This window comes from Medicago sativa, chromosome 7 (assembly GCF_051527215.1).
Source record: "Medicago sativa cultivar Bolivia chromosome 7, Bolivia_mono, whole genome shotgun sequence".
Taxonomy (NCBI): domain Eukaryota; kingdom Viridiplantae; phylum Streptophyta; class Magnoliopsida; order Fabales; family Fabaceae; genus Medicago; species Medicago sativa.
Window position 1 is genome coordinate 61,545,556 of NC_140755.1, and position 72,089 is coordinate 61,617,644.

Genomic DNA, 72,089 nt, shown 5'->3' on the forward strand with positions numbered 1-72,089 from the left:
AACAAAATTTAAAATATATTTACAAAATTGCCACTTTATTTATATTTCACACCTTTTTTTTTAATAAAATAGGTATAATATGAATAATTCTTATGTCAATTTTGCACTAGTGACATAATGAAAATGCTCAACAACAAAGTAGCACGATAACAGAATTTAGAAATATATGGTCATTGGCCACGCACATCTTCAACGTCTTATTCCACAATATACTGTGAATTGGCTCTTGATGCTATAAGGTGGTTGGAACGACAATGCGGCGACAACGTGATGGTGCAGACATCCTTGCATTGCCTAGAGAATTTGCAGTAAAGGATTGCAACGGCAACCAGTACGGTGCCCATCCTTTTCATGGCCAAACTTCAGCACCATACTTTTCCAAATTAGGATTCACCATCGAGTTGGTAAAATTGAGGGAGAATGAATAGAAGGTTGGTGAAGAAAAATGAAGATGTTGTTTAGAATGAGACATCATCGTCATTATGAGGGTTAGGGTTTTTCAATTGGAGTTTGATTCACAAACCAAAAATTAAAAAGATGAAATCTGATGGAAAAGCAAATTTGAGTGTAGATAGAAAATTTGTTTGGTTTTACAGAAAGTGGAGAAGGACGATATGGTGAAGCGGTGGTGGGGTGGAGAGAGAAACAGAGGGAAAAAGACTAAAATTTATAGACATGTTATATGATGGATACTTATGGGAAGATTGGCTTGGTTTTCAATCTCGTATCCTAATCGCCACAATTAAATGCTTTACGTATACCAAGCATAGAAATTTGAAAATAACTATGCATTGAAACCTTAAAGCCACAATGACAATTAAATATACAAACCGCACTGAGTTCCACCGAAATTCAAATTCAAACTGGAAATGTATTAGGAGGGAAAAATAGTAGGGTGAAGTGGGATTAGCAATTAATGACAGCTTATTAGAGGGAAAAATTAGGGTTAATGATAGCATGACCTAATAAGCATTTAGAGTAAGGGATATTAGGCTCTGTCACAACCTAAGTGCTTAAACTAAGGTTGCTATACAATACAAATAAATATAACCTAATAAAACTTAATAGCGAACAGAAAATAAATAAAGTGGAAAGCTAGCGTCACACCTTTTAACACACCCTATAACACACTCCAATAGAAATTAGCCATGTCATCCACTTATTCTTATTCATTAACCTAAAACCGGATTCTCTTGGAACACTTACATGTATTTTATATTGATTTATTATTACTGTGATTTTAGCTCTTCATCTTCTACTCATGTTCCCTGGTTGCTTTGAGCGAGACTATGGATATGGATGGAAAAATTGAAAAAATAGATAAAAATAAAGCAGAAAAGGAAAATCAAAGTTGTGCTGCGATTAGAAATTTGTGTAAAATTTTATTGGGAAAATATTGGATTGTAACAAAAAAACTATTGAATTAGAATTAATTAGGAGAAGAACGATTGAGAAAGACAAGATGGGTAGATCAAAAATTGCGAAGAAGACGCAGAACGAGAGATTGAGGAAAGAGAACTTGTGTTAAGAGTTTGCTGAGATAAGATTGATCTGTAACAATATATACACTCTCATTTCAAATTTTGCAAACAATAATAATCAATAGGACGGCGGCACGCGGCGAAGTAGAGAGTCCGGCATGACGGCGGCGAAGCTGTTGGATTTGTTGCCGGCGGATGTGAATGTGAAATGGAGCTCCGTTGTGAGAGGAAATGAATTCGAAGTTTTTCAAGGTTGCTACTGGAACGAAACATGAGAAATGGGCAGATCCGAAGGAGAAGGGAGCCATGGAGTGTATAGATGAGAACGAGAAGTAGCCATGGAATTTGTTGAGAGGTCGGTTGACAACTAAATTCCAAAAAAACAAAAAAAAATTGAGCAACCAGCACTACCGGTTAATAGGTAAGGGAATTATAAAACTTGATGACGTGGCTAATTTGTATTGGAGTGTGTTATAGGAGTGTGTTAGAAGGTGTGACCCTAGCATTCCTCATAAATAAATAAATAAATGACATTAAATTAAATAATTATCCAACAAAACAAATAGAGGTTCATCTTAGAACCATGACCTAGCAATATTTAGTTATACATATAACTAAAGGCAAATTACTAAAAGATAAAACATACCCTAGAAAAACAAAGAGAAGATAGAAAAACTCCTCCTGAAGCTCATAGAATCGCCTTCCTCTTAAACTGCTCCAGTTCTGAATGATAAATTATGAATGAGGAAGACGGTATTTATAGGGAGAGTTTCCACCCGGGTTTGGCTGAAAACGTGGGCTTTACCCACAAAAAGCAGGAAAAGACGTTTTCGTCCCACACTTTTTCAGTGCACAGGGCACACACTTCATTCCCTAGGAACATGTGAATGTGTTACTCACCATGTCCTAGGTGCATGTTTCATGCCCTAGGTGCATGGAGTGTGTCTCGACCCCTTTTCTCTGTTTTTCCGTCGTTTTGGGCGTTTACTTCCATATAAGTTGTCTTAGGACATGGAAACAGAATTCCTCCCTCTGTAAAGTCTTATGAGGCCTCTTAAATCTTCATTCTTGATCTTCCCAAGGTCTTCACTAATCTTTGGATGTTCTTGCTTTGCCGATTTGCATGATTTCTTTGTGAATTACATCAAAAACACCCTAAAATTGCTATGTGTCGGGAAGAATAGAATTACATATTCAAATATAGAAAATATTACAAATGTCTCAAAATCATAGGCAATTGCTCTAATACTCATCCGTTTTGCTGGTAAAATCTACTGAAAATGGTTGAAAACATGCTAAGAATAACGTAAGATGACATGTCATCACATTCTCAAAAAGAATTGTCCTTAGATAACCATCCCCAAAACTTGCTTGTGTCCCTTTCTTCGTATTCTTGACACTTGTTGCCTCCTCCCTTGTTGGAAGATTTTTTCTTCTCGATTTCCTTTATGATTAGTTTCTCTTAATAATTGATATATGATTGAGCTTTGACCAACAACTCATTAATATTTTTTGGTTCCTCCAAGCTAAAATTTTCTCGGTAAATCTTTTGATGTATCCACATAGTGTTTCCTTTTTTCCTTGGACTATAGTGCCGAGAGAGACCGATGATTTTGGTTGACGTCTCCTTTCCATCAAGTGTGATGTGGAATTCCTCGCATTGAGTTCTCCATGATTCAATGGAGTCATCTTCAACCCCCTTACATTACATCATTGTTGCCCCCTTTTAATGAGAGGATGAATAGTCTGCACTTCAGATCTCCTCTGGCGTGGTGATAGTTGAGAATCATGTCAGTGTTTTGCACGTGCTTGTTTGGGTCCCCGGTTCCGTTATAAGATTCAAGATTAGGAGGTTCCTCGAGGGATCACAGGATGTCACAATCTTAGATTGTTTGAGAAACTTTATGGAAGAGACTAAACTAATTTTGACATTAGTTATTGATTGCATCCTTTCACATAAATCATTGTAATTTAATTATATTTATTTAATTATTCTTGCCCTTCAAGCTATACAAAGCAGCTGGCACCACCTCACGTCGTAGAAATGATAAAGTTTTGGAATTAGGGGAATGAATGTCCAACACTTGATTTTTCCTTTTTGTTTGCATTACATACGGTGGTTTGTGATATTTCATTATGTTGTCTTTTGTCATGCCATGATAGCAAGAAATAGTACTCCCTCTGTTTCAAAATGAGTGTCGTTTTAGACAAAAAAAATTGTTTCAAAATGAATGTCAATTCCAGTTTCCAATGCAATAATAACTTTTTCTTTTCAATTGTACCCTTCAATTAATACTATGTTACACTACTTCCAAAGTATTATTTTTTCTTTAATATGAAAAACAAACCAATAATTGATTAGGATAATTTGGTAAAATTACTATAACATTTGACTACTTTATTCAATTCTTTAATCTGTGTGCAATTGACTAAAGCGACACTAATTTTGAAACGGAGGAAGTAGTATATTCATAGGAAAGGGATATTTATCCTTGGGAAATAGCAAGTTCAGAAAGAAATTGAAAATTGTGCATTCAACACTTTGGAATTACCACGTTACAAAATATAAAAAAAAAATGAGTTAAAGAAAGTTGATGTAGTTGATATTTGTATATGAAAGGAGCAAGTCTCTAAACAAATTTAAATTGAAACAAACTATTTCCTCCGTCTAAAAACAATTGACCAAGTTGATACATGCAAATGCATAATTTTGACATGTAATATCTTAAATGATCTATTAGCAAAAACATTAAAAAAAAACTTGATATTTTATAAATATTCATCGAGATAAATCTAAAATTTTATATGCTATGATTGAACTCTATATAAAAGTGACACAATGCTTATAAAAAATATTAAAATATATTTTGTTGTGTCCAACATTTAAACCTAACACCAAAAGAATTTTAGGCCTTGATCTTAACCAAATGAGCTAGTTAAAAATCAACTGTTATGATGTCATATTAAATATTTATATTTATAACTAAATTGAATATTTTTACACCTTTTTTTCCGAAATTTTGAAGCCGGAAAGCCTTTGCTTGGGGCCGACTCTTCAACTAAAGTATATTAACACTAAAAGATTAAGGTGTTACCATTGAGTTAGAATCTCAATTGTAGTATAAGGATCTAACTACAATTTTCTAAAGTTTAATAACCTATTTAAAAATCTCTAAATAATTTTGGAATTTCGGTAATTAGATCTTTAACCATACGAGTAATGCAAACAAAACTTATTTTAGTATTCTTTTTCTAACACTAACTCTTTTATTGAGTAAAATACATGTAGGTTCCACCACTTTTAAAATGAATTCAACATAAAGAGATTGATTTCATATGTATTTAATCCGATAAGAAAATTAATGTTAAAATAAGTGTGTTAAAATAAGTATCACTAACATTATTTTATTTTTTTTTAAAAAGTTAAATTAGCCCACCTAAATTGGCACCGGAGCCAGGGGCGGATCTAGACCGTTGACATTGGTGTGGCAAAATTTGCAAAGAAACTATATATATTAACAGAGAAAAGTTTTGACAGCTTAAAAACTGCAGCCAAGTGGTTTGGACGAGGGCATTATACCATAGTGTTACAGGTTCGACTCCCTGCAACACCATTTTTAATATTAATAACTTAATAACTTAAAAAAAAAAATCTAAAACAGCAACTCGCCAAGAGTTGAACAGAGGACCTGCAAGCCACCATCAAACAAAACCGCTAGGCTACGGAAGAATCCTTGATATATAGATGACTTATACTATATATATACTTAGTGGGAAATAATCTGGTGTGGCAGCTGCCACACCATGTTTCACACTGGATCCGCCCATGACGGAGCACTAACATTATTTTCAATCATGTTATTAAAAAAAACCTTTAATCAATCACTTGGTACTAGTTCCATTTAACTTTGAGTTGAACTAAACATGTGTAACGTGTTAGGTATAATGCTGGCACGTCGATCTTATCCTATCAATTTAAAAATATATTACATATAATAACTAACGAAATGAAGATTTTGATGATATCATGCTGAAGCTTCTAACCAATTGTTGCTAAGAAAAGTTGTAGCAAAGTCCAAATTTCCAAAGTCAATCACCTAATCAAACATTCTCCCATTTTCTTTTATAAAGTTTGTGATGCATTTTTCCATGGTTGTTTAGAAAGAGCTCTCGTGTCAACACAATAACAACTACTAGTCTACTAGTATAATAAAATAATTAAGGTTGTTGATAACCATCACTTGAATCACGATCCAGGGAGATTTCCTAGAAAATTATTAGGATTGTAAAGAAAAACTTTATAATATTTTTTAACTAAAGTTAGATAGTGGGGAAGTACTATGCTCTTTGTTCATGGAATTGAAACACGTTGCTTTAGTTTTTGTTTTTTATCTAGTCGTTGGATTTCTGTTTGGACATGAATGATGAATCACGTTTTTCTTTGTCAAAACTTAAACATCGATGCTGAATTCGTCAAGGAAAAAAATATTTGGTAATAATATTTTAAATAAGTGTGCAAATTTATTTTAAAAATATTAATAAAAGTTTAGGGGATTTTTTTTAATATGTAATTTATATATAGTATCTGTGTATCGTGATCTTGTTTCTGTTCTAGTGAGCTTAACTTTGATTGGAACAATGGCTAAAATATGTAAGGTCCAGTGTTCAAACCCCGGCCACTACCAAAAAAAAAAAAAATCTCCGTTTCAATTATAATTTTTTTATCCACAATATCAAATATGAGTCATTTTTTACAAGAGATCCGAGTTCACTTCCGTTGGTTCGACGCTAATATTGATATAAATGGGTGATATACACAAAATTTTATAAATTAGTACAAAAAAAAAAAGGATGGAAAAAATAGTAGGAGTATATATTGCTGACAGAAATGCATATGCAAAGAAAAAACATGTTTATATTTTGATTGTGCTTTGTTGTTTCATATAGTAAATTGGTTGGAGACCACTCAGTCTCAGACCAGACAGAAACAAGTGTGTATTTTTTTTATTTTTTTTTTAGAGAGGGACAGACATGTGTTATCAACCAAATTTTCCTATAATTAGAAAACCATCAACACAACAAAATTTACATACTCTTCTCTCTTTCTCTCTCTCAAATCCTACTTTTGACTATTTCATCTTTCCCTCTAATACCCTTTTCTTTTGTGGTTTTTTCATTAGCACAAAATTAACCTAATTAAACAAAATTCTGTGCACAATCTTTTTCATTGATGTCATCAGAAAAAGAAGGTACAGATGAATCATCAAAATGGATTCTTGAAAGCATTGAGATCGTTCCTAATGTGGAAGTTCCTAAAAAGGATGAAGAAAATGAAAGCAAGGTTATAAAAGCTTCTGATAATGAAGCATTTTCTAATATTGATAATTTGAGGAGCAGGAATAATAATAATAATAATAATATCAATAATGGAAGCAAAATGCGAAGAATGGAATCAGGTGCTGCAAGAGGGCTTAAGGGTTTACGGTTTCTCGATAGAACGGTTACAGGTAAAGAAGCTGATGCATGGAAGTCAATTGAGAAACGTTTTACGCAACATGCAGTTGATGGAATGCTATCAAAAGACAAATTTGGACAATGCGTTGGTAACATTATTTATGATTTTTTTTCTTCTTGTTTTTGCTTTTTGTTTTTAATGATTTTAGTGGTTTGTTGTAAGTTTGAGAGTTATGAATGTTGAAAACAATGTTGTATATAGGTATGGGAGCAGATTCAAAGGATTTTGCTGGGGAACTATATGAGGCACTGGCAAGGAGAAGGAATATATGTGCAGAAAATGGAATTACTTTGAATCAAGTTAGGGTTTTTTGGGAGGATATGACTAATAAAGATCTTGAATCAAGACTTCAAGTGTTCTTTGACATGTAAGGTCTATAAACATAGAAAACTTTATGTATATACCTTTCGCATGTTAATAACTTTAGATAGGAAAAACCTGCTTGGGTTGGGCTGATGGTATTGACTTGGGACCTAAGAGGATGCTTCTCCTTAAAGTCTCATGTTCGATTATCCCCGGTGCCAGTTTGACTCGGCTAATTTAGCTTATTAAAAAAAACAAAAAAACAAAAAACTTTAGCTAGGCAACTGTTGGTATATTAGTTGTTATTATGTTACTATTTTCTCCTTCGTTCGGAGTTGAGCTCTGGCCCGTTTAACTCCTACGTTTTTAACCTTTAGCTCGAACTAGTTGAGCTACCTTCTTTTGCATGTTAAATGAATGATTTCGTATTGAGTCGAGTTATATAAATGAACTAAAGTCATTTTCAGGTGTGACAAGAATGGAGATGGTAGGTTATCCGAAGAGGAGGTTAAGGAGGTGAGTATTGAGACTATGTAAATTCTTTTTATACCTATTTTGTTTCCTAGGAAGTACTGACCCAGAACGGACATGACACTGACTCAGACATCGGTAATAATTTGAAAAATTGAAATGATTGTATGTAATTGCAAGTGTCAATGTCGTATTGGTATTTGACACCATCATGTGTCTGATATTTGGACATGCTTTTAATAAATATTGTCGAGTGTTGGTGCTACGTACAATTCTGTGAAATAGAATTCTAACTGTTTTTGTGTAAAAGGTTATAGTGTTGAGTGCTTCTGCGAATAGATTGGGAAATCTTAAACAACATGCTGATAATTATGCTTCTTTGATCATGGAAGAGCTTGATCCAGATCATAATGGATATATAGAGGTAATTAGAATTAGAAGCCGATTAAATTGTAACTACATATATCTTCTGTTCAGAATTTTGTTTAAATTTACGTCTCTTGAAAACAGATGTGGCAGCTTGAAACTCTATTAAGGGAAATGGTTAGTGCAGAAGATGGCAAACCAAAACTTGGTACAAGAACACAAACTTTAACCAGAGCTATGATACCATGCAAGTATCGAACTCCTATTAGAAAATGGATCACAAAAACCGCAGAATTTGTAAACGAAAAGTGGAAAAAAATATGGATTATCGTTCTCTGGTTAGCCATAAACTTGGTACTTTTCGTTTGGAAATTTCTCCAATACAAAGAAAGAGCAGCATATGAAGTAATGGGGTCATGTCTCTGTTTTGCAAAGGGTTCTGCCGAGACTCTCAAATTCAACATGGCTCTAATTGTCCTTACAATGTGTAGAAGAACACTTACAAAGTTACGAGGAACATTTCTTAGTCAAATCATTCCTTTTGATGACAACATAAACTTTCATAAGATCATCGCAGTTGGCGTAGTTATAGGAACTTTAATCCATGTAGGAGTGCATGTATCTTGTGATTTTCCAAGAATAGTTTCTTGTCCGACCGAAAAATTTATGGCGATACTTGGATCCGGTTTTGATTATAAGCAGCCCAGTTACTTGACCCTTGTTACAAGTCCTCCTGGTATAACTGGAATTTTCATGGTCTTGATTATGGCTTTTACTTTCACTTTGGCAACTCATTACTTTAGAAAAAGCGTCGTCACGTTACCTTCGCCGTTGCATCATTTGGCCGGATTCAATTCCTTTTGGTATGCTCATCATTTGCTTATTCTGGTGTATATACTCCTAATCATACATGGATACTTTCTATTTCTCACAAAGGATTGGCATAAGAAGACGGTACTTGTCATTCGCTTAACATTTTAAATTATTCAAATTACCAAGATTTCAGTACAGATTCAGATTTAAATTATTCTCTCTAAATGCAGACTTGGATGTACCTTGTAGTTCCACTTGTACTCTATGGTATTGAGAGAGTTCATCCATTTTATAAGAGTAAAGATCACCGCGTGAATGTCATTAAGGTGTGTGTGTGTGTGTGTGTGTCAACAAATTCTTCTCGAAATTTTATTTAGGCTGAAACAGGAAATTAATATTACTAGTTGAAAATTTCAGGCAATAATATACACAGGAAATGTTCTAGCACTATACATGACCAGGCCACAAGGATTCAAGTATCAAAGTGGAATGTATCTTTTTGTCAAGTGTCCAGATATATCTAGTTTTGAATGGTAATTATGATCTCATTGGATGATATTTTGAGCACAAAAGTTAATTTTTCGGCAAAATTACTTTTACTTACGGCAATCGAATTTACTCTTTTTTACAGGCATCCTTTCTCCATCACCTCTGCACCTGGAGATGATTACTTGAGTGTTCATATAAGAACCTTAGGAGACTGGACTACAGAGCTTAGAAACATATTTGCAAAGGTGATGTTTATGTATGAATTGAGAACTCAAAACTATATGTTCAGTTAGGTATGAAGCACGGATACGGACACAGACACCGGACAGCACGGACACTAACACGTCAACATTGCTAATAATTTGAGAAAATTACATAATTCAGTGTAATTACAAGTGTCGGTGTCGGGCACGACACATGTCCGACACCAGGACACGCCTAATCCGAGGAGTGTCCGTGCTTCATAGTCAGTTAGTCAAGGTTTATCAGAAATAGGATTGAATATGTTTTTAGAATTACGGATGTTTCAAGCTTCATCACTATAAAAAATTGAACCACGATTTTTGGTCCCTGCTTTTTATCCCTACCAATGCTTTTAGTCTGTACAGAGGACTAAGAAACGTATCCATTATTTTTAAAAGGCTTGACTAAAAACACCCGTTTTTATAAAAAGGTAGGAGACTAAAAACATATTTAACCTTAGAAATATGATAATTGTTGAACATCTAGTTGCGTACAATATGCTAAGACTTAAACATGCAGGCTTGTGAACCTCAAAGTGCAATCCCAAGGGGAAGCCTTATAAGGATGGAAACTAGAGCATACTCAAAATCAAGTATTGACAATTCAAAACCAAGGTGAATAAAAACTCTTGGTACTTATTTTTCCATAATGTTATGATGTACTTATATTATTTTACTCTTTCTAGTATTAGATATCCAAAGATCCTCATCAAAGGACCCTATGGAGCACCAGCACAAAGCTATAAGCATTATGATGTACTCTTGCTCATTGGTCTAGGAATTGGGGCCACACCAATGATAAGTATTTTGAAAGATATCTTGAACCAAATGAAGATGGCAAGTCCTCAACACGTAAGTGACAACGAGCCGATTTGACCAACACTTTAGATTGAAGGCCTGTATGGCGGCACGATACTAACATATGCGGTTACATTAAATAACATTATTATTCTCAAATTATTACCGGTGTCTATATGTCAGTGTTGGGTCTTTTTCACATATGTATCAATACTTCATATCTTCTCCAAAAGTATCTAAAGAATTAGTTTCTCGATTTTTTAGATGATCTCTCATTAGGTTCCACATAAACATAAACCGTAAATGAAGAACGAAAGATCTCATAAACTAAAAGTTAATCTAAATTAGGCCAAAATTAACAAAGTTTTATATACTTTGTGTAGGTGTATATTTATAGTTTATGCATAAGTACTAATTCTTAGAGTTAACATAACAGGAAAGGTCTGAGAGGGACTCCTTCAGTAGCAATAGCTCCGACGAAGATAGAAAAGGTCCTGAAAGAGCATATTTTTATTGGGTAACAAGGGAGCAAGCTTCATTTGAATGGTTCAAAGGTGTCATGGATGATATTGCAGAACATGATAGTGATGTAAGATTAAGTTCCAAACTTTTTGCTTTTTTACCTTAATGTAACACAATTTTAGAAGTTTTTAACATGTTTCAACGATGCAGGGTGTTATAGAAATGCATAACTATTTGACTAGTGTCTATGAGGAAGGTGATGCAAGATCTGCACTTATTGCCATGATTCAGAGGCTGCAACATGCTAAAAATGGAGTTGATGTAGTTTCAGAAAGCCGGGTATATTTATTTAGTTCTCATTTTGTGTTAACATTTTTTCATAATACAACCAAAGATTAAGCTTTTATCATATGATGTTATACCATATGCAGATAAGAACACATTTTGCAAGACCAAACTGGAAAAAGGTCTTCTCTCAGTTAGCTACGACACACGAAAGTTCTCGAATAGGTATGCATAATTGTGATGCTTTGTGAAACTTTTAAACCCTAAGTGATTTAAGAAAATGTTTTCTGTTATTACTTTAAATTACAAATCGGTCACTTTATTTCCGTCATTTTCTGTTTTCAAATGTTTGTATGGAAACACTACAAATTTTGTATCTTTGTTATGGTTTTAAATTCTGGCCACGGTTGTTACGCTGAAAATCTTTATATTACGGAAAAATGTGGACGATGCAGTTGAAATTGTGGTTGCGATGCCATTACAGACACCTCAAAATCCTTAATATTGAGGCCACAATTTCAATTACAATCCGCAACTTAAAACCATGATTGTTTCCTGTTCATTTTTTTTTTTGTCAAAGATCCTGGTAGCTAGAAATTCACATTTTTTTTTAAGATGAATAAGTGAGGTGTCTGGGCTTCAAACCCTGAACCCTGCATATATCGTGCATTGTCCCTACCAGATTGTTTTCTATTCAAATCTTTGAAAATCACAATAAAAGCAACGTGACCGATGATTTTACTAAAAATCAAAACCAAAAACATTTTCTCATATAAAAAAAGAGTCTATTTGAGGAATAAAATAAAAATTCAAAAAAAGAAATGAAAAATTTATCTTGCTATTTACTTGATTCAGGTGTATTTTACTGTGGAAGTCCTACTCTTACACAAACATTGAAGAGCCTTTGTCAAGAGTTTAGCCTAAACACATCTACCCGCTTTCAGTTTCATAAAGAGAACTTCTAATGGAAACAATCCAGAATTATCTGTGGTCAACTTTTTCCATCAAGTAACATGGATTGTATACTAGTTTTTAAACCTATAGATTAGTGATTTTGTAATAATGGTTTACTAATTTTGAGTGTGCAGCAAGATTTCTTAGAGTACTAATTTTGTAATATATAATGATTTTGTAATAGTGTTGTTAATTTTTTTTTTCCTTTCACCTTTGTGATTTTGTAATAATGGTTTGCTAATTTTGAGTATGCCTTTCTAATTCTCTTACATTTGATCTTATCCATACTTTCAAACATTGAGAAAATGTCCAATTCAGAAATAGGTGGGAGGTTCTTACCTTCTTATTCTAAAATCTACAAAACTTACCTTTTTATTTGCATTTATTTTAATTTTATTATATTTTTTTTTATGCTTTCATTACAACTAGTTTTCAATTCATACCATGCTAAGAATCTTTTTGTTTTAACATTAGGGACTTAGAATGTTCCTTCTTTTGTATGTATGAATAGAAGGAAACTAGGCAAACATGTGATGAATCTTCACTAAATTTGAGGAAATAGCATGCTGTGTTACATTTTCAAGCAGTAGCTTAGTTAGTATGGAATCAATTGCCAATTCTTTATGTTGGTATTAGTTGTTGTTGCTTTTTCAACTCATTTGATTCAAAATCTTGTTATCCTCCTTTTGGTTTTGTAAGTTATACAATCATGTGTATCTTATCTTTCTTTGTGTTGGTATAATTAGGTGTAACTTAGTTAGAAAAATAATGTAAATACTTTGTCTGGCTGGTTATATATAAATCTTATTTTCTTATTTCGATGTTTTTATTCCTTTTCAATGTGCAATCTGAAATTGATCATTGGATTTAAAGAGGGATAGACATAGACTTCTTATTTAAGGGACATGGAATAGAGGCATGTGCAAGGTTGTCAAAATTGAGACTTTACTTCAGGTCAAAAGGAAATAGCAAAATCGAGACTCGTAAAATCGCAATCAAAATCGAAGGATTTTACTCAAGGACTTTTGTAGAATCGATATAGGAAATTGTAAAATCGCAATCAAAATCGATGGATTTTACCAAAAAAATAATAATACTAAATATATGTTATAAATGGTATATAGTCATAAATGACTTAGTTTATAAGAAATCGTAAAATCGCAATCAAAATCGTAGGATTTTGTCTTTAGTTACCATGGGTAACTAAATCATTTTAGGTTAAGGTTCTAACATGAACCTCTATTATGTTTGTTGGATAATTTATTTAATTTAAAGTCATTATTCATTATTTTTCGAATGCTATTTAATTTTACTGTCGTGCGTAGGATTTGTCTCTGAAACATAACCCTGATATATAGGCACTTAGGGAGGTGACATACCTAATACTGGTGTATACATGTCTTAATCAAGAAATAACTAATCTAATTAGGGAAACAAGTGACTTCATGACTTAAATCAGCCCAGTAACTTCATTCTCCTCGAACTCTTGTAAGGTAGACACTTATAGTGTTGCACGTTTGTAGAACTACTGAGAGGGAGAGTGTTATATGTTCTTCTAAGATTCAATAGGTGAGGAAACCCTTAGGATACTTTGAATTTAGGACCCCTATTATCCGTCATTGTTTCAAATACCTATGAGAAAGTAAGAACCTACATGTAAACACTGAAAGCCCTAAACACTGAAACCCGTAGGAACTCCAGTGTAATGGTTGCAACTGACAACTAGAGGGGAATGAACTCATATCTCTGAGAGAGTAAGACCCCACGTGTACCTACCCGTGTGATCAGCAGGTGCAACTCGACAGCTGATAGGCAGTCAAACCCCGTGAACTCATCACTTGAATAGGAAACTTTAAAAGCTGAATAAGACTTGACTGTAACGCAATTCCAACAAATATATATAGGGGATTCAAAGAATTATAACCGCCGCTAACATTCTGCAATCAGAACAGGTAAACTCTGCTCTATTGCAAACAGGTTAACTTTGCAAAACTCTAAACCCTTATCTCTTTTATTTTATTTTGTTCCCAAATGAATCGTTTGGTTGAAACGACAATCCACGTGAATATGATATTTTACTTATCACTTTATTACTTGGTAAACGATTTTGTACACTTGCCTAATTCGACCATCAGAGTGTCTGCATGTACACAACCCCCGTCGTTTGATGCTTACAAACGCCCATAACCACCGCACCGGATGTCATCAATCTTATATATATATATATATATATATATATATATATAGGGGGCATATCACATGAGAATGAATATTTTATGTGAGAATTAAGAATAAATTACAGCCATCAGATTTAAAGCAAAGGCTGAGATTAAAACACAACTTAATGAGTCATGTGCCAATCATGTGACCCTTCTCTCACTCAACTTTCATCATTCATACGTTTTTTTTTTCCATCACGCGTATCAGTGATTCTTCTTCTCCCTTTCTAGGTTGCGGTTCCATCTTTCATTCCTTCATCTACCTTCCTTATGCTTCGTTCCAGTTTCCATCTCCCTCTTTGTTTCCCTTCTTATTCTTCTTTTGGATTGCAATCTAATATCTTGAATAATTTTTGGGATTTAGGGATTCTGTGTTGAATATCTTTTTTTCATCAATTTCAATCTAATTTCTCCTAATTACATGACTTCTTATGGGGATTTAAGGAATACGATTTTTTTCTATTCAATTTCAATATGCATACGATGAGTTCATCTGCAATCAATTAGGGTTTGAAAACGGAGAAAAATTAGGTCAAATCTGGAAAAGTAAAAGGCTAAAATCCAAAAATATTAGAATCCCCAAATAAATGTTTAGATCTAAATAAATAGATGGAATTGGGTTTCCATATTTTCCAATCGTTAATGATGTTTATGAGAAATCAAATAACAGGAAGAAAAAGCAGTTGAAGCAACGTAGAAGTGAGAAGCATGAAAGGAGTTAGTGTGAGGGAGAAGGGTCACATGATTGGCACATGACTCATTAAGTTCTGTATTAATCTCAGCACTTGCTTTAAATCTGATGGCTATAATTTATTCTTATCATTGTCACTTAAGATATCATTCTCATGTGATATGCCCTATATATATATATATTTATGTGGAAGTGTTTTAGCAAAGCTACATCTTAGGGTGTATTTAATCACTTTTTAGTTATTTAAAAAATAAGTGGGTGTATCCTAGCAAATGCCTATAGGATTTGCTAGAACACACCCACTTGTTTTTGTTAGAATGTGTGTTATAGCAGCATACACCTTAAGGTGTATTTATTAACTTTTTAGTTATAACTTGCTAAAACACTCTCACATAAAAACTAGTGGGTGTGTTCTAGCAAACCCCATATATATATATATATATATATATATATATATATATATATATATATATATATATATATATATACATGTATAGATTATCATTTATAAAAACTAATATATTTTAGTAAAAAAATTATTAAATAAATATTCAGATACTATACAAAATCATTGTAATTTTGACCATGAAATGAAAAAGAACACAATTGTAATAATAAGAATAATAACTTATAATACAAATTAAGTATATTGATTAAAATTTAGACAAAAAAAAAATATACGTTGAATACCATTAATGCATTTTTATTTTTCAATGGTCTCTTTTTTCTGTTGAATATTTTCAAAGGTTTTTATTGTTTTTCCTTATTCTCTCTCAAATAAATAATATATAATGAACATGCATATTAATCATGCTTCTCACACAATACAAAGTACAAACTATAATTTCACATCCTATACAATGGCTTTTTCGATTTATCAATCGTTTCTTTTCTTGATTTTGTGCATTGCTTTGGTTCTTCCTTCAGGTAACATGAAAATTCCTACTGAGTTTCATTTTCAATATAAAGTTTACTATCTCAAATCTGAAAATAATATGACTTTTTCTACATGTATTCCTAGTCTAATGAATCAAAGATTTTAAAAGAAATTTTTTTAAGTAGTTTGATGGGTATGACTCATAACATTTATCATATGAATTTACCATTTTTAGAAATTTGTAACATAAAATGTTAGCTAGATCAAAGTTCAAAAATAATTTGCTTTGGTGATTATGAAATTCCTGTCAAATGTGTAAAAAACTATGACATAGCAAAATTTATTTTATTGAACATCTAGATATCACAATTTAACTTCTTTTGTTGGCTGCAGGATTGGCAATTGGGTCAGTTCCAGATTTCCAGTGCATAGCGCCATGCAAGAATCTCCCAGAACAATGCTCTATATTTTGTAACACCAGGGGTTTTAAAAAAGGTGGCAAGTGTCAAGTTCGAGCAAATGAAAATAAGTGTTGTTGTTTTCCAAATCCTCCTGAATTACGATAGAATTTTGAGTTCGAAAGAATATTGTGTAAAATCATTGAATTTTGTTGATGATTTTATTCAAGTAATAATAAACGAAATTAAATTAGAATAAAATTAATATGTTGGATGTATTGATTCTTTGCATTAAAATAAATGTGCTCTTCTATTTTTCAACCATTTTTCTTTTCCATTGATTCTACTAAATGTTGAGAGTTAATAATATTGTTAAATGAATGCTTTAGTAGTTAATACATCGAAGTAAGATCATCCACATTAGAACTCTCCAATTGGACACTTGAATAAGTCTCGCGTTGGATCTCTCAAACCCAAAAAAACATAATATAAGTTGGTTCATAAACAAAAACAAATAAGAAAAACAAGCATACAATTATAAATATTCCCCTTTAATTTACACTCATTTGACTAATTTACACTTACTTTGATCAAAATTTACAAAAGTATCTTTGATTTCATAATAACTTCAAATAGTAAGAAATGATTTTTTAAATAAAAAATTGGATGTTAATTTACACTTTAATACTTTTTTTTTTAATCTTCTATGTACTTTAATTAACATTGTTTTCATCTAATAAACTTATGGGTATCTATAAACTATAGATAGTAGATTTTGAAAATTTATGCAAGAGTTCAGTAATTTAGTTCCCAATGAAATTTTTTTACGAAATTTTAAATTTGGAACTTTTTTTTTAAGGAAAATTTGGAACTTAGTGGCAGGATTGAAATACACGGGTTTATACATATTGTGAAAAGGTCTATTCTAGCTATTTCCTTTGGCTTTTCCCTCAAAAAAAAAAAAGCTATTTCCTTTGGCTCGATGTAATTAATCAATGTAACCGATGTGTATTACTATTAGAATAGAATTTAGGCTAATATGCAAATCGTATATGTAATTTGACGTGTTTTTGGTTTTCGTCCCTATTTTTTTTTTTCTAAAACAACTCCGGTAAGTTAATAACTTTTTGTTTTTCGTCCCTTCCATCAAACTTTGTTAAAAAAACGTCTTGTTGGCTAACGGCGTTTGATGTGGTGGGTGCTGACTAAGCGTGTTTAGTCAAGTCAGCACCCGCCACGTCACACATCGTTAGCCTGCAAAGCGTTTTTGTAACAGAGTTTGACGTAAGGGACGAAAAACAAAAAGTTATCAACTTTTATGGGTTGTTTAATAAAAAAAAAGATATAGGGACAAAAAACACACCAAATTACAGAAACTTTTTGCATATTTAAACCTAGAATTTACTAAAGTATTATTATTATGCAAAATAAATACATTACTATGACAACTAACTAAACTAGATCCCTTAAAAAAAAAAGATGACAAAATACATCTTGCAACTTATCTAGCAATGATACTCTATATTTTAACAAGGAATTACTTGTCTCAATTAAGTGATAAAAACCAATTCTTAAGTGCTTATGATGTGCCTATTTGATCTTCTGATCTATAATCTGAAGTGCTTCTGATGTCTAATATGAAGTTCTTTTTTATTGAAGAATTTTGCTAATAAGATTGACATGGATCAGCTTCTGATCTCATTTTTTCTCGATCAATCTTATTCTTTAATTTTGTAGTTCCCGTTAGATGCTTATGATCTATTTCTGAAGTGCTTTTCTAAAGTCATTCTTCGCACTTGGTGTTATTAAGATTCATGTTTATTGGAAACATGTGCATTTGTAATATAATGTTCTATAAAACACTTAAAAAAAAAACTTTTTTTTTGCCAAATCGAAAGCAATGGAAAACATCAGGAGGAGACAAAACATCTCAATTAGGTTTGCACCTCAAGATCACCTCCATCCTCTGCCAACATGCTCATAAAATTTTATTAAAAAATGGGAAAATCATACAAGCGGAGGGACCAGACCTGAACCCGCAAAAAGAAAACAGGAAAACAAAATAATACCCAAGACCTAAGGAAAACGGTAATTGGAAAGCCCCACCCGGTCTCTATAAAAATCCTGGCTAATAAAAGCTGGTAAAACATCCCACGAGAAAATACTTGTGACATCATGCCAATGATTAGTCAACTTATCTGCACAACTGTTTCCCTCACGATAAATACGGCTTCTGCTCACCATAGAAATTTTGTTGATGTTGTTACTGTCACATGGAAGGCGCCAACATTGCCTTATGTGAAGGTAAACACAGATAGTTATGTTATTGGTGAGTCAGCTGCGTGTGGTGGTATTTTTTGTGATTATAGAGGCTCATTCCTGGATTGTTTTGCTTGTAAATTGGATGGTTGGACAATCTTTGAAGCGGAGCTCTATGACTTTGTGTTCGCTCTTGATTATGCAATCATGCATCATTGGAAGTATCTTTGGGCCGAGAGGGATTCTCAGAGTGCTCTGATGGTTTTTTTGGAACTCTTCTCTGGTTCCTTTTGCATTGCGCAATCGGTGGCATAAATGTATGGACGCTGGTATATTGATCCTTTCTTCGCCGAGAATCAAAAGCTATAGGTTAGCACTTCAGAAGATAAATTAACTGACAAAGCATCAGAAGAAAGAATTTTTGCTTTGGCTCCATGAAGAGAGAAAATTTCCAAGTTGTAACGGAGTGCATTACGCACCAACCAAATAGTGTGAACTCTATGAATGATAACAGCATAAAACATGTCACGCATATGAGAGCTACACACACGAGGCACCACCGAAAGCAAAGTAAGCATAGAAGCTCTATCAAAAGTGCACTGCATCTGAGCTTCCAACCAAGACCGAATGGCAACCGCAAAAGGACAATGGAGGAAAATATGATTATAAGATTCAGCCAAGGCATATCAAAGGATACAAATGGAAACCACCACACAACCACATGCTTGAAGATTATCATCAGTGGGGAGCTACCCATGCATGGGGCGCCTTAAAAAACTTGTTAGATCACAATTCACAACACATATCGTAATCATATTGATCTCTTTAGTTTAATAAAGTTTGTTTTCATTAAAATATCGAATTAACCTGTTCAGTGATAAAGTTCACGTCACGGGATCTCAATATTTGTATCTTTCTATTAATTTCACAAACCAACAATAACAAAATTTGTTAGCTTTTAATCACATAATCGACGCAGCAAAAGAAAATCATTACTTTCAAAGTCACTTAACCATGAAAAAAGACTATGCAGCAGCTTATTTTCTTTTGTACCTCACTTCATTTTGTTGTTTCCTTTGATTTTCAATTCAGGTTTGTTCTCTCTATCATTCTATGTTTCAATCCTTTGATTTTGATTCCTTTCACTTCAGTTTGTTCTCTTAAAAGTTATAATTTGATTTAGTTCAATGTTGGTATGAAATTACTCCACGTTGCTTGAACCTTGGAAATAAAAAATTGAGGAAATCTGAATCCTTGATTTTTCTATGTTGTTTGATTCAATTTTGCTGATTCAATTTTATTCTATTTTTATGTTGTTTGATTCAATGCTTTTTTTCTATGTTTGATTCAATTTAAGCTTTCAACAACTTTAGAACAAAGTGAGTTGTACTGATTAGAAGTTAGAACACAGCTCCTATTTTTCTATTTTTCAATGTAAATTATTGCTTTCAGCAACTTTAGAAGTTAGAACACAGTGGCTTATTATGTACTGATTGTTACCTTCTTTTGTTTTGTGTTGTTTCTAATGTGTTTTTTCTGATTACTTGCTTAAGTCATTGTTCCTATTCACCCTTTCTAGTTTGATTTTGTTATTTGTAATTGATGTGTGAATTGTGCATTTTGTAGGAGTAATACAATGGTCAAACATAAGAAACTTGAAGCAATTTTCAAAAGAAGTTCCTGGGGAAGATACAAATTGTATAGCTTCAACATCAAATCTTGAAAATAACCCTTGTGGTGCGATTGTTTTTTCTATTCTGCACGTGGCAAGCATCGTAGGCTGGTTTTGATCCTCTAAGTTCAGGATAGGTTATCTCTCAGAACCACCGCAACGGTCGTCATCATTCTTATCAGGTACAATAAAATATTATATATTTTGTATAACACCAATTTTTTTTAATGTTTGCCTAAAAATATATATATATATATATATATATATATATATATATATATATATATAGATTATCATTTATAAAATTCAATATACTTATTAAAAAATATTAAATAAATATTCATATACTAAACAAAAACATTGTAATTTTGACCATAAAATAAAAAATAATACAATTGTAATAGTAAGAATAATAATTTATGATACAAATTAAGCATATTGATTAAAATTTATACAAAAAAAATTATATATGTTGAATACCTTTAATGCATTTTTATTTTTCAATGGTCTCTTTTTTCTGTTGAATTTTTTCAAAGGTCTTTATTGTTTTTCCTTAATCTCTCTCATATAGATAATATATAATGAACATGCATATTAATCATGCTTCTCACACAACACAAACTATAATTTCACATCCTATTGCCTATATATATACAATGGCTTTTCCGTTTTATCAATCGTTTCTTTTCTTGATTTTGTGCATTGCTTTGGTTCTTCCTTCAGGTAACATGAAAATTCCTACTGAGTTTCATTTTCAATATAAAATTTACTATCTCAAATCTGAAAAATAATATGACTTTTTCTACATGTATTCCTAGTCTAATGAATCAAAGATTTAAAAAAAATAAAATTAAGTAGTTTGATGGGTATGGCTCATAACAATTACAATATGAATTTACCATTTTAAGAAATTTGTAACATAAAATGTTAGCTAGATCAAAATTCAAAAATAATTTGCTTTGGTGATTATGAAATTCCTGTCAAATGCGTAAAAAACTATGACATAGCAAAAAAAATTTATTGAACATCTAGATATCACAATTTAACTTCTTTTGTTGGCTGCAGGATTGGCAATTGGGCCAGTTCAAAAAGTCCAGTGCGTAGCGTCATGCGGGAAATTATACCCTATACCCATACGTTTATACCTTCACCCCAACAAATCATCAATAATTCCAAAATTGCCCTCTATATCATTTAATTTTTTACACCCATATTCTTCATCCTATCTTCAACATTCATAAGTTCAACATGAGTTCACCCCCACATAAAATTGCATTCACTCAAGTTTCCAGTTTTTTTTTGTTGAGATTTTGGAAAACTCATATGCATTCTTCCGGTGTGTTGATTTTACCGGAAAACTTCAACAACGATTTATTTACGTTGATTTGATTTGGAATCTTACTTTGAAAACTTGTTTAAGTTGAATTGATCATTGATTTTTATGTCGGAAAAAAAAATACTGAATTGATTCGTATGTTTTATACTGGGAACATCACAACACAAATACACTTTAATAAAACATCATCTTCGGTTGTATCAACAAATCTATTTTACCTATTTAGACTAAATTTAATGATATGAAGTTCCAGAAAAAAAAAATTATAATATGAATTGATAAAGTTATCACGTCACATGATTGAAATCAAACTTAATTCAAATCATTTAAGTCTAACAATATTTTATACTTCAGTAAAAAACAATAGAATTCTTGACCAAAAAAAAATGAATTTTTCTACATACGCTTTCTGGCAATAGAATTCGGAAATTGATACTTGTGTTTTCCGAAAAAGTAACACACTTGAAATGGCCTTTAAAACTTTTGTGGCTTTTAAAAATCAATTAAACTGAAAATGTTTTAACCAATTTTCCAGAATTGGAGTGTGAACGGGTATGTTCAAAATAGTTTTCCGGGAAATATGTATTGCCATGGTTTGTGGGGGTGAACTCATCTTGGACTCAGGAATGTTGAAAATAGGGTGAAGAATATGAGTGTAAAAATTAAACAACAAGGAGGGCAATTTTGGAATTATCAACGATTTGTTGGGGTGAAGGAATAAACATATGGGTATAGGGTATAATTTCCCGTCATGCGTGCTTCTCCCAAAACAATGCCCTATGTTTTGTAAAACCAGGGGGTTATAAAAGAGGTGGCGAGTGTCAAGTTCGAGCAAATCTAAATTTGTGTTGTTGTTTTCTAAATCCTCCTGAATTACGATAGAGTTTTGAGTTTAAAAGAATATTGTGTAAAATCATTGAATTTTGTTGATGATTTTATTAAAGTAATAATAAACGAAGTTAAATTAGAATAAATTCAATATGTTGGATGTATTGGTTCTTTGCATTAAAATAAACGTGTTCTTCTATTTTTCAACCATTTTTCTTTTCCATTGAGAGTTAATATTGTTAAATGTGAAACACTCCTACTAGAAAATTTCCTAGGATATCTAGCATGAGTGTTAAACTCGGTATCGGGTACATTAAAATTACAATAAATAAAAACTCTCTGAACAAAACATAGAATTTCTCACCTGTTAACTCAGAAATAGTACCATTGACGTGTACTTTATATGGTCCAGCTACTTCTGCTTCTTTGTCAAGAACCATCCTGTCGTATAATAACTTGTATATCTGAAATAAATAAAAGGGATTGGGGTGAGACAAGATGTCTCAGTGAGTTCCATCTATCCTAGGTCGTAGGCAATCTCGGGGAACCTAGGATCGCCATCTGTTACTAAACTTAACCCATTTCGGGTTTATACAATTTCATTATGCATAACTGAGCAATCAGGGATAACAAAAATCGCTGTCAGAAATATTATTTTGATTATACAATAAATATAGTCATACTCATAACTTTAACAAACATATCTGGGTATGTCACTGATTCTTTTCTAATATCAACTAGTCTCGGCTAACTAAGCCAGAGTTCCATAACTAAATTTCCTCATTTCCAACTATTGGCAAAATTTCCATGGAATATTTCTTCGTGGCTAATTCATTCTACACATAACTCTCATATTAATACGTGTATTTATGTTGGAGGGTCCTTAGAATTTTTCCTTGGTTCCATAACTTTATTTTTTGTTTTATTTCAAATATTATTCGAATAATTCTTGACTTTAAATTTTATATCATTGATTATACATTTCATTCGTTACTATGAGCCGTACCTCATAGGCTACATTATCTCTCGTTGTAGCAAACGGATTACTATGACCCGTACGTCATAGGCTACATTATCTCTCGTTGTAGCAAACGGTTTACTATGACCCGTACGTCATAGGCTACATTATCTCTCGTTGTAGCAAACGGTTTACTATGACCCGTACGTCATAGGCTACATTATCTCTCGTTGTAGCAAACGGATTACTATGACCCGTACGTCATAGGCTACATTATCTCTCGTTGTAGCAAACGGTTTACTATGACCCGTACGTCATAGGCTACATTATCTCTCGTTGTAGCAAACGGATTTTTCATATTTTCTTTTATTATTATTTTTTTCTTTCTTTCTTTTCTTTGAGCATGTTACTCATTTCAATTTTTCTTCTCATTTCCATTTCTTTGCGATTTTCAATAATTCACTGTGAGCATATTACTCACAAGCTGCATTTCAAATTTTCTTTCAAATCATTTCTATAATTTTATACATCAATTGTCTTGATAGAATTTCCCTCCAACATTTATACTAGCATAAACATACTTATTAACATAAAAGATATTTTAGATTACACTAATAAGAATATATAATTCATAAATAATCATTCTACTATCTCATATTTATTCCGTTTCAAATGTACCATTCATAAGGCATAACAGTCAAACTATAACTATGTCAATTTATTCTAATAACTCATAATCACACATTAGCAATTTAATGGTATAATTTACTACCCAAAGGTGGGTTTTCTAACTAAAGGAACTCACCAATACATCTTTGGCCACTTCAATCAGCTCAAGCATCAACAAAGGTCATGCCATGCTCCATAAGCACTTTTTTTCAAAACATCTTATCCATAGCTTATTGTTCTGCTTTCGGCTTTTTAACTCAAACATCAACTTATCCATAATCTCATCACTTCTGCCATTGCTTCAATTTCACAGAATCACTTTCCTGACAGATTTCCCAAAACGGCTTATTTGCAGCTTATGACTTATGAACGTTCCAATTTCGACTCAAACTTCAATCCAAACTCTTACTAAGTCTATCAAGAAATAAATATTCAATTCTGGAGCGATTCCACCAACTTAACTTCGCAATTCAACTTATTCCGCAAAATTATGTCAAAACCCGTAAGTGACTTTCAGCAGGATTTTCCAAAGTTCAAACGTGTTTTCTGAGTTCATTTTTAATCCAAATCATGTGAAATTTATGTCTAAACTGAAGGGAATTGAAAGGAGAATCCAAAACTGCAATAATAATTCAATTCCAAACTACACAGCAAAAGATACGGATCAAAAACCAGAACATGTCCCAACAACTTAGCAATTCATACCTCAGTCTTTGATTCTTGGTTCTAACTTGGCTTTTGCTTCTTCAACATGCATAGCTACACTTCTATCACGCAGGAAGAAATCCCCATTTGAAGCTTCTAAGTACCAAATCAAAACACCAAAGATCAACAAGCTTACATGTACATGACTTAACACCATCATTTGTTCCTTGTGAACCCACAACAGCACCCTCAAGCTCAAAGCTCACAAGCAGCTCAAACAATCTGAATTGAATAGGAAACATGGAATTTGGGGATAAAGGTATGATTCAGCTGATGGAGGGAGAAGAGGGAATCCATGGCTTGCTTGTGTCATGTACTTGTTCTAGTGATCAATTACATGTGTTTTCATGTGGATTTTAGTGAGGATTGAGTGGAAGAAGCAATGGAGGGAGGGAAGGATGATTTGGCCGAGAGAGAGGGAGAAGAGGTGAAGGGAAAATGTTTTGGAATGTTTTAGAAGCTTGGAGAAAGTGGGAGAAAAATAACCCAATTTCTAAAAAAAATCTTATGTCCCAAATTACCAAATTGCCCTTCAAGGGAAAAGACACAATTATCCTCCGCTAATTCGTAACCACTTAATTTCTCATGTCCGTTGGAATAGTAATACGAGAAACTTACCAAATATCGTCGATTTTCTCAATAAATAATTAATCCTTTGAAAATTATTTTCGTTCTGACATGTACTGATACGACAATTTATTTAAAATTACGCGGGATATTACAATCTACCCCCCTTAAAGAAATTTCGTCCTCGAAATTTAAGAATTTACTTGTTAATAAGCACAAATAATTTCTCCAACTTTCAACTTTAGATTCCAACATACGTCTGATACAAACTGATTTTTTTTTTCTTTCTTACTGACTAATTTAAACTGTATAGGTACCAGCCACTACGCTTCCGCTGCGCCACTCTGATTTATTTCTTCACACCTTACATCATACTCCTTATACTGCGTCTTCTATTAAAGTTTCATTCATCTCTCAGACATTTGTTCTAACTGTCATATACTAGTCTGAGTTGATCAGGCTCAGCCAGACATGACATTTGGAATAAATATCTGAAACCCAATAGTCACACTACATATTATTGAATTCTAATGACCCAAGGCACGATCTGAATCGACCTGCTCTGATACCAAATTGAAACACTCCTACTAGAAAATTTCCTAGGATATCTAGCATGAGTGTTAAACTCGGTATCGGGTACATTAAAATTACAATAAATAAAAACTCTCTGAACAAAACATAGAATTTCTCACCTGTTAACTCAGAAATAGTACCATTGACGTGTACTTTATATGGTCCAGCTACTTCTGCTTCTTTGTCAAGAACCATCCTGTCGTATAATAACGTGTATATCTGAAATAAATAAAAGGGATTGGGGTGAGACAAGATGTCTCAGTGAGTTCCATCTATCCTAGGTCGTAGGCAATCTCGGGGAACCTAGGATCGCCATCTGTTACTAAACTTAACCCATTTCGGGTTTATACAATTTCATTATGCATAACTGAGCAATCAGGGATAACAAAAATCGCTGTCAGAAATATTATTTTGATTATACAATAAATATAGTCATACTCATAACTTTAACAAACATATCTGGGTATGTCACTGATTCTTTTCTAATATCAACTAGTCTCGGCTAACTAAGCCAGAGTTCCATAACTAAATTTCCTCATTTCCAACTATTGGCAAAATTTCCATGGAATATTTCTTCGTGGCTAATTCATTCTACACATAACTCTCATATTAATACGTGTATTTATGTTGGAGGGTCCTTAGAATTTTTCCTTGGTTCCATAACTTTATTTTTTGTTTTATTTCAAATATTATTCGAATAATTCTTGACTTTAAATTTTATATCATTGATTATACATTTCATTCGTTACTATGAGCCGTACCTCATAGGCTACATTATCTCTCGTTGTAGCAAACGGATTACTATGACCCGTACGTCATAGGCTACATTATCTCTCGTTGTAGCAAACGGTTTACTATGACCCGTACGTCATAGGCTACATTATCTCTCGTTGTAGCAAACGGATTACTATGACCCGTACGTCATAGGCTACATTATCTCTCGTTGTAGCAAACGGTTTACTATGACCCGTACGTCATAGGCTACATTATCTCTCGTTGTAGCAAACGGATTTTTCATATTTTCTTTTATTATTATTTTTTTCTTTCTTTCTTTTCTTTGAGCATGTTACTCATTTCAATTTTTCTTCTCATTTCCATTTCTTTGCGATTTTCAATAATTCACTGTGAGCATATTACTCACAAGCTGCATTTCAAATTTTCTTTCAAATCATTTCTATAATTTTATACATCAATTGTCTTGATAGAATTTCCCTCCAACATTTATACTAGCATAAACATACTTATTAACATAAAAGATATTTTAGATTACACTAATAAGAATATATAATTCATAAATAATCATTCTACTATCTCATATTTATTCCGTTTCAAATGTACCATTCATAAGGCATAACAGTCAAACTATAACTATGTCAATTTATTCTAATAACTCATAATCACACATTAGCAATTTAATGGTATAATTTACTACCCAAAGGTGGGTTTTCTAACTAAAGGAACTCACCAATACATCTTTGGCCACTTCAATCAGCTCAAGCATCAACAAAGGTCATGCCATGCTCCATAAGCACTTTTTTTCAAAACATCTTATCCATAGCTCATTGTTCTGCTTTCGGCTTTTTAACTCAAACATCAACTTATCCATAATCTCATCACTTCTGCCATTGCTTCAATTTCACAGAATCACTTTCCTGACAGATTTCCCAAAACGGCTTATTTGCAGCTTATGACTTATGAACGTTCCAATTTCGACTCAAACTTCAATCCAAACTCTTACTAAGTCTATCAAGAAATAAATATTCAATTCTGGAGCGATTCCACCAACTTAACTTCGCAATTCAACTTATTCCGCAAAATTATGTCAAAACCCGTAAGTGACTTTCAGCAGGATTTTCCAAAGTTCAAACGTGTTTTCTGAGTTCATTTTTAATCCAAATCATGTGAAATTTATGTCTAAACTGAAGGGAATTGAAAGGAGAATCCAAAACTGCAATAATAATTCAATTCCAAACTACACAGCAAAAGATACGGATCAAAAACCAGAACATGTCCCAACAACTTAGCAATTCATACCTCAGTCTTTGATTCTTGGTTCTAACTTGGCTTTTGCTTCTTCAACATGCATAGCTACACTTCTATCACGCAGGAAGAAATCCCCATTTGAAGCTTCTAAGTACCAAATCAAAACACCAAAGATCAACAAGCTTACATGTACATGACTTAACACCATCATTTGTTCCTTGTGAACCCACAACAGCACCCTCAAGCTCAAAGCTCACAAGCAGCTCAAACAATCTGAATTGAATAGGAAACATGGAATTTGGGGATAAAGGTATGATTCAGCTGATGGAGGGAGAAGAGGGAATCCATGGCTTGCTTGTGTCATGTACTTGTTCTAGTGATCAATTACATGTGTTTTCATGTGGATTTTAGTGAGGATTGAGTGGAAGAAGCAATGGAGGGAGGGAAGGATGATTTGGCCGAGAGAGAGGGAGAAGAGGTGAAGGGAAAATGTTTTGGAATGTTTTAGAAGCTTGGAGAAAGTGGGAGAAAAATAACCCAATTTCTAAAAAAAATCTTATGTCCCAAATTACCAAATTGCCCTTCAAGGGAAAAGACACAATTATCCTCCGCTAATTCGTAACCACTTAACTTCTCATGTCCGTTGGAATAGTAATACGAGAAACTTACCAAATATCGTCGATTTTCTCAATAAATAATTAATCCTTTGAAAATTATTTTCGTTCTGACATGTACTGATACGACAATTTATTTAAAATTACGCGGGATATTACAAAATGAATGCTTTAGTAGTTTTTTTTTTTTGAAGAAGCTAAAATGGAATTTATTAAAATCACAATAAATCTTCACCAGCACAAGGAACGTTAGAATAGGAGTCGTAAAATAGCAACATACAAAGGAAAACAAAAGTTCTAACCAAACCCTCACCCAACATACATAAAAAAAAAAAAAAAAAAACTTCAACCAACGTCACAAGCTGCCACAAAAACAACTTCCACTACCTACATTCCGCTGCTCGCACACAACCCCCAAACAACAACGTCAAGAACCAACACAACAACCAACAACCTCTGAAAAACAATCGGTAACTATAACAATTGAAACAACAACAACCACCTTCGCCACAACAACAATTCATGTCACCTTAATGAATTCACCTTTGCAACAACAACAACAACCCGCGCAACAACAAAATTCACTTTCACAACAGCAACACCATCGATCCCCATCGACAAACCACCAGATAACAGAGTAGTCGAACGGATGAGAAGGTTCTAATCGAACCCACCCGTTGAAGACCCATCGACACCTCCTCACACCACAAAAAATGTGGCCTACATCACCACCATCACCTCCTCCAAGCCAATAGGAGAAATGGCAGCGCAACCAGAACCAGCTAAAACAACCCAAAATCAAATCACCCAAATCAAGCCACAAGCCAAGACGATAAAAAAAACCCAAACCGACACGAGTAAGCGGAAGTAGATATGGACTCATATTTGCAGTCACCACCAGCAAACAACACCACAACCAAAACCTCACCATATTCCATTTGATACTCAAAGGAATGAGATTTTAGCTACAAAACAATCAAACACTCAACAAAATCACACCACTACCAACAAAATTGTGACATAAATCACCACCACCTAATTGCAAAGCCTTTGATGGACAAAGTGAAACTAGCTTCCATATCATAATGTTGTTTCCACCTTGGCAGCCCCCATAACACACAAACTCAAACTCACGAGGTACCCATAACAAACTAGAAATCAACCGCAAAACAAAGGCACGCCAAACTTGGAAGAGAATAGTAATCACCAACAAAACACACTAGAAATCAACCCCTACTAACAACAACAAAATGAAATCAAAGATGGATAGACCACCACCACAACTGTCATCGGTGGAACCATGGAATCAACCACCACCACCACCTTTTGCACCCATGGTTCAACCCTCATCAACACCCTTTAACCTTTAAAACAAAACACCATATAAACACCCGGATCTGAAAACTAAACCACGCCTTTAACCACCTTTCAAATATTTCGAAACAGCGCCGCCGCGTCACACCAAACTAGATCTGACGCACCTGAACCACCACTAACAGAACCGACGCAACCTCCGAAATCAAACAACGACCACTGTACAAAAAGGAACCGTCGTCGAGAGGCACGTGAGGCGATGCGGATGGCTGAGCCATCTTCGCACCACCACCTACCCGTTCTACATCTTGGATTGTTGAGATGGGTAGGGCAGCGGGTGCTTTAGTAGTTAATACATCGAAGTAAGATCATCTACAATATAACTCTCCAACTGGTTGGATCTCTCAAACCCTAAAAACATAATATAAGTTGGTTCATAAACAAAAACAAATAAGCAAAACATGCATACAACTATAAATATTCCTCTTTAATTTACACTCGCTTTGATCAAAATTTACAAAATTATCCTTAATTTTATAAAGACTTCAAATAGTAAGAAATGATTTTTTATAATAAAAAATTGCACACTTGTTCATTTACACTTTAATACGTTTTTTTAATCTTCTATAATTAACATAGTTTTAATCTAATAAACTTATGGGCATCTATAAATTATAGATAGTAGATTTTGAAAATTTATGCAAGAGTACACTAATTTAGTTCTCAATGAAAAATTGTTCACGAAATTTAAAATTTGGAACTTTTTTTTGGAGGAAAATTTGGAACTTAGTGGCAGGATTGGAATACACGGGTTTATACATATTGTGAAAAGGTCTATTCTAGCCATTTCCTTTGGCTCTATGTAATTAGTCAATGTAACCGATGTGTATTACTGTAATTAGTCAATGTAACCGATGTGTATTACTTAGGGCTAAAAATGAGTCGAGTCGAGTCGAACTTGTCTGAGCTCGACTCGACTCGATAAGAATCGGTTCAGCTCGAAACTCGACTCGAAAATAAAACGAACCTTTTTTTTAGCTCGAGTTCGACTCGATAAAAGTTCACAAACGACTCGGTTCGACTCGTTAGGTTCAACTCATCTACTTGAGTGTCATAATTCAAAAATTGTAACTAATTTTTTACTAATATTTTCCTTAGTTACATAATTCACATAAAATGTGTGAGAACCACTTACGTATTGTAAGTTGGGAAACCAATAAAAGCTTAATTCCAATTTTAATGAGCATGGAAACTACCACCCCATTAATTGGATAAGGAACCAACACACTATTTTCTAAAACAGCGCTTACATAAGAGACTGAAAATACACACCTCCTTTTATATGTTAGTCATCTTCTGTAATGTTTAAAAAATTTCGATGTGGGACTAATTTCACATTAGTCTAAAGAGCTTAAATACAACGACAATATGCTTCAACTTTTAATGTGTACTTTCATTTTTGTTTTATTTTTTTTAAAAAGGAATACAAGGACACTAACGTTAAAATTGATAATATCATAAAAGAAATTCTCCATTTCCAAACTCATACACATATATACATGTAATCGACTCATCTCATGAACCAAACGAGTCGAACTATATATAGTTCAAGTTCAACTCATTTAGTTAACGAACTTAATTTTCAGCTCAAGTTCGGCTCATTTGGTTCATGAACCAAGTTCAACGAGTTAATTATCGAATCGAATTCCGAACTATTTTCGAGTTGTATCGGTTCATTGCCAGCCCTAGTTACTATTAGAATAGAATTTAGGCTTAAATATGCCAATCGACTTTGTAATTTGGTGTGTTTTTGTTTTCGTCCCTTATTTTTATTTTATTTTTCTAAAATAACTTCAGTAAGTTAATAACTTTTTGTTTTTCGTTCCTCCTGTCAAACTCTGTTAAAAAAACCTCTTGCTGGCTAACGGCATTTGACGTTGTGGGTGCTGACTAAGCGTGTTTAGTCAAGTCAGCACCCGCCACATCACATCTCGTTAGCCTGCAAGGCGTTTTTGCAACAGAGTTTGACGTGAAGGACAAAAAAAAAGTTATTAACTTACAAGTGTTGTTTTATAAAAAAAGATATAGGGACGAAAATCAAAAACACGCCAAATTACAGGGACGGTTTGCATATGTAAACCTAGAATTTACTAAAGTATTATTATTATGCAAAATAAATACATTACAATGACAACTAACTAAACTAGATCCCTTAAAAAAAAACTAACTAAACTAGAAACTAAGATGACAAAATACATCTTGCAACTTATCTAGCAATGATACTCTATATTTTAACAAGGTATAACTTCTCTCAATTACGTGATAAAAACCAACTCTTAAGTACTTATGATATGCCTTTTTGATCTTCTGATCTACAATCTGAAGTGCGTCTGATGTCTAATATGAAGTTCTTTTTTATTGAAGAATTTTGTTAATAAGATAGACATGGATCAGCTTCTGATCTCATATTTTCTCGGTCAATCTTGTTCTTTAAATTTGTAGTTCCCGTTAGATGCTTATGATCTCATTCTGAAGTGCTTCACATATTTCTAAAGTAATTATTTACACTTGGTGTTATAAAGATTCATGTTTATTGGAAACATGTGCATTTGTAATATCATGTTCTAAAAACACTTTAAAAACCGTTGTTTTTTATACTGATTCGAAAGCAATGGAAAACATCAGGATGAGACAAGACATCCCAACTAAGTTGGCACCCCAAGATCACCTCCATCCTCTGCCACCAAGCTCATAAAGTTTTATTAAAAAATGGGAAAACCGTACACGCGAAGAAACCAGACCTGAACCTTTATAAAGAAAACAGAAAAACAAAGTAATACCCGAGACCTAAGGAAAATGGTAATTAGAAAGCCCAACACGGTCTCTAAAAATATCCTGGCTAATAAAAGCGGGTAAAACATCCCACCAGAAACTACTCGTGACACCATGTCCATGATTAGCCAACTTATATGTACAACTGTTTCCTTCACGATAAATATGCGAAGAAAGGATCAATACACCAACGTTCATACAATTATGCCACTGATTGTGCAAAGCAAAAGGAACTAGAGAGAAGTTCTAAAAAACCCTCAGAGCACTTTGAGAATCCCCCTCGACCCAAAGATACTTCTGACGATGTCTGATTCCATATTCAAGAGCGAACACAAAGCCATAGAGCTCTGCTTCAAAGATTGTCCAAGCATCCAATTTACAATCTAGGAATGAGCCTCTATAATCACGAAAAATACCACCACACGCAGCTGACTCGCCAATAACATAACTATTTGTGTTTACCTTCACATAAGGCAATGTTGGCATTAACAATAACAACAAAATTTATTTGGTGAGGAGAAGCGATGAAAGCTTCAAGCATATGAGAATCAAAATCTATAGGTAAGCATTTCCCAAAAGATAAATTACTTGACAAAGCAATGGAAGAAAGGATTTTTTTTCTTTGGCTCCATGAAGAGAGAGAGTTTCTGAGCTGTAACGGATTGCCTTAGGCACCAACCAAATAGTGTGAACTATATGAATGATAACAATATAAAACATGTCACGAATTTGAGAGCTACAAATATGAGGCACCACCGAAAGCAAAGTAAGAATATAAGATCTATCAAAAGTGCACTGCATCTGAGCTTCCAACCAAGACCAAATGGCGACCGCAAAAGGACAGTGGAGGAAAGATGATTATAAGATTCAGCAAAGGCATAGCAAAGGATACATATGGAAACCACCACACAGCCATGTGCTCGAATATTATCATCAGTGGGGAGCTTCCCATGCATGGGGCGCCTTAAAAAAACTTGTTAGATCACAACACATATCATAATCATATTGATCTCTTTAGTTAATAAAGTTTGTTATCATTAAAATATAAACTTAAGAAGGATTTTGTGAATTTTCATAACAAGCTATTGTATAGAATTAAAAGAACTGAAGTAAGAGCGATTTCGATGAGAATAATGTCACCACCATTTCGGTGAGTTGTTGGGGAGAACAATTCTAACTGAAGTAAGAATTCTCCTATTGTCCCTCACATCGTCAAACTTACATGTACTCACCATCACTTCGCCATTTTCATCTCCACTCAAGTCTCATATCTCTCCAACCCCCCACCACCATACCTCGTCGCCGCCATTACCTTGCCATTACCATCTTAATATCTGAGAATATTGACGATGTTGAGAGAGAGAGAGAGAGAGAGAGAGCGCTTTGATGCTTCACATTCATATCTTTGGAACTGGTGGTGTGTAGAGAGTGAAATAGTAAAGAGTAGAGAGAGCTGTGCAATAGATCATAAAGAGATGTAGAGAGAGATGTTTGAGGTGAGAGGGAGTGGATGGCTTGGTTAGAATTTTATTTTAAACAAAATGACACATGGGTTGCCACATAGGGTGTATAATAGATGTATGAGGGAAAGTCCTTGTGAGCTTAGCTCAGTTGGTAGGGACAATGCATAATATATGCAAGGTCTGGGGTCAAACCCCAGCCACCACAAAAAAAGATGTATGAGGGAAAAAGGTGTACATGAACCAATGTTCTTTTATTTTACTTACAATAATCATATTAAAATAGTCATTGGATGTTTAGTGTTCTCTCTCTCTTCTTCATCCTCTCGCCAAAATATCACAGTCATATCTTTTCTTCTTAACATCTAAATTACATTGACGAGATGTAGTTGTGGTGGTGGTGGTGGTGTGCTTGGTTTCTCATCGCACCAACCACAAAGTGTAGGGGAGTCGATCGGTACTGGTGGCTACAGAGGATGTCGCCATCCATAGCTTCCTCATTCATTTCTCTAGTGTTTTTACATAACGTTTTCGTGTGCACTTCCTCATATTTCTACATGAGATATGGTGCGACCTCAAGCATTTGGGTTATACGGTTGGTCGTCGGTTTCCTCTTGCTTCAATTGTTTTAATATGTGGTTGGGTTCGATTGTTTTCGACCTATCCACTTTTTGGGTTTTTTCAAATCAATTGTCGTGGCTACGTCATTCTAGGTCGTGTGGTCATGTTCGTTGGTTTTGGCCAGTTTGGTTGTGGGTTCGAAGATTGGTATTGGTTTAGTTCTGTTAAGATCTTTTGTTGCCTCGAGTATGGGTGTTTGTTGCATGTTTTTCCCGGAATTCTCTGGTTATTTCCATTTCTATTAAGGTCTTCAGTTTTCCAATGCTAAGGTTTCGCATCAGTGTTGTTTGTATATCCATCACAGTCCTTGTGACTGACGGCAAACTTCTTTGATATCCTAGTCATTCGTTATGATTGAAATTGGACTGTTTGAGCTTGAAAAGGTTGGCATTGCTTATTTTAGTCAATGTAGGGAGTTGTTGGCTCTTAGACTACTTTTGTGTTGATGTTCGGTATACTCGACAGTCTACGGACCTCTGATTAGTAATTTAACTATATTGGATCCACTTGTGTGGTTTTTAACTGTTTGTACTGTGCATTTGGATTGACCTACACATTTGTGGACTTGTTGGGTTAGATTTTAAGTCCCTTTTTTTTTTTTTTTGTATTTTTTCCTTTTTTTTTTAATAATATATATGAGCATTTGACAAAGGATTTGAGTCTCCTTGAATGCCAAATTGGTTGACATGTCTTATATTCTCTTTGATTTCATTATAAAAAATACTAAAGTTTTTAGAGAATAATTAAAATGATAAAATAAACATGTATAATATTAACAATTCAAATTAACCACTGAACCGAAGAAAAATGCAAGAATAATCACATCATGGCAAGTAAACATTGCAAGAAAACTAAACACAATATTGCTAATATAAGTCTGGTGGGCTAAATTTGTGTTCCATGACACTTAGGTCATTTAAGTATTTTTTGTAATATTTAGGTCTTTCAAGTTATTTAGTTGAACTTTTTAAGCTCCGAATAACTTACATTTTTATGATTTAAAATTCTCCAAATTTTACGGTTAAATAACGTAAAGAACCTAATTGGTACAGAAAAAACTTAAATAACCAATTAGTTATAATTAAATAACTTAAATGACTTCTGGTGTAATTTAACTCATATACTAAACATTTTTTATACAAATATACTAAACATAAATATTACAATTTTGACCGTGAAATCAAAAAATAACACAACTGTAATAATAAGAATAACAATTTATAATAAAAATAAAGTATATTCACTACCAGAAAAAAATAAAGTATATTCAATAATATTTAAACCAATTTTTTTTTAATATCATTAATGCATTTTTACTTTTCAACATTCTCTTTTTTTTCAGTTGAATTTTTTCAAAGGTCTTTAATGTTTTTCCCTAGGCTCTCTAATATAGGTAATATAATACATTTTTACTACAATCTCTTTTTTTTTTCAGTTGAATTTTTTTCAAAGGTCATTAATGTTTTTCCTTAGGCTCTCTCATATTGGTAGTATATAATGAACATGCATATTAATCATGCTTCTCACGCAAAATACAATACAAGTTGAAATACATATTTTTTTTTTAGAGAAAGTTGAAATCTTATACGATGGCTTTTTCCATTTATCAATCATTTCTTTGCTTGATTTTGTGCATTGCCTTGGTTCTCCCTTCAGGTAACGAGAAAATTTCTATTGAGGTTCATTTTCAATATATAATTTACTATATGAAAATAGAAAATAATATGATTTCTTCTATATGTAATTTTGTCTAATGATTCGATCATTAAAAAAATAAGTTATTAGATGGGTATGAATCAACAACGTTTGTCATATGAATTTACAATTTTTATAAATTTGTTAAATCAAATGTTAGCAAGATCAAAGTTCAAAAATAATTTGTTCCGGTGATTATGTAATTCTTTTTTTTTTTAAGGATGATTATGTAATTCTTGCAATAGCCTAAAAATATAACAAAATTTGTTTTATTGACCAACTAGAATTAAAGATTTAACTTATTTTGCTGATTGCAGGCTTGGCAATAGGGTCACGTCCAGATTTCCAGTGCATAGCACCATGCACGAATGCATCAGATTGCCGTCAGCTTTGTAAAACCAAGGGCTATGCATTAAGTGGTGAATGTATTTTTAAAGGACCTCTAAATCAGTGTTGTTGTGCTCCTAATCCCCCTAAATTATGGTAGAGTTTCGAGTTTGAAAGAATATTGTGTAAATCATTGACATTTGTTGATGATTTTATTAAAATAATACGCAAAAATAAAATTAGAAAATAATCAGTATGTTGGATGTATTGATTCTTTGCATCAAAATAAATGAATTTGTTAAATTTCTTCACATTGTTAATCCTTTTTTTGCCCTTGATTCCAATAAATGTTGGGAGTTGATACTGTTAAATGGATGTTTTAGTCGCTTTCGCTATTGGTATCAAAATATTTATTTTATCGTATCTATAAGGTTTTAGTTAATGAACCGTTCATTACTACGATTGTTAAAATGTGTTGTAGTTAGTAGATGGTTATTAGTTTGACAGATTATGTGAAAGAGATTAAACAAGCGAACTATATCCATACTCGAAAAGAATTAGGGTGACGGACTTTAAAAAATAAATGAATAAAAGTGAAAGAATTGTTCACAAAAATAATAAAGAAAATAAAAGCATAAAATAAAAGTATAAAATGAAATGTATTTACTAAATATATTTAATGAATTTTTAACAATAAAAAAATTAATGTGGAATTGACGCAAGTCCCGGATAACGACTCCATCTGATGTGTCACTTTTGCAAGAGGTATCAAATTATTTCTTTTAACGTGTCTACATGGACTTGGTTAATGAATCGTTAAGTTACTTAGATTGTTAAAAGTTGTGATAGTAAGTAGATGGTTGATACTACTTGATAGTTGCATTGATTATGAGAGACGTGAAACAAACAATAAACAAGTTGTGTTGGAATTAAGTTTCACAAGTTGAACCCTAATATCTTTCCTTGATCAACTATAAACCCCTCTTATTTCAATTCTGCCTTCATCTATTGCCTTTCAAAAATCTCGATGTCTCGAAGATAATGCAAGATCAACTCTAATCTCGAAGCTTTGATGTCTCGTTTCGAATAGTGTGTATGGTTGTAAACTTAACTCAGTGTCTCTCAACTTATGTGTGATTATCTAAGTTTGAGAGTGGATGATTTATAATAAAGAAAATTGATCTTTCTCTTGAAACTAAGAGGTGGCCGTCAGGCCTATTTTTGGACATGATCTCAGAAAATTTTAATTTGGAGCATTTTGAAAATTTTATGATTTTCAAAAACTGTTGAAATTATGTTTTTACACTATGAGTACTGTTAGAGTGAGGAGATCTATTGTTTGTATTGATCGACTTCAAAAAAAATTATTGATTTGCCATGTCGATTGTATTTTAATGACCGAAGCACAGATTGATAAAACTATGAGTTCAGGGAGCCTTTATTTAGGTTTACTAAGCTTGAAGTTTGGGTAAACAATTTTACTTAGCATTTTAAACTACTTTGAGAAAATGCCCCAAAATGAACAATGTTTTAGAAAATGTCTCCGTGGAAAATAAATTTTTGTGATTTATTTTGTTAACATAAAACTTATGAAAGCTTCAAAGTATTTGGAGAAGTTTTTTCGATAGTGATCTGTCCGGTGAAGATCAGAGAAATGTAGTGGTGTTTCTCTAGAAATTGTGGTTGTTGTCGCGGTGGTGCGCAGAGCTCTGATGTGGACGAGTGCAAGTGTCCTCGGAGGAGGAGAATGGTGTTTACGGGAACGTTAACACTGCAACGCTCAAGTCAGTATGCGAAAATGGGTGAATCAGATCGTACCTTGGGCGTTGAGTCACGCTTATATAGCCAGGGAGGTTGATAACTGCCTCTGGGTTTTGCGTTGTGGATAACAGAAGTTGTTAGAGATGGCTTTGACGACTATGATTTGACCTGGGCGCGCTCCTTTACGATAATGCGCACAGAGCTTCTCGTGCACCTTCATGGTGCTCTTATCTAATGTTGTAGGTCTTACCTTTGTTGGATTGTTCCCGTTAGACTTTTAGCCGATGCGCAAAAAATAGAAAACTGATTCAATCAGAATTTTAGTAATAACGTAATCGTTTCAGAAAATATTTTAAAGATTTTATTATTTTAAAAATATCTTCAAGAACAAAATGTTTTTAAAAAGTTTTATTTGGTTAAGGGTTAGAAAACATTTTGTACAGACAAACTTTTGGGTGTCAATCTATTGATTGGTTTTGAACCCTCAATCGTTTGGACTTTCTCGATTTTTCGTGGGAAGGGAAAATGAGTTAAACCCTTATTTGGATCCGGGGGTCGGTTACTATTAGGCAAGGTGTTAGGCACCCGCATCGTCCACGGTACTCCGTGGGAACCTCTTTCTAACTTTATTTTTATTTGGAAATTTGTTGCTTAAAGTATAAGTGAAAGAATGGAGGGAGAAGAAGTATGAGCTTTTGTTATTTTTATTTGATCGATTTGGAAGGAATAAACCCTTGCCTACGTACCCTTAAAAGGGATCAAAACCGCCGTAGTTCTCTCTCAAAAATATTTGTGTGGGTTAGGTTGATTTTAATTATTTTTGAAAATGATTTTTAGAAGGGGATTGAGGAGCCTCAAGGCTCTAGAAATAAAATAGAAGTGAGGTTGTTTCATTTTATTTAAGAAATTTGGTCTAAGTTTAATTAAGATTCATTTAGGAATTTGATTAAGAAAATAAGAAGGGAAAACAACTTGGATTTGGATCCAAGGTTTATTAAGAAAATAATTTGACTTTTGCTTATTTGATTTTTTTGAGATGAAAATGATTTTTCTAACTAACGGAAAGCTAGCGTAATAACGTGAAACATAAAGCGAACGTAAAGCGGTAAATAAAGTGATAGTGTCGGTGCAAGTGTCGGTGCTTGTGTTACCTACATTATTACAAAAATTCCTAGATACATTCTATGGCCTCTTTGCCAAGCTACAAACCAATGGTAAAAAATATACATCCATTTCCTAGTTATACACACTAAATGTCATGGAATTTAAATAATTTGCAATAAGAAAAGAAAATGCATGAGATTATACTAAAGATGATGCAAAACAAAATATACCAAAATGTTAAATCATGAATCAAAGAGGTTTTTTAAAAAGAAACATCACATACGGAAATAGTTACCAAGTAAAATGCATGACATTAGATATAAAAATAATGCATGAAATGCAAGTTTTGAAAACAAACATTAAAGCAAAAATTAACTACAAGATGCATGTTATGAGGATTAAGGTATTTTTTAAAAAAATGCATGACACATAGTAAAAAAAAATTATGAGATTAAGAGACATAGGCTTAAATTTTAAAAGAAGGACTAGAATGCAAATAAGGCAAAAGAAGGGATCAAAATGGAAATAAAGCAAATTGGCTCAGTCTGGATTAATTTGGGTCGTCTGATGAATCAGAGGCTCCAAATTAGATAACCAGCAAATTCATCATAGCCATTGGATCAAAGATCCAAGGGTTTCTAAAAAACAGATAAAATAAACACTAAAACAAGGAACAAAATGACAGTAAAGCAGGGACCGTCAGATCCATGATCTGACGATTTAAAATAAAAACACATGGTGAACTACATAAGGGATGCTAGTGCAGCATTCTAAAGAGAGACTCACAGTAGCCATCAGATCTTAGATGTCTCCAGATCTGATGGTTACAAACACACAGGAGCATATTAAGCCATGGACGCGCACACACACAAATAAAGAGGGGTTTATATAAGCTGAAACAGCAAAAAACAAACACTAATCAAAACACTTCTCTCTCTAAGTTTAACTTAGAGAGAGAAGCTCTCCCTCAACACTCAAAGACAGACCACCGGAGAAGAAAGAGTTGCAGTTGCCGGAAATCCTCCGACGCGGTGGTCCGCCGTAGCGCCGCCGTGTCGGAGCTTCAACCTTATTTTTTTATTATCTTTTTTACCGGATTACTCAACTCTTTCTTCTCTTTTCGATTTTAAAAACGGAATTTCAAAACAAGCTCTCAACACTCCTAGATCTAGCTTCAAATAAACAAGGAAAAGATGAACATATACCTTCACTGCTTGAACCGGTTCCGATTTGACCTCTGTTAGCAGTTCCTTAGTGCAGTTCCTCCTTCCTCCTTCAATCTGGCTTCGACCTGGTGAGAACGGCACTTGCAAGCTATGGTTGTTGTTGTGGCTGTGTTGAATTAAACTCAGTTTGCTTCAATCTTCAGATCGGTTTGCCTCTGTTTGAAAACGGTTTGTAGCTTTGTTAAATCATACAGTGTTGTTGCGAGATTCGAGCTTCTTGTTACTAATTTCGGTTTCCTTCTTCTTTGCTTTGAAAACGGATCTGAACCGATGACAGTTTGCTGTTGTTATTCAAATTCATGGATGGTTTTGATCTCGGTTGTATAAAGCAGATTCGAAACAAATTTGTTGTTGTGTTCTTGGATTTCGAAATTGCTATTGAATTTTGTGGTTAAATGTGATTCTGGGGATATTTGTTGATGAGATTCATGATGAATTTTGGAAATTGTTCTGGAGTTTTCTTATGTTCGTCAAATTCATGATGAACTTCATGAGTTTTTCGGTTTTGATATGATAAAGAGAAGAGAGAGAAAGAATTAGGGTTTGTGTGTATTGATTGGAGGCTGCCGCTAATGGTCAGTGTGTACAGTCCCCTCTGAATGCCAATGATTGCTGCTTTTATAGTGACACATTAGGTCTAACTTTGCAGATGAAAAAATGACGATAATACCCTCACAAGGGATCACATGGTAATGGACAGCTAGACACTAGACTTGGACCCAAAGAAAAGGATAAAAAACAGAATTTAATATTTAAATAAAAAAAATAAGTAAATACGAAAATTAAAAGATAAAAGGCTAAAATAAAATGAAATAAAATCTAAAAGGAATAAAAAGATTAAGAAAATACTAATTAATAAAGAAAATAAAAACAAGATAATAAAACATTTAAAATTGTCCATTCAGAACAAAAAATGAGGTATTTTAAAATACCTCTCTGCCGAAATTCCGTCTGAAATGACGAAATTACTCTGCGTTTAAAATACGAATAAAAAAACTTAAAACGGATAAAAGTGGTCAAAATTTGGGGTATGACAGATGCCCCTATTTAAGTTTCTTCGTCACGAAGATTTAAAAGAATACTTTTTAAATCGATGGGTCGAAGAGACTTAAATACTAAGTACACCGAATTTTGACCAGTTGAAAAGCTGAGAATGCAATGAATATAATGATATGAATGCAAACGATGCAAGTATGAATGCAAAGACGACAAAAATAAACTGACTGGGGAACAAAACTGATAAGTATCTCTGGGGAGGAAAGACTGACTATTACCTTTAAATTGGTAAAGACGACATCACAAGAAAGATAAACACATGTCTATTACCTTTAGAATTGGTAAAGACGACATTACGAGAAAGATAACCACATGTCTATTACCTTTAGAATTGGTAAAGACGACAATACAAGAAAGATAAACACATGTCTATTACCTTTAGAATTGGTAAAGTCTACTATACAAGAAAGATAAACACATGTATATTACCTTTAGAATTGGTAAAGACGACATTACGAGAAATGAAACTTGTCTATTACCTTTAGAATTGATAAAGACGAAAATAGGAAACAAGACTGAGCAGACACTGGGGATAACACCTGAGAAGATAGAAATTGAGTGACATCTCGTCATCCGGTATACGGGGATATGACACTGTTGACATTCCGTATTCCGACAAACCGGGGAATAAAAATCTTGACATTCCGTCTTCCGACCAAGCGGGGAATGAAACACTTGATATTCCATAATCCGAGAAACCGGGGAGTAAAAAACTTGACATTCCGTCTTCCGACCAAGCGGGGAATGAAACACTTGATATTCCGTATTCCGACAAACCGGGGAACAACAATCTTATCATTCCGTCTTCCGACCAAGCGGGGGAATGAAACACTTAATATTCCGTAATCCGACAAACCGGGGAATAAAAATCTTGACATTCCGTCTTCCGACCAAGCGGGGAATGAAACACTTGATATTCCGTAATCCGACAAACCGGGGAATAATAACATTGACATTCCGTCTTCCGACCAAGTGGGGAATGAAACACTTGATGATAAAGATTGAGTGACATCTCGTTATCTGACAAAACAGGAAACGACACTTCTGACAAGAAAAAGATTGGGTGACATCTCATTATCTGACAAATCAGGGGATGACACTTCTGACAAGAAAAAGATTGGGTGACATCTCGTTATCTGACAAATCAGGGGATGACACCTTTGTGAGATACGATTGAAATAGGACACAAGGTGGTCAATGCAATCATGTATGAATGATATTTGTATGCAAGTTATATATGCATGAATCTTTATATGCATGAATATGTATATGAATGAATGTCTGAACATATGAAAGCACAACTTGTACGACTCTTAATAACGAGCGAAACTGATAAGACTGGACAAGTAAGATGGAGGTGGACCGACATCGCAATACAAACACTCAGCAATCTTCATTGGGGATAACCATATTGAGTCAAACACTTGTCGGGTAAATCCATTCAGACAAACCACTGATGGGGTAAAGCCCTGTAATCAAACCATTGGTGGGGTAAATCCCTCTAGATAAACCACTTGAAGAGGTAAAGCCTAATAATCAAACCACTTGAAGGGGGAAGAAGCCCATTTATCAAACCACAAGCAAAAGACGTCATTAATCAAACCACAGACAGAAGTCGCCATTCATTAAACCATAGGCAGAAGTCGCCATTAACCAAACCATAGGCAGAAGTCGCCATTCATCAAACCATAGGCAAAAGTCGCCATTTATAAGCCAACACCAAGTGCATTCTTTCCATTTGACCCACTTGAACTGTGATGCCTCTGTCTTTATTTTTCATTTCTCATTTTCTGTATACTACTTTTTTTTGTATACTTTTTTTTTATCCCTAATTTTTGCCTGGACCGCCCTTTCGGGTTTTCAATCCACCGGGATGCTCATTTTTACCTAAGCCGCCCTTTCGGGTTTTCAACTTAGCGAGCTTTTCTTTGTATATTTTTCTTTTTCTTTTCTTTTCTTTTTTTTTTTGACAGAGGTCATCTCACAGCACTTGGTCACACCTACCTTCCAGAGTTTAACTGTCATTGAGACGAATGTTGATGTATGTTTCTCCTACTCATAAGCTCAAAGAAGATATACCTGTTGTTTATGCATTTCAGAAGACATGAAAAAAAAGTTTAAAATTTTAAAAAATTTTTGCTTTAAGTATTCACATCAAAAATAGAAGAAAATTATGCAAACAGAATAAATGAGAATTTCAAATAAATGGGCACAGGGTCAAATTAATGTAAATAGAGTGGTGACCTGCCAAAGGCGTGGCTCCACAGATTTTAAAAGTTTGGAAAATGGTGATTATATGGGAAAGGTACATTGAACACATTAACCGCTATGCTCTCTAAAAACTTTGAATTCCACCGTTCCAAGTCTTTGATTTGCAGATGCTTCATATCAGAGCTCATTTAACAGCTAAAATGCCCCAGATGAATCATATCTGAATTGATGTAGTTACCTTGCCATGAGTTGGCGGTCTTTTGACGGCTGAAATGCCCCAAGTGAGTCATGTCCGACCAGATGCAGTTACTTTGTCATAATCCTTAACTTTTGCATAGGTCGCCCTTGCGGGTTTCAACCTATCAGGATAAACATTCATATTTTTATTTATGATATTTTTTTTGCATGTCTCTAATTTTTGCATGGACCGCCCTTTCGGGTTTTTAGTCCATCGAGACGCTCTTTTTGCCTAAGCCGTCTTTTCAGGTTTGCGACTTATCGAGCTTTTTTATTTTAACATGTCTCTAATTTTTGCATGGACCGCCCTTTCAGGTTTTCAGCCCATCGAGACGCTTTTTTTTTTTACAAAGTATTTCTTGAATGCATCGGTATTCACAGCACATACAAGTTTGTCACCATTCTTTGTAATTAGGCATTCCTTTTGCCCCTGGAATCAGGTAACATTTTTGAGCACAAAAACCACTTTCTTGGCATTCACAGGGGACGAGCCTTCTTTGTCGAATACTTTCTTTTTCCTTTTGATATAACTGTCCACGACATACGGCATTAACACTTCTAAATTCAAACAAGCTTAGCTTTCATTGGAACTTCTGTTGATGGGACTCTGACCTCTATGTGAGGCACTGCCTTTAAATTGTATACTAAGGGATGGTGGGGGGGTTGCCCCTGTTAAAGTGTGCACTTGAAGTACAAAATCCCTGCAGGCAGATGGAAGCATCTCGTGCCAGTCTTTGTGTATGAAAGTCATCTTTAGGACGATATTTCTTGATATTTGCAGCTTCGACGGCCAAGATGCCCCAGTAGGCGAGAAATCTCATTGGAAACTTCTTCATCGTCCTCTTCTTCGGCCTCGGATACAAGGAACTCGAAGTCGAGAGAGAGTACAGGGTTTAAGTGTTCAACGGGTTTATTAATGCATGATTTGATTATTGATATAAACATTATGATTATGCAAATATGTGGAAATGATTAAAGAAAAAGAAATTTTTTGGTTTTTTTTGTGTTACCATTTTTCCAGAAAAAGGACAAAATAAAAACAAAGTCGGGATCAAAGCGACTTTTTAATTAATGATGAAAATACATAAATCAAAAAGCCCTAAACAAGTTCACTTCCATCTCGGGTGGGACGAAAGGATTTTTTTTGAAAAACATAAAGCAACAAACAAACATATTAATTAAACAGATGAGTAGTAGAAATAAACATCAACAAAGATCCAATTGCGGCTAAACATTCCATGTATCAACATTAAACACCCAGATCCGATAGCGGATTAACTTGCATGTCAGAATCCAAACTTAGAAAGGCAGGAGATCGGCTTCAAATAAATCTTGGACTGCATTCTTGAAAGCGTAACAGTGCTCAATGTCATGACCTAGTGCCCCTTGATGGAAGACACATGAGAGATCGACTCTAAACCGTGCTGGCAATTTTTTAGGCATTGGAGGAGGTGGTTTAGTTTGGATGAGGTTCCTCCTAAGCAAATCAGGAAACAACTCCTCATATTTCATTGGAATCGGTTCAAATTTAGTTCTTGGAGACTGTTTTCGAGGTTGTTGCTGTTACTGCTGGGACTGGGGTTGATAACCCGAACTCTGAACATCATTTATGCTAGGCATAACAGCGGCTACAGGGTGATAAGCCAGATACTGTTGTTGAGGCTGACTTTCTACCATACTCATTTCCTGGTTTTCCTCCTCTGAACTATCAGTGGGAACACTTTCTTTGACCAAGCGTCCTTCTCGAACCCCTTCTTCGAGACGCATCCCCATAATCATCGTCTTTGCAAAGTTGGTGGGAGCACTTCCAACCATTTTCTGATAATAAAACTGATCCAAAGTCCTCAAGAAAATCCCAGTCAATTCTTTCTCTTCCAAAGGTGGACGGACCTGATCGGCAAAATCTCTCCATCGCTGGGCATATGCTTTGAAAGATTCATTATCATTCTGGGTCATGGCATACAGATCTTCTCTTTCAAGGGCCAAATACAAGTTGTAGTTGTATCTTTGGACGAAAGCATTGCCCAAATCTTTGAAAGTTTTGACATCAACACGGCTTAGGCCCGTGTACCACTTCAAAGCGGCACCAGTCAGACTATATTGAAAGCAGTAGATAAGAAGCTTATCATTGTCGATTTGAGGGGACATCTTTCTGGCGTACATCGTCAAATGGTCCTAAGGGCATGTATTCCCTTTGTACTTCTCAAAATCAGGGACCTTGAATTTGGGTGGTATCACGACATTTGGTACCAAGCAGAGATCATAAGCACTTTCCCCGAACAATTCTTCCCCACGGAGAGCTTTCAATTCCAACCGCATTTTGTCAAACTTTTCTCTCAGTTCTTCTACCTGGTTGTATGCAACCACACTTCCTGAATGATAGATGGGTTTATGGCCCTGCTGAGTGGTATGAATCAAAGGAGCTGAGTAGTTCATAGCAGCTTGAGGGAACGAAGGGCCCGACTGAGGGATAGGCGTTGTCTGTTGCACAAAAGGAGCTTGAACCTTAGAGACACCAGGACGAAATACTTCACTAGAACTTAAAGGTGTACTCCAGAGATAACCTTCCAGCATAGCATGTTGAGGAGTACTAGCAAACACTGTTGAAATCGGGGTAGTGGAAGCAACCGTCTGAGCTTGAGTGCTACAAATAGGAAGGGACAATGGCTGACTCTGTGCGACCGACATCAAAGATACTAAGTTCCTCAAAATCTCATTCTCGGCCCGGAGGGTTGTCACCTCTTCACGAAGCTTGTGGTTTTCTTGTTCAAGATGATCCATTCTGATTTGCTCGAGTGTTGTAGATTCGAGTAGACTGGTGGATTGACCTTTTGTAGACAGAAACAAGATATGAGACACGAACTAGAAACTATGAATGCAAAATGATGCATGATATGCTTATGTAAAAATATACAATCTTTTTTGTTATCGAAGGATTTTGTCAAGGCGAGTTGTAAAAATCGCAAAGGAACATGGCTTCATTTGAAAATTGTAAGGATATTGCAATAGGTTTCCATTTCAAAAGGTAGGAACGAACCCAAGGAAGATGTTCTTAACAAAAGCAAAAGCTTAGTTGAGATTTTTGAAATTGTATTTCTTGGTATCCATTCTTACAAGGTCCATTCCTTTGATGTTTACAAAAAACTTGACTAAGTCCTTCAACATTTTTAATGGATGAAAAAAAAAGGTTTATGGATGAATGCATGTATGTATGGTTATGCTAGAATACATAGAATACATGGGGGCTAGATTCATAATGTTGGAGTTGAAGGTAACGCCATTTGGTAAGGACTATGGTTTCCAATTGCACTTGTAACAAGGGTTCTACCAAGTTCCCAACTTACAACTACCCTTATGAATATCTCGGTGCGTAGGATTAACTCCTAGACCAATAATTCGTAAGGAAGTCTAGTTTGAGTGTAGTATCGCGTGACGACCAAAGTCAAGACTACTCTTGGTTTAGTCTCTGCACTATGTCCTAATAAAAGGCCAAGATGGGTTAAGGGTGATCTAAAGGTCCTCAACGCTTGATGGATTTCAAAAATAATAACGCCAATCACGACTACTCATGGTGACGTATATGTACTCTTGAACCCACGTTGAGTGGAGTTATATCACATGCACACATAGGCAGGTCCTGGTATGGCACTATGACCGTACTCCGTCCTATCATAGGTTTCACTCAAGTCCGGGAGTATGACTTTTATTTTTCTCACCCCTCACGTAACAAGGTAAAATATATACAAAATAGTAAAGCAAAGATAAAGGAAGAAAGGTGGGCTTAACCCGCATAGCATCCCCAGTGAAGTCGCCAATTTTGTAGACCATGATTTTCGGGTGTCAATCCATTGATTGGTTTTGAACCCTCAATCGTTTGGACTTTCTCGATTTTTTGTGGGAAGGGAAAATGAGTTAAACCCTTATTTGGATCTGGGGGTCGGTTACTATTAGGGAAGGTGTTAGGCACCCGCATCGTCCACGGTACTCCGTGGGAACCTCTTTCTAACTTTATTTTTATTTGGAAATTTGTTGCTTAAAGTATAAGTGAAAGAATGGAGGGAGAAGAAGTATGAACTTTTGTTATTTTTATTTGATCGATTTGGAAGGACTAAACCCTTGCCTACGTACCCTTAAAAGGGATCAAAACCGCCGTAGTTCTCTCTCAAAAATATTTTTGTGGGTTAGGTTGATTTTAATTATTTTTGAAAATGATTTTTAGAAGGGGATTGAGGGGCCTCAAGGCTCTAGAAGTAAAATAGAAGTGAGGTTGTTTCATTTTATTTAAGAAATTTGGTCTAAGTTTAATTAAGATTCATTTAGGAATTTGATTAAGAAAATAAGAAGGGAAAACAACTTGGATTTGGATCCAAGGTTTATTAAGAAAATAATTTGACTTTTGCTTATTTGATTTTTTTGAGATGAAAATGATTTTGATAACTAACGGAAAGCTAGCGTAATAACGTGAAACATAAAGCGAGCGTAAAGCGGTAAATAAAGTGATAGTGTCGGTGCAAGTGTCGGTGCTTGTGTTACCTACATTATTACAAAAATTCCTAGATACATTCTATGGCCTCTTTGCCAAGCTACAAACCAATGGTAAAAAATATACATCCATTTCCTAGTTATACACACTAAATGTCATGGAATTTAAATAATTTGCAATAAGAAAAGAAAATGCATGAGATTATACTAAAGATGATGCAAAACAAAATATACCAAAATGTTAAATCATGAATCAAAGAGGTTTTTTAAAAAGAAACATCACATACGGAAATAGTTACCAAGTAAAATGCATGACATTAGATATAAAAATAATGCATGAAATGCAAGTTTTGAAAACAAACATTAAAGCAAAAATTAACTACAAGATGCATGTTATGAGGATTAAGGTATTTTTTAAAAAAATGCATGACACATAGTAAAAAAAAATTATGAGTTTAAGAGACATAGGCTTAAATTTTAAAAGAAGGACTAGAATGCAAATAAGGCAAAAGAAGGGATCAAAATGGAAATAAAGCAAATTGGCTCAGCATGGATTAATTTGGGTCGTCTGATGAATCAGAGGGTCCAAATTAGATAACCAGCAAATTCATCATAGCCATTGGATCAAAGATCCAAGGGTTTCTAAAAAACAGATAAAATAAACACTAAAACAAGGAACAAAATGACAGTAAAGCAGGGACCGTCAGATCCATGATCTGACGATTTAAAATAAAAACACATGGGAACTACATAAGGGATGCTAGCGCAGCATTCTAAAGAGAGACTCACAGTAGCCATCAGATCTTAGATGTCTCCAGATCTGATGGTTACAAACACACAGGAGCATATTAAGCCATGGACGCGCGCGCACACAAATAAGGAGGGGTTTATATAAGCTGAAACAGCAAAAAACAAACACTAATCAATACACTTCTCTCTCTAAGTTTAACTTAGAGAGAGAAGCTCTCCCTCAACACTCAAAGACAGACCGCCGGAGAAGAAAGAGTTGCGGTTGCCGGAAATCCTCCGACGCGGTGGTCCGCCGTAGCGCCGCCGTGTCGGAGCTTCAACCTTATTTTTTTATTATTTTTTTACCGAATTACTCAACTCTTTCTTCTCTTTTCGATTTTAAAAACGGAATTTCAAAACAAGCTCTCAACACTCCTAGATCTAGCTTCAAATAAACAAGGAAAAGATGAACATATACCTTCACTGCTTGAACCGGTTCCGATTTGACCTCTGTTAGTAGTTCCTTGGTGCAGTTCCTCCTTCCTCCTTCAATCTGGCTTCGACCTGGTGAGAACGGCACTTGCAAGCTACGGTTGTTGTTGTGGCTGTGTTGAATTAAACTCAGTTTGCTTCAATCTTCAGATCGGTTTGCCTCTGTTTGAAAACGGTTTGTAGCTTTGTTAAATCATACAGTGTTGTTGCGAGATTCGAGCTTCTTGTTACTAATTTCGGTTTCCTTCTTCTTTGCTTTGAAAACGGATCTGAATCGATGACAGTTTGCTGTTGTTATTCAAATTCATGGATGGTTTTGATCTCGGTTGTATAAAGCAGATTCGAAACAAATTTGTTGTGTTCTTGGATTTCGAAATTGCTATTGAATTTTGTGGTTAAATGTGATTCTGGGGATATTTGTTGATGAGATTCATGATGAACTTTGGAAAGTGTTCTGGAGTTTTCTTATGTTCGTCAAATTCATGATGAACTTCATGAGTTTTTCGGTTTTTATCTGATAAAGAGAAGAGAGAGAGAGAAAGAATTAGGGTTTGTGTGTATTGATTGGAGGCTGCCGCTAATGGTCAGTGTGTACAGTCCCCTCTGAATGCCAATGATTGCTGCTTTTATAGTTACACATTAGGTCTAACTCTGCAGATGAAAAAATGACGATAATACCCTCACAAGGGATCACATGGTAATGGACAGCTAGACACTAGACTTGGACCCAAAGAAAAGGATAAAAAATAGAATTTAATATTTAAATAAAAAAAATAAGTAAATACGAAAATTAAAAGATAAAAGGCTAAAATAAAATGAAATAAAATCTAAAAGGAATAAAAAGATTAAGAAAATGCTAATTAATAAAGAAAATAAAACAAGATAATAAAACATTTAAAATTGTCCATTCGGAACCAAAAATGAGGTATTTTAAAATACCTCTCTGCCGAAATTCCGTCTGAAACGACGAAATTACTCGGCATTTAAAATACGAATAAAAAAACTTAAAACGGATAAAAGTGGTCAAAATTTGGGGTATGACAATGATGAAAAGGAATTTCTTTACAGTTACTTTGTAGACTATAATGGTCCTTTGAAGACTTAAAATATTCAAAAAGATTTTAAAACAAAAGTTGTTTTGGAAAATATTTCATCTATGTTTTGAAAGTTTACAAGGGTGGTTGATAGTTGGAAAGATTATGAGCAAGGCCGTATCTAAAACAGGGGTGAGGAGGACGACCGTCCAAAGACTCAAAAAATAAGTTTAACATTTGGGCCCTCAAAATATTAATAATTAGGGGTCCGTAAGTAAATATATATATATATATATATATATATAGTTAAAGGCATAGATCTTTGTTATCCCATTTAGATTGGTCGTGTTATCTTACTAAAGGGAGTTCAATTCCCTAATTTGCAACAACAACAAGAAAATTGTATTTTTGACAATGAATACTTCCAATTGACACAAGTAAATGACGTTAATGCCCCTGGCGGTAGTTAACTACTGTTGGAAGATCCGTCAGCAGTTAACTGCCGCTGGGACTCAGCTGTTGTTAACTGTCGTTGCTTTTTTCCCCCCAAAACCAGAAAACCCCTACCTCCCATATTCACTCATCACCTTACCTCACCATTACCATACCTAAAAAAATCCCATTTCAAAATTTTTTGTGTCAAAATCTTGCTTCCAAATCATTGCTGATCGATTGCTAGGACGTTTCTACACACAATATGCATCAAAGAACAAGTATTACAACGTTAAAATCCATTACATTTCATTGATTTTTCTGTTTTTTTTTGTATTGTCACAAGATTTAGCGGCAGTTAACTACCGCTAGGTATGAGCGGCTGTTAACTGTCGCTGGTAACTTAGAAAATTTTGTAAAATTTTCAAATGGCACTGCTTCTACCCAAAAAAAAATTCAATTTTTTTTTCTTTTTCTTTTTTGGTTTGTTTGTTATTAGATGATATTAGATACATGTTCATTAATTAGTTTACAAATTATATGTTGTTTATTTATAGATACGGTTGAGAATGCGGATGATGATCCTGGTGATCGAAAACCTAGTTCTGTTAAGGTCGAAGCTCCCATTAAGGTCGAAGCTTCCTTGAAGGTTGAAGCTTTCGTTAAAGTAGAGGCTTCAAGCGTTAATTCCGATGTGTGTGAACTTCGTGACAGCGAAGTGGACACGACTCATTTCTTTTCGACACGAGATACATGAAAAGATAAAGAGGATTTGCTCGGTTGGGTCCGTCGTCAAGCAAATAGGGCTGGATTTACGTGTAATGTGTTGCATAATGTGCAAAATTTGACGAATTTCAAACAATTGTGAAACGTTAACGCATTATCGGTTTTGTGTAATGTTACCGAATAATTGATAAACTATGAAATGCTGATGTTTGTGATTGTTGGCTGTTGTTGTTTCGGTTTGATTTCCTCTGGAATTGCCGTTTGAAATTATAAGTAAAACAAGACAAATTTCCTGGAAAGAACCTGTGCAGACTGCACTGGTTCTGTTAACTGGTGTGAGGGACAGTTAACTGTCGCTAGGTTCCAGCGGTTGTTAACTGCCGGCGTATTATTGAACGACTATTAACTGCAGCTGGGGGCAATTATGTCATTTACTTGTGTCATTGTGAAGTTTTCTATGTCAGAAAAGCAATTTTCCAACAACAATATCACAGTGTATAACAAAATAGAAAAGCACACGAAAGAAAGACAAAGTTGCAAAGCAGCTTAAAAAGATTCTAGTGGCAGCTTCTTCGGCAAGCATGATTCAAGTGCTATTATTTTATTTGTTTTGTTTCATTATTTTATCGTGAAATGTTGTCTGAAAACATGCATTTGGTAGTGAAAAAATGAAGAAAAAAATGAGCAACGAAATCACAAAAAGGAACCAATAGAAGAGTCTTCAAATAATGGTGGATTGGTCGTAGAAGAAGATAATCTCGAACAATGTAATAAAAATTAGAATGATTGCAATCCCATCAATGATAATGTTCTTAATGCGTCAAATGTTGATGTAGGCATTGATGACCACTTCATCCCTCCTTAAGATATCTATGGTCCTAGAATTTGAGGTATTCTTGATGCCAAAATCAAAGACATTTTTCATATTCTTACTTTTCTGAAAAGTTGAGTAATGGGGAGACTTTGAAAGAAAATGGTTGGTTTACTCTAAACATGTGGACAAAGTATATTACTTTTATTGTAGATTATTCATGAAGTCCATTGTTTTTATTCTATTATTTCTTAACTTAATAAAAACTACCACCTTCAAGAAAATTATTCACACTTTAGGAATTCAAATTTTTTATATACTTATTAGTTATGACCTAAATTATAGATTCGTCCTTATAATCCTTACATGTTATCTCTATGTTTATAATCATAGTAGTTCAAGCATAACAACATCATTTCATTTTGAGAAAACTTTATTCAATTATAATCCATTTTCATGCTTCAAGTTCCATTCTATTGTCTCAAAATTAACATAACTAATTCATTTCTAAGCAAGCCTTGGTTACCTGTCATTCATTCATCAAAATAGCAAAAATACATCATCAAAAGAACGCATAGGAACTGACCAAGTTATCCCCTAAGCACCCGAAACACAAAGCAAAAAAATTCTTGCTCTGAGCAGGGCGCCTAGTGTAACACCCTATTTCTATTAAAGCGATAAAACACGCGAATCTAGCAAATATTCAAGAAATAGACGCTACGTCTCAACAAAATTCAAACTATCATGCATATATAAAAATATTTCAACAGTCGTAGCGGATACAAATCATATAACTCCAAGTAAACATGCCATGGTCAACAATTCATCATCATATAAAATCCTCCAAGTCCCGACAAGTGGGCAAATCTCAACAAAATAAAAACAACAGACTCCAACAATAAAGACACCGACAACCTAATCAGAGCCTAAACCTATGACTCCAAACGATAACAGAGATAGCTCCCGCTATCCAAGCACTCACCAAAAGCGAACTACTCCTGCACAACGTCTACCCATCCATACAGACAGGTACGCGGTCAAAACCACTGGAGGTTAACTTTACATCAATCATAATCAATATAAGCAACTTGACATAAATAAACCAATTCAATCTTCATTAAATAATATGGACAATTAACCTCCAATACAAGCCCACACAACAATTCCAATCATCACAAATAGGCATTCATCAAAGACAATTATCACCAACAATCATCATTCACTACAACAATCAAGACTCATGCTAATATGATATGCGCCTATACTCGACACATATATGCATGTGGTACCAAGTCTCCTCAAGGTCATCACCCATGATGCAACAAAAACATCATTATCAACGGCTATAGTCAACGGCAATATGGATATAACATCCGACACGACATATGATGCATGAACATATGACTCAATCCACCATGCATATGTTCACAACAATTCAGCGGATATATTCAACGGCTATAAACAACATTCAACTATATCATATAGTTCAATAACTCCATACAAAACATCACATGATGACAAACATCATACTCATCACCTAACAACCATATCAAACTATCCATAAGGATTTATAAGACAATCGGTTCTTAAAACCATTTTCATCAAAATTCGTCTCTCATTCCACAATTTCAAAATATTGAAGCAATTGAACCAAAACCAAGTAAACAAGATTCGAAGCCTCCACTAAGTATGCCTCTAGGCTACATATAAGTGCATTAGAGCATACCATTACGTTTCACCGGCTAGAGGCGATGAAATCATGACAATCACAAAGTTCGTCTCTCTTTATCATTTTTCAAGAAATATCCCATTTTCAAAGCAAAACAAGTTAAGACTTGATGAAACCAATCACAACCATTTTTAGAAATCATATAATCAGTACACAGCCTTAACCCTACTTCAATTCCACGAGGAAAACGAGTTTCCGAAAAATTGACGTTTTGGACCATTTTTCAAAGGTTTAGTGAAATTCACAAAATCAAGTCCAATTCGATTCAAATGATATTCCAGTAGGTTTAAGTGTGTAAACAGAGGTTAAACAAGTCAAATGAAACATTTTAGAAAGCCCGGATTGGTCCCCAAGTGCACGAAACGAAAAATCAAAAGTGGCTGTACAGAGGGTAGCACGCTTAAGTGTCCTGCACCAGAACAGTTCAAAAATGTTTCGGGTTCCAACCCCTTTCCACCCCAAAATCCCAATTTTAATCATTCCAAACCCCAAAACTTAATCCAAAAGATGTTTATAGGTCATATACACTTCAAAACACTTAAACATGCATAAGTTTTGAGATTAAAACATCAATACAACAAAATTTATCAATTCACCAAACTTCCACAATTTTCAACAACAACAACAATTCTCATCACCAATTCACCAATTCATGATACCCAATGCATCAATTCATCAACAACACATTTAACAACAACAACATCTAATCATGAATTCATCCTCAATCTAACAACCACAACATCATTCATCATCAATTTCACACAAAAACACATCATGTTCATATATATCCATTTTGGCATACAAATTCAACAACAACAACAACAACAACAACACAATTATCATTCAATTCATGTACATAATCATGTCATCAAAATTAAGCACGAATTTATACATCAAAATTCAAATTAACCACTTAAGCAAAAAATTAGGGAAGAACTTCAACTATTAATTATGATTGAATTTTAACCCCCCTTACCTTAATTCTACACAATCACCAACTAAGGCTTCACTTTAGCTCCAAAGACTTGAATCTCTAGCCTCCTCTAGCTCTCTCTAGATCTTCCTCTTCAAACCCTTATCTTCTCTTGCTCTTTCTCTCTCTACCTCTTCTCTCAAAATCAAAAATGATGGTGTAAACCCTATTTTCCTCTAACACTAGAGTTTATATAGGCTCTACATAATTGGGCTCAACTCACAATGCCTTAATGGGCCTAACCCATTACTAATCTAATTCGAAATGTTTCTACCCACTTAACAGTAAAATGTAATAATAACGGTCACTTACCGGTAACAAAACAATTCACTACAACTCCCTACTACTTAGTAAAATAATAACGTCTCCCACTAAGCACTAAAAAATAATGCTCTTCAAAATTACTAAATTACCCCCACTCGCAAAATGACCAAAATACCCCTGAGTCCAAAATGACTAAAATACCCTCATAACACCGAATTCTACAACTCCCAACCAAAAATACACACAGAGGCAATTAATCACATATGAGCACATACAAACACACATAAAAATAATTGAATTAAATTTAGCGAAAAATCGGGCTGTTACAACTCTCCCCCACTAAAAAGAATTATCGCCCTCGAAAATTACCTGAAGGAAACAACTCCGGATACGAAACCTTCATCCTACTCTCCGATTCCCAAGTGGCATTCTCTCCAGTTGGTCCAACCCAAATCACTTTAACCAAAACAATCTCCTTGCCACGCAAATGCTTCACTTCACGATCCTCAATCCTAACTGGCCAAGTCTCAACAGTCAAATTATCCCCTACTTCCAAATCATCCACTTGAATCACATGAGACGCATGATACACATACTTCCGCAATTGAGACACATGAAACACATCATGAAGATTCAACAAAGATGGTGGTAACGCAATCCGATACGCTACGACCCCAACCTTCTCAAAAATCTCAAACGGTCCAACAAAACGAGGAGTCAACTTCCGACACTTCAAAGCACGACCAACACCGGTTACAGGATTCACTCTCAAAAACACATGATCACCAACCTGAAACTCAATGTCCTTCCTCCTCTTATCATGATAACTCTTCTGCCTACTCTGAGACGCTTTCATCTTCTCTTGAATCATCTTAACCTTTTCCGTAGTCTCTTGCACAACTTCCGGTCCTAACGAAGCACTTTCACCTGATACCAACATAACGGCGTTCTACACCTCCGACCATACAAAGCCTCAAACAGTGTCATTCCGATACTAGAATGAAAACTGTTGTTGTAAGTAAACTCAATCAACGGTAGAAATTCGACCCAACACCTTGCTCCAAAACACAAGCTCTCAACAAATCTTCGAAACTCTAAATAGTCCTCTCCGTCTGACCATCAGTCTGGGGATGATAAGCAGAACTCAATCTCAACTTAGTTCCCAAAGCTGCTCGCAAACTCTCCCAACACTTGGAAGTAAACCTCGGATCCCGATCCGACACAATACTAGAAGGAATACCATGCAATCTAACAATCTACTTAATGTAGATCTCAGCCAACTTCGCCACAGACATATCGGTCTTGATAGGAACAAAATGTGTCGACTTCGTCAACCGATCAATAATCAGCCAAATCGAATCAAAACCCTTCACAGTCTTCGGCAACGCTCCAACAAAATCCATAGAAATACTATCCCACTTCCACTCGGGCACAAACAACGGTTGCATCAAACCCGACGGTTTCTAATGTTCAATCTTAGATTTCTGGCAAACCAAATAAGCATACACAAACTCTGCAATCTCCTTCTTCATCCTAGGCCACCAAAACAACCTCTTCAAATCCTGATACATCTTAGTCGCTCCTGGATGAATACTAAGACTACTTCTGTGACCTTCTTCCAAAATCCGTCTCTTAAGCTCAAGAACATCTGGTACACAAAGACGATCACGAAACATCAAAACACCGTTCTCGCCCAATCTGAAGTCTCCACCCTTACCTTGATTAACCAACACCACATGATCTACAAGTTCCAAATCTTCCCTCTGACCATTCTTAATCTCTTCCAAAATACCACTCGTCAGCTTCAACAATCCCAGCCTCACACCCTCCGGTGTCAATTCACTAACCAAACTCAAATCTCAAAATTGCTCAATCAACTCCAACTCTTTAACCATCAAAGCGGACATATGCAACGACTTTCTACTTAAAGCATCAGCAACAACATTCGCCTTTCCAGGATGATAACTCAACTGAAAATCGAAATCCTTAAGATACTATAACCATCTTCTTTGCCTCATATTCAACTCCTTCTGATCAAACAAGTACTTCAAACTCTTGTGGTCACTGAACACTTCAAACTTAGAACCATACAGATAATGCCTCAAATCTTCAACACATACACAACTGCTGCTAATTCCAAATCGTGAGTCGGATAATTCTTCTCATGCACTTTCAACTGCCTCGACGCAAAAGCCACAACCTGAAGATTCTGCATAAGCACACCACCAAGACCCATCTTAGAAGCATCACAATACACAACAAACGATTCCTTCGGATTCGGCAAAATCAACACTGGGGCTGAAGTCAACCTCTTCTTCAACTCTTGGAAACTCTTATCACACTTAGCATCCCAAACATAAGCTTGCCCTTTCCGAGTCAACTGCATCAATGGCAACGCCAACTTAGAGAATCCCTCAATGAACCTCCGATAATAACCAGCTAATCCAAGAAAGCTTCTAACCTCAAAAACAGACTTAGGTGATTCCCACTGCAACACTGCATCAACTTTCGACGGATCCACGACAATACCACCTTTAGAAATCACATGACCAAGGAAACTCACTTCCCGCAACCAAAACTCACACTTCGACAACTTAGCAAACAACTTCTTCTCCTTCAAGACTCCCAACACAATCCTCACATGCTCGGCATGCTCTTCCTCAAACTTCGAATACACCAAAATATCATCTATAAACACTACCACAAAACGGTCCAGAAAAGGATGAAATATTCTAATCATATATTCCATGAAGACATCTGACGCATTAGATACTCCAAATGGCATCACAGAATACTCATAGTGTCCATACCTTGTTCGGAACACAGTGTTGGATATATCTTCTGCCTTCACTCTAATCTGATGATATCTTGATCTCAAATTAATCTTGCTGAACACTTCCGCACCAACCAACTGATCCAACAAATCATCAATCCTCGAAAGTGGATACCGATTCTTAATCGTCACCTTGTACAACTGCCGATAATCCACGCACAACCTCATGCTTCCATCTTTCTTCTTAACCAACAACATTGGAGCACCCCACGGAGAAACACTCGGCCTGATAAACTGCTTCTCGAGCAACTCTTCCAACTGCTGCTTCAACTCACGCAACTCTGATGCAGACATCCGATAAGGCGCAACCGAAATAGGACTCGTTCCTAGTACCAAATCAATTCCAAACTCCAGTTCCCTCTCTGGCGGCTATTCGGTAATGTCGTTCGGAAAAACTTCTGGAAACTCTTGCACTACCGGCAAATCACCAACTCCTTTCTCACTACTCTCCTTCAACGAAGCAAACATCATAAACACACTAGCTTCACCGTCCAAAGACTTCTTCACTTGCTCCACGGTCAAGAACTTCCCACCTTCCTCAGCTACCGGCTTAGAAAACGTTATACTCTTGGTCAAACAGTTAATGTTAACACCAAAAGATAACATCCAATCCATACCAAAAATTACGTCCATATGCTTCAACAGAAGACACACAAGATCCACTTCAAAATCAACATTACCAAAGCTAACAGGACACTTAGTACACACTAAGGAAGTAGTTACCGAACCACTAGCTGGGGTGTCGATAACCATCCCTCGAGACAACGGAGTCACAACCAAACCCAAACGCTCAACACAACTAGCCGCGATAAAAGAATGAGTAGCACCAGTATCAATAATTGCAATCAAAGGAGTACTATTGATAAAAACACATACCTCAGATGAGATTATCCAGATGCTCCACCTCTTCCGCATTCAATGCAAACACCTTTCCCGCTGCCTTCTTCGGCTTGGTACACTTAGTACTGAGATGACCCTCTTCACCACAGTTGAAACAAGTAATATCCCTCTTGCACTCAAACACCTTGTGACCTGCTTTCCCACACTTGTAGCAGCTCTCTCCCTTCTTGCAATCACTAGAGTAATGACCCAAGATTCCACAGTTGTAGCATCTCACCTAAGCGACATTCGACTTAGAGCCTCCACCAGATTCTTTCTTCTTTCCTTTGTCCTTGTTGTACGGCTTCCCAAATCCATGACCTTTTCCCTTCTTCTCATTCATCGCCTTATAATGGTTCACCTTGACCCTTCCGGCATCATCAAACATACGACACTTATGCACCAAAGTATCAAAGTCTTGGATCTCCTGAATACACATATACTAGTAGATATCGGGCCTCAAACCGCTCTCAAACTTCACACACTTAGAAACCATCGCATCCTCAGCATTGATGTACGGACAAAACCTCGAAAGCTCCTCGAACTTAGTCTCATACTCAGCCACTGAACGGTTCTCTTGCTTGAAGTTCAAGAATTCCACTTCTTTCTTGGTCCTCAAATCCTCAGGAAAATACTTCCTCAAAAACCCAGTCTTGAACCTAGCCCAAGTCACCGCTTCTCCACTAGCCTCAAGCTTTCCCTTAGCGTTGGTCCACCAATACTCAGCCTCCTCAGCAAGCATATAAGTAGCCAATCTGACCTTCTGATCCTCACTAGTCACCTTAGCATGAAAGATCTTCTCCATGGCTTGCATCTATGTCTGAGCTCCATCCAGGTCATACCTACCTTGAACGTCGGCGGACTGTTTCGCAAGAAACGATCAAGCCTCCACTCCTCAGCTTCTCTAGGATCACGATGACCAATCGCCGCCTGCTCATTAGCCTGAGCCAACACTTGTGCCATTGCAGTCAAAGCCTCTGCAATCGCTCCATCATCTCTACAACCAGCCATCTCACTTCTACACAAAACCAACCAACAGATAAGAACAACAGCACAACAAGACAAGTATTGAAGGTAACTCATTACCATTCACATACTAACGGGAAAATTCGACGGATGCTAGTCCGAACAAGACTGACCAGGCTCTGATACCAACTTGTAACGCCCTATTTCTATTAAAGCGATAAAACACACGAATATAGCAAATATTCAAGAAATAGACGCTACGTCTCAACAAAATCCAAACTATCATGCATATATAAAAATATTTCAACAGTCGCAGCAGATACAAATCATATAACTCCAAGTAAACATGCCATGGTCAACAATACATCATCATATAAAATCCTCCAAGTCCCGACAAGTGGGCAAATCTCAACAAAATAAAAACAACAGACTCCAACAATAAAGACACTGACAATCTAATCAGAGCCTAAACCTAGACTCCAAACGATAACGGAGATAGCTCCCGCTATCCAAGCACTCACTAAAAGCGAACTACTCCTGCACAGCGTCTACCCATCCATACAGACAGGTCGGCGATCAAAACCACTGGAGGTTAGCTTTACATCAATCATAATCAATATAAGCAACTTGACATAAATAAACCAATTCAATCTTCATTAAATAATATGGACAATTAACCTCCAATACAAGCCCACACAAGAATTCCAATCATGACAAGTAGGCATTCATCAAAGACAATTATCACCAACAATCATCATTCACTACAACAATCAAGACTCATGCTAATATGATATGTGCCTATACTCGACACATATATGCATGTGGTACCAAGTCTCCTCAAGGTCGTCACCCATGATGCAACAAAAACATCATTATCAACGGCTATAGTCAACGGCAATATGGATATAACATCCGACACGACATATGATGCATGAACATATGACTCAATCCACCATGCATATGTTCACAACAATTCAACGGCTATATTCAACGGCTATAATCAACGGCTATAAACAACATTCAACTATATCATATAGTTCAATTACTCCATACAAAACATCACATGATGACAAACATCATACTCATCACCTAACAACCATTCATACATCTTCTTACAATCATATCAAACTATCCATAAGGATTTATAAGACAATCGGTTCTTAAAACCATTTTCATCAAAATTCATCTCTCATTCCACAATTTTAATATATTGAAGCAATTGAACCAAAACCAACTAAACAAGATTCAAAGCCTCAACTAAGTATGCCTCTAGGCTACATATAAGTGCAGTAGAGCATACTATTATGTTTCACCGGCTAGAGGCGACGAAATCATGACAATCACAAAGTTCGTCTCTCTTTATCATTTTTCAAGAAAAATCTCATTTTCAAAGCAAAACAAGTTAAGACTTGATGAAACCAATCACAACCATTTTTAGAAATCATATAATCAGTACACAACCTTAACCCTACCTCAATTCCATGAGGAAAACTAGTTTCCGGAAAATTGACGTTTTGGACCATTTTTCAAAGGTTAAGTGAAATTCACAAAATCAAGTCCAATTCGATTCAAATGATATTTCAGTAGGTTTTAGTGTGTAAACAAAGGTTAAACATGTCAAAAGAAACATTTTAGAAAGCCCGGATTGGTCCCCAAGTGCACGAAACGAAAAATCAAAAGTGGTTGTACAGAGGGTAGCACGCTTAAGCGTGGCCTGCTCACTTAAGGGTGCAAGTTCCTGTGGGCTTGCTCGCTTGGAGCTCGCTGGCAGCACACTTGCTGCTTGCTTAAGCATGGTTTGCACGCTTAAGTGTCATGCACTAGAACAGTTCAAAAATGTTTCGGGTTCCAACCCCTTTCCACCCCAAAATCCCAATTTTGATCATTCCAAACCCCAAAACTTAATCCCAAAGATGTTTATCGGTCATATACACTTCGAAACACTTAAACATGCATAAGTTTTGTGATTAAAACATCAATACAACAAAATTCATCAATTCACCAAACTTCCACAATTTTCAACAACAACAACAATTCTCATCACCAATTCACCAATTCATGATACCCAATGCATCAATTCATCAACAACACATTTAACAACAACAACAACACCAACATCTAATCATAAATTCATCCTCAATCTAACAACCACAACATCATTCATCTTCAATTTCACACAAAAACACATCATGTTCATATATATCCATTTTGGCATACAAATTCAACAACAACAACACAATTATCATTCAATTCATGTAAAATTAACCACTTAAGCAAAGAATTAGGGAAGAACTACAACAATTAATTATGATTGAATTATAACCCCCTTACCTTAATTCTTCACAATCACCAACTAAGGCTTCACTTTAGCTCCAAAGACTTGAATCTCTAGCCTCCTCTAGCTCTCTCTAGATCTTGCTCTTCAAACTCTATACATCTTCTCTCAAAATCAAAAATGATGGTGTAAACCCTATTTTCCTCTAACACTAGAGTTTATATAGGCTCTACATAATTGGGCTCAACTCACAATGCCTTAATGGGCCTAAACCATTACTAATCTAATTCGAAATGTTTCTACCCATTTAACGGTAAAATGTAATAATAACGGTCACTTACCGGTAACAAAACAATTCACTACAACTCCCTAGTACTTAGTAAAATAATAACGGCTCTCACTAAGCACTAAAAAATAATCCTCTTCAAAATTACTAAATTACCCCTACTCACAAAATGACCAAAATACCCCTTAGTTCAAAATGACTAAAATACCCTCATAACACCGAATTCTACAATTCCCAACCAAAAATACACACAGAGGCAATTAATCACATATGAGCACATACAAACACACATAAAAATAATTAAATTAAATCTAACGAAAAATCGGGCTGTTACACCTAGCGCCAGGTCATGCCAGTCAAAGCGATGGCTCTCTGTAACTTGGTGCCTAGTGCTCCAGTTGCGGCGTCAGTGCTGCAAAAAATGCTTAATTGCATGTTTTGGCCTCGGATTCTCTTCAAAATCAACCCAAAAGTGCTTATTAAGATCTCCCATACACCCTAAGTGTTTAAAATCATTTCCCAAGGCTAAAACACATCATTTAGGCTAAAACACATCATTTCTCAACCCTAACTTGTGAAGACTATCACTCTTATATATCCACATCAATTGGGCTTGGTTCACTTAACTCCTATTGAACTTAGTCATTATTCTTACTCATGCAAATAACACTACTCATTTTACTTTACTTAAACCCTATTATTTCTATTTACTTCTATTCTATTAATTCTTCAAAGTTACTACTAACCTCATTAAATATTCCTCCATTTGTAAATTGTTAAAATGCCATTCACTCTCAAATTACCAAAACACCCTTAATTCATATATTTTTAATAAAAACCAACTATCTCAATAATTCAAACACATCAAACAAACAAATAATTAAATAAACAATTAAAATAATGATATCCTAAAAATTGGGATGTTGCACACGGCAACAAGATGTGAAATCAAACGACGAACAACACAATGCCACACTCAGACGACGAAATCACAGAAAACACAAAATGAAAAACTTGATATGTGTGAAAATCACTTATTTAAATCGAAAGAAATGGGAAAAAGATTCAGAGGGGTTTATAATTGGTTAACTTAATGATATTAATAAATTAATATAAATAATGTCATATTTTCTTCAAAATCAAGTATATAAAAAATCCATTCAAAAAATATGGAGTAACATGGGATATTATAGGATCCTAACAAAAATATATATGTTAAATGTTAGTTGTACTTTTTGAAAGAATATAATGTTAATTGTACCTAATAATATAAAAAATGTGAAATATATTGATATCATCATATTATTTAAATATTTCTTCAAAAAAAAATCATTTTATTTAAATATATTTTGTCAAAAAAAATCATATTATTTTAAACTTATACTATATATAAAGAAAACAACCCTTTTCAGCTTTTTTGCACTGGCTTTTTCTTTTTCCAAAAATGCCATCAATTTTCAATGCAAATAACACATGTAACAAATAGATAAGAATAAATTTATATATTAAAATAAAAGTGTAACAAACACAAATGTCGAGTTTTTTCATTTATCATTTAAAAAGTGTAAAACATTATATGAGTGTAACTATACTTACTTTTTCATTATCCCAATTATACCCTTAAACAACAACTTTTTCTATAATAAAGATTGTTGTGGTGTCATTCAAAAAAAATAAAAATTTAAATTAATTTTTTTTTGTTGTATTATTGGTTTCATTGAAATAGATAATCATGGTTAGTTTGATTTGTTAGAATTTGAAAGAAAAAAACATTTATATTTTTACTTTTAATCTAAATTAAAATTTCGTAAAAAATATTATTCATAATTTTCAAAAGTTAGCGCAACAAAAAGAGCGTAAAGACGAGCACATGAGTGCCCGTCTATATAATGAAAATCAATCAATAATACACTATAAAAAAAAATCAATCAATAAACTACATATCATTATTACGTATCCAATATTTTTTAATAGCAAATTTTAATAGTTATTTGGTAGATTAACATGTACTTATTTGTTCTAAAGGCATGTTATTTTCAAAGGAAATTCTACGGTGCAGTCACCCAAATGACTTTTCCAATAAAGTCAAATCTTTTAAATCAGTTTGTTCAAAAACCGGCTTTAAAAGTCTAAATAAAAAATATGGAATTCGTTAAAGGACCAACTGGAAAGCTTATCCTACAACCTTTTATTCTATGTCCAAATTATCAGGATATTACACTAGTAAAAGCACAAATTAGATGGTGTGAACAAACGGCTGATTATTTTTTACAAAAATATTTATATGAAAGCCAAGATACTAAAGATCATTTTTTATATAATGAATATAAAGAATTAGCTAAAGACTTAAAGGACAAACTTAAAGCATTAGCTAGATAATTTTATGAATGAAGAAAACAATACACTCACAACTAGAGTCAAAGCTTTGCTTGACGAAACCAAGAAATTAAATGAGAGATTTGAAAGACAAATTTCTTTTCTTGAAACCTTACCTCAAATCTTTAAACAAAATGGTTTATTTACGAAAGATTATGAGCAAGGATTAGAAAGACCCCATGAAACCTGGGCAAATATGGAAAAAGATTTTCCGTGTTACAACAAAAATGAGAATCAGAAATATCCTCATATATATCATTCTTTTAATCCTCAGTTAAACAATATAACTGATATGATTAATTATATCATAAAAAATTGTTGTTGTAAGCAAAATCATTCTCTTCAACTTAAAGAAGGGGGAAAGAATAAGGAAAAAATCGAAACATCTTTATTTACTCACTATAAAAAATGAGTATAGAAGAAAACATAGAGTATCAACTCGAAAAATTAGACCAACTTATGGCTACTTTAGACATAAGTGAAAAAGATTCCATTAAGGAAGAACCTGAACCTAAAGATCTAGAAGACTTTGTCTACGACTTTAGTTCTGATGACGAATCAAAAGACGATGGAAATTTCGTTAAAATAGAACAATTAGAAATGGGCGAAAGCTCAGGAACAAAAAGAGGACCCTCTTATAATTGGAATACAGATTTCCATAGAGAATTTTCCCAAGCTAAATACCAAAAGATTCCGATGAGTTATATTCCTAAACATAGTGTAAATGATGGAAGTGGAATTCTAAATATTGATTGTGTTGACAATCTAGTTCAAGCCATAAGAAGTTGGTATAATAAAAATATTATCCAAATACAGCTAGATAGTGATTTAAAAAATCTAACTCCAAAACAGATTTTTAATTATCTTTTGTGTAGAACAGAGGGTAATGCATATAAATTTTAAGCTGAAAAACCTGACGAAGAACAAACTGCAGAAAATAGTATAGGAATGATTAATAAAGTCTTTGAATGGCTTTTAAATGAGTTTAAGGGATGGCAAGATACGGTAGACTCAAATATCGCCTTTAATACCGAAAAATTATGGAGAATAATGAATTTATCCATATGTAATCCTTGTTACATAGAAAATTATATTTGTGAATTCTCACAATTATATTATGATTTAAATAAGGAAACCAGAGATAGTCAAAAGGTTGTCGAATTATTTTACCAAAAATTACCTATGGCAATTGTAACACCCTATTTCTAATAAGCGGTAAAACGCGCGAATACATCAGACATATTCTAGAAATAGATGCTACGTCTCCGAATAAACCACAAAAGTACATGCATAAAGATCATGTTACACAACATAGCAGCGGAACGTACATATAATTCATAAACATCTCTGGATCTCCAAACTAAATACAAATGTATCTCCAAATCTCAAATAACAGAATATCTCAACAACTCCGAAATACCAAGTCAAATAAACATCATGCAAAGACTATCCTAGATCAGAGCCCTAATCTAGACACTTGCATGAAAAAGAGGAACTCCACTTCTCGGCATCAACAAGCAACAACTAAGCATCCTGCACGCCGTCTACCCATCCATACAGAGAGGTAGGCGGTCCACCACAGACCACTGAGGGTTAGCATTACATCATCATAATCCGTAAAAGATTTAAACAAGAACGTTGGAAATGAAAGATATATATTCAAGAATACAGAATAACAAATCATACATGTATTCACAAGTATTCATGATTCTCATACCATTCAAACCATTCCATACAATCATTCCAAGTTCATATCAACAAGTGTATCATACACGTATCACATATACATAACCCTCCCTCCTAGAACACTAGCATCACATGATCATTATTATCCCCCATCACTTACATTTCAAGCTATCACATTAATATCATAGCATAGCATGCATATTCAACCTCTAATCAAGTCATCAACAAAAGCTCATCATTTATCAACATCAATCAATGAAAACATTACTCACTTCATTACTCATCTAGCATGCTTATCTTAACAAGTACAATTCATCATATCGAAGTTATAAGCAAGCCATCATCATTATCAAAGAACATCACCACATCATATATGTATATATACATATACAAATCTCACCTCATCATTATTATTAAAATAACCATCATCAATTGATTCTCCAAGTGTATAAGCACAAACAATTAAGGCATGCAATTAGAGCATAATACAATTATTCACAACCATCTACAAAATTCACCAATGTACATATACACCAATCCACATCATCACAACATTCATCAAATTTCACCAATACACAAATTCACCAATGTACATATACACCAATCCACATCATCACAACATTCACCAATTTCAACAATACACAAATTCACCAAGTCATATATTCAATTATGACACAACTCATCAATTATTCAAATGCATGCAATGTTCTAGACTCTTCTCTAGATGCATGTGGTACCAAAACACCTCAAGGTCGTCACCTTCGATGCAACAAAAACATCGTACTCACCTCAATTGGATATAAAATCCGCCACCATCAGTCTTGGATATAAAATCCACCACCATCAGTCATGAATGCATGAACATATGACTCGACTCAATGCATATGTTCACACAAACGATAATCACCTCAACATCACCAATATTTGTATATATGCAATCATCAACAATTCACCTCCACATAACATATATACAATCACCGACAACATTCACAATACAAGCAACATATAGTTGTCACACACATATACATCACCAATCATCTCCACAAAAATCGACATATAGTTGCCATATTTCCATATAATTCTTTACAATCCAAATAAAGGAACAAATACAACATATGATCACAAACATCATATTCATCACTCAATAACCATTCATACACCATTTCATTATCATATTAGTCTATTCAATAGGGGTTCATAAGCAATTGGCCCTCAATGATCATTTTCAATCAAGTTCGTCTCAAAAATCACAATATTGAAAATAATTGAGCACCTAAGCCAAAACCAAGTAAACGAGCTCAATTGCCTATGCCATGTATCCTCACAAGTCACACATATGTGCAGTAGAGATTACATAAGCATTTCATAGGCCAAATACGATGAATTCATAAAAATCACAAAGTTCGTCTCACCGAAACACTTTTCAAGAAATTTCCCATTTTCTAAGTAAAACAAGTTAAATCCCTCACATCATAGTTTAAATACTACTAAACACCTTAATTGAACTCATAAAATATAAGTTTGAAAGTTTGGAAACAATCCATAAGGTTTGGGTCGACTTAGAAATAGTTATGCGGATTTTTCGTAAAATTTCACCAAGACCACCTTGGAGTATTTGCCTCATAACTCAAAAACCAAGAATCATTTTCAAGTCAAACCAAAGCCATTGGAAAGCTAACAAAATTATCTACAACTTTCATGTTTACACCGAAAGCCAATTCAAAACAGAAACGAGGGAAAAAGACGCAAGAACGCGAAACAGGGGATGCTGCCACTGTGCAGCTCGCCGTGGCGAGTAAATCTACTCGCGAGGCGAGTAAGCATCACCGAAAGCACCTCCTGCTCGCCTCCAACTCGCCTCCCACTCGCTGTGGCGAGTTGGGACAGTCCTGTTACGAGAAAAACTCACTTTTTCACCCCAAAACCTCAATTTTGACTTCCCAAAGCTCAAATTTGATCCCAAAGTTTGTTTAAACATTTCTAAACATGAAAAGACACTCAATTCCATATAAAATTTGCCCCAAAACATTCTCTAAACAAAAATCATCATTTGACCCATTTCTCATCAAACTTCAACAAAACAACACAAAGTCATATCAAACTCTCCAATTATGATTACCCAATGTTTTAATCATCAACAACAACATCTCTCAACAACAACAGCAGCTAAACATCATGAATTCATCAACAATTCATCACAACAACACTTCATATCATCATTTTTAGACAAAAATGCAAAGCATACATATAACCACAACTTAAGCATGTAATTTCATCACTAACTACTCAATTAACATTCGAATTACATACTCAAACATTGCATCAAAATATGAACACGAATTTGCAAGCAATTAGGTTCAATTCAACAATTTCACAAAAATGGGTAAAGAGAAAAAGATGTGAATTATGGTTGAAACCTAACCCTCTTACCTCTAACACCAAGATTCTCTAACCCAAGCTTCAATTTTGCTCCTAGATGTTGAATCCCTCCTTGCCTTCTAACCCTTGTTGTTGTTGTTGCCTCTAGTCTCTATCTCTATCTCTTTCTCAAATGAAAAATGAAATGAAAATGTTGTAACCCTATCTCTTCTCACTAACATTAGTTTATAAAGGCTCACTTAATGGGCTTATCTCACAAACCTTAATGGGCCTAACCCATTTCTAATTCAACCTCAAAAATGTTACTACTCACTTACCGGTAAAATATAACACTAACGGTCACTTAACGGTAATTAAAATAATTACTACACCCTCTCTAGTAACTTGGTAAAATAATAACTTCCACTAAATACCAAAAAAAAATAACTTTCTGCAAAATTACAAAATTGCCACTGCCCTCAAAATGACCAAAATGCCCCTAAGTCCAAAATGACTAAAATACCCTTCTAACACCGAATTCTACGATTCCCAACCAAAAATACACACAGAGGCAAATAATCACATAAGAGCACATATAACACACATAAATAAATAATAAAATAAAACTAGCGAAAATCGGGCTGTTACAACTCTCCCCCACTAAAAAGAATTTTCGCCCTCGAAAATTACCTGAAGGAAACAACTCCGGATACGAAACCCTCATCCTACTCTCCGATTCCCAAGTGGCACTCTCACCGGTTGGTCCAACCCAAATCACTTTAACCAAAACGACTTCCTTGCCACGCAAACGCTTCACTTCACGATCCTCAATCCTAACCGACCAAGTCTCAACGGTCAAATTATCTCTAACTTCCAAATCATCCACTTGGATCACATGAGACGCATCATACACATACTTCCTCAACTGAGATACATGAAACACAGCATGAAGATTCGACAAAGATGGCGGTAACGCAATCCGATACGCTACAACCCCAACCTTTTCAACAATCTCAAAAGGTCCAACAAAACGAGGAGTTAACTTCCGACACTTCAAAGCACGTCCAACACCAGTTACAGGGTTCACTCTCAAAAACACATGATCACCAACCTGAAACTCAATATCCTTCCTCCTCTTATCATGATAACTCTTCTGTCTACTCTGAGACGCTTTCATCTTCTCTTGAATCATCTTAACCTTCTCCGTCGTCTCTTTCACAACTTCCGGGCCTAACAAAGCACTCTCTCCTGACTCTTACCAACACAAAGGAGTTCTACACCTCCGACCATACAAAGCTTCAAACGGTGCCATTCCGATACTAGAATGAAAACTGTTGTTGTAAGTAAACTCAATCAACGGTAAACATTCAACCCAACTGACACCTTGTTCCAAAACACAAGCCCTCAACAAGTATTCCAAACTCTGAATAGTCCTCTCCGTCTGACCATCAGTCTGGGGATGATAAGCAGAACTCAACCTCAACTTAGTTCCCAAAGCATCTTGCAAACTCTCCCAGAACTTAGAAGTAAACCTCGGATCCCGATCCGACACAATACTAGAAGGAACACCATGCAATCTAACAATCTGCTCAATGTAGATTTCAGCCAACTTCGCCACAGACATACCAGTCTTAATAGGAACAAAATGTGCCGACTTCGTCAACCGATCAACGATCACCCAAATCGAATCAAAACCCTTAGCAGTCTTCGGCAACGCTCCAACAAAGTCCATTGATATACTATCCCACTTCCACTCTGGCACGAACAAGGGTTGCATCAAACCTGACGGCTTCTGATGTTCAATCTTAGATTTCTGACAAACCAGACAAGCATACACAAACTCTGCGATCTCCTTCTTCATTCCAGGCCACCAAAACAACCTCTTCAAATCCTGATACATCTTAGTTGCTCCGGGATGAATACTCAAACTACTTCTGTGACCTTCTTCCAAAATCTGCCTCTTAAGCTCAAGAACACTTGGTACACAAACACGATCCCGAAACATCAAAACACCGTTCTCATCCAACCTGAAATCTCCACCCTTACCTTGGTTAACCAACACCACACGATCAACAAGTTCCAAATCTTCCTTCTGACCATTCTTGATCTCCTCCAGAATATTACTTGTCAGCTTCAACATTCCCAACCTCACACCATCCGGTGTCAACTCACTAACCAAACTCAAATCTCGAAACTGTTCAATCAACTCTAACTCTTTTACCATCAAAGCAGACATATGCAACGACTTCCTGCTCAAAGCATCAGCAACAACATTAGCCTTTCCAGGGTGATAACTCAACTGAAAATCAAAATCCTTAAGATACTCCAACCATCTCCTCTGCCTCATATTCAACTCCTTCTGGTCAAACAGATACTTCAAACTCTT

The 72,089-nt window shown here is 34.8% G+C and overlaps 3 protein-coding genes and 2 long non-coding RNA genes across 7 annotated transcripts; 3 read left to right on the forward strand and 2 right to left on the reverse strand.

Moving 5' to 3' along the window:
• Window positions 1–6,568: 6,568 nt before the first annotated feature.
• On the forward strand, window positions 6,569–12,448 carry LOC146907406 (putative respiratory burst oxidase homolog protein J). Of its 2 annotated transcripts, none has more exons than XM_085722650.1 (14): window positions 6,569–7,084; window positions 7,198–7,363; window positions 7,767–7,815; window positions 8,081–8,194; window positions 8,281–9,090; window positions 9,180–9,275; window positions 9,367–9,482; window positions 9,581–9,683; window positions 10,201–10,295; window positions 10,367–10,532; window positions 10,915–11,067; window positions 11,151–11,279; window positions 11,372–11,450; window positions 12,081–12,448. In XM_085722650.1, exons 1-14 carry the CDS (start codon window positions 6,712–6,714, stop codon window positions 12,188–12,190), a joined length of 2,559 nt encoding a protein of 852 aa, XP_085578776.1. In that variant the 5' UTR covers window positions 6,569–6,711; the 3' UTR covers window positions 12,191–12,448. The 2 variants fall into 2 exon arrangements, with proteins under 2 accessions (XP_085578776.1, XP_085578777.1); XM_085722651.1 differs by having other exon boundaries at window positions 10,373–10,532.
• Window positions 12,449–15,916: 3,468 nt separating this feature from the next.
• Window positions 15,917–16,685, forward strand: LOC146907407 (uncharacterized). Its single transcript, XR_015017714.1, has 2 exons — window positions 15,917–16,016; window positions 16,360–16,685. It is a non-coding gene; the product is annotated as an uncharacterized LOC146907407 (long non-coding RNA).
• A 1,854-nt stretch (window positions 16,686–18,539) lies between these two features.
• Window positions 18,540–18,938, forward strand: LOC146907408 (uncharacterized). The gene has a single exon (XM_085729096.1). It carries the CDS (start codon window positions 18,540–18,542, stop codon window positions 18,936–18,938), a length of 399 nt encoding a protein of 132 aa, XP_085585222.1.
• A 4,410-nt stretch (window positions 18,939–23,348) lies between these two features.
• On the reverse strand, window positions 23,349–28,537 carry LOC146907409 (uncharacterized). 2 transcript variants are annotated; one of them, XR_015017713.1, is made up of 3 exons: window positions 27,397–28,528; window positions 26,051–26,150; window positions 23,349–25,789 (listed from the first exon to the last, which is right to left on the reverse strand). It is a non-coding gene; the product is annotated as an uncharacterized LOC146907409 (long non-coding RNA). The 2 variants fall into 2 exon arrangements; XR_015017712.1 differs by having other exon boundaries at window positions 23,349–26,150; window positions 27,397–28,537.
• Window positions 28,538–46,547: 18,010 nt separating this feature from the next.
• Window positions 46,548–47,153, reverse strand: LOC146907410 (uncharacterized). The gene has a single exon (XM_085729097.1). It carries the CDS (start codon window positions 47,151–47,153, stop codon window positions 46,548–46,550), a length of 606 nt encoding a protein of 201 aa, XP_085585223.1.
• Window positions 47,154–72,089: the final 24,936 nt, after the last annotated feature.

Bases quoted from the DNA above. Each gene is read 5' to 3' on its own strand.
- LOC146907406 (XM_085722650.1), top strand. From the start codon at position 6,712: ATGTCATCAGAAAAAGAAGGTACAGATGAATCATCAAAATGGATTCTT. The intron at 9,091-9,179 runs GTACTTGTCATT...CTCTAAATGCAG, and splicing joins AGGATTGGCATAAGAAGACG to ACTTGGATGTACCTTGTAGT. The intron at 10,533-10,914 runs GTAAGTGACAAC...TTAACATAACAG, and splicing joins AGATGGCAAGTCCTCAACAC to GAAAGGTCTGAGAGGGACTC.
- LOC146907408 (XM_085729096.1), top strand. From the start codon at position 18,540: ATGCCAATGATTAGTCAACTTATCTGCACAACTGTTTCCCTCACGATA.
- LOC146907410 (XM_085729097.1), bottom strand. From the start codon at position 47,153: ATGGATCATCTTGAACAAGAAAACCACAAGCTTCGTGAAGAGGTGACA.